The sequence below is a fragment of the Micropterus salmoides genome, unplaced genomic scaffold, assembly GCF_014851395.1.
Source record: "Micropterus salmoides isolate LMB-PRFRI ecotype aquatic unplaced genomic scaffold, ASM1485139v1 Ms_hic_scaffold_19, whole genome shotgun sequence".
NCBI classification, from domain to species: Eukaryota; Metazoa; Chordata; class Actinopteri; order Centrarchiformes; family Centrarchidae; genus Micropterus; species Micropterus salmoides.
This window is the reverse complement of record NW_024041039.1, coordinates 23,386,798-23,447,745: the sequence shown is the minus strand read 5'-3', so window position 1 is coordinate 23,447,745 and position 60,948 is coordinate 23,386,798. Positions and strand designations below refer to the sequence as shown.

The 60,948-nt window shown below is 41.9% G+C and overlaps 3 protein-coding genes and 1 non-coding gene across 6 annotated transcripts; 1 reads left to right on the top strand and 3 right to left on the bottom strand.

Annotated features, from left to right (window-relative positions):
* Positions 1-635: 635 nt before the first annotated feature.
* Positions 636-7,730, bottom strand: LOC119910897 (protein tyrosine phosphatase type IVA 2-like). 2 transcript variants are annotated; one of them, XM_038729730.1, is made up of 8 exons: positions 7,594-7,730; positions 6,471-6,606; positions 6,246-6,367; positions 4,707-5,392; positions 4,510-4,602; positions 3,534-3,664; positions 2,735-2,809; positions 636-2,572 (listed from the first exon to the last, which is right to left on the bottom strand). In XM_038729730.1, exons 4-8 carry the CDS (start codon positions 4,800-4,802, stop codon positions 2,461-2,463), a joined length of 507 nt encoding a protein of 168 aa, XP_038585658.1. In that variant the 5' UTR covers positions 4,803-5,392; positions 6,246-6,367; positions 6,471-6,606; positions 7,594-7,730; the 3' UTR covers positions 636-2,460. The 2 variants fall into 2 exon arrangements, with proteins under 2 accessions (XP_038585658.1, XP_038585659.1); XM_038729731.1 differs by lacking the exon at positions 7,594-7,730 and adding an exon at positions 7,317-7,530.
* A 1,631-nt stretch (positions 7,731-9,361) lies between these two features.
* On the top strand, positions 9,362-19,893 carry LOC119910896 (gap junction beta-4 protein-like). Of its 2 annotated transcripts, XM_038729729.1 has the most exons (5): positions 9,364-9,496; positions 11,574-11,724; positions 12,581-12,769; positions 16,480-16,781; positions 16,881-19,893. In XM_038729729.1, exons 3-5 carry the CDS (start codon positions 12,599-12,601, stop codon positions 17,215-17,217), a joined length of 810 nt encoding a protein of 269 aa, XP_038585657.1. In that variant the 5' UTR covers positions 9,364-9,496; positions 11,574-11,724; positions 12,581-12,598; the 3' UTR covers positions 17,218-19,893. The 2 variants fall into 2 exon arrangements, with proteins under 2 accessions (XP_038585656.1, XP_038585657.1); XM_038729728.1 differs by lacking the exon at positions 11,574-11,724 and having other exon boundaries at positions 9,362-9,496.
* Positions 19,894-23,246: 3,353 nt separating this feature from the next.
* Positions 23,247-23,328, bottom strand: trnas-gcu. The gene has a single exon. It is a non-coding gene; the product is annotated as a tRNA-Ser (tRNA).
* Positions 23,329-24,512: 1,184 nt separating this feature from the next.
* marcksl1a (MARCKS-like 1a) lies at positions 24,513-27,498 on the bottom strand. Its single transcript, XM_038729726.1, has 2 exons — positions 27,181-27,498; positions 24,513-25,884 (listed from the first exon to the last, which is right to left on the bottom strand). Exons 1-2 carry the CDS (start codon positions 27,262-27,264, stop codon positions 25,351-25,353), a joined length of 618 nt encoding a protein of 205 aa, XP_038585654.1. The 5' UTR covers positions 27,265-27,498; the 3' UTR covers positions 24,513-25,350.
* Positions 27,499-60,948: the final 33,450 nt, after the last annotated feature.

The following is a 60,948-nucleotide window of genomic DNA, read 5'->3' as shown; positions in this document are numbered from 1 at the left end:
AAAACCAGTCAGCCTTGAATCATCCATTGGCTCAGTGTGATTGCTCACCATCCATTCTGACAGCCACATTCACACATCACCACAGCCAGAGGCAATCTCTCACTCACTCACTCACTCACTCACTCACTCACTCACTCACTCACTCACTCACTCACTCACTCACTCACTCACTCACTCACTCACTCACTCACTCACTCACTCACACACTCACTCACACACACACACACACACACACACACACACACACACAGGTCAGGCTCACGTTGGGCAGCTGCCACGTTTCAGCTACAGCCCCACATGTAGTCCAATCACTGTGACCTGGGACTGTTGTAGAAGCAGCCTGGCAGTTTGTAAAGCTTCATTTTCAAATATTAATAAAAATATGCTTTTGGGAATAGGTAACCAGTGATATGATGTTCCTGACTTTTCATTATGCAGAGTTATGGCATTGTCGTCAACCTCTGATCAGATATATTTATGTAATTTGACTGATTATTCAAGGTGGAACTTATCAGTACTACACTAGTTGTCTAGTTGGCTTTTACCTCAATCTTAAAAGAATTTGGAGAATTCGATCAATTTAAGTATCACTTGTTTTCTCAGCTCACAACAAAATACAGACAGACACATTAAACTACAATTAGGATGCCTTTCAAAATAGTTTCTGCGACAAGCAGAAGTTATGGTACTAAACACTTTAATTTTTCCAAGAAGACTAACAGATTTGTTCAAGCAGACAGACATTTCACAAAGAAACACTGTGGAATGAATAAATAAACATAACCAGTACAAACAGATAAAGGTACAGGGAAAGAAAATAAAAACCTATAGAAAAAATTATAAGATCACAAAGACCAACAGCATTTTACAAACACAGCAGCTGACCAGACAGCTAAGTTACGTACAGAGCCGGAGATAGACAAGAACTATGGCCACTCAGTTTTCAGTGGCAGCCATGTTGGCTCCACAGTCCTGTTCTATGGTGGTTGTAATAGGAATATACGAAGTATTCGGGAGATTGTCCCATTAGTACGTTTAACTGTTCAGTAATGACACCTGGGGCACCAAAATGAACTACGTTTGTATGACTAAAGCTCACTTTGTTAAATGCTGGCTCATTTCTCTACCATCTTAAATAGTTCATGCTCATGTGTTTGCATGGAGCCTACTATCATTCAACAGTACATTCCAGACTGTATTCACCCAATTACCACCTAATATAATCTATGCTAAACTGTTGGAAGACTAATATCACATACTGTATGCTGCCAACCCATCATGCACTATGTTGCTCAACATTGTGTGGCCAATGAAGTACCAATATTTTAATTACTATTTATTGAGGGTTTTATTTGTGTTCTTTACACTTATTAGCTAATGTAAACAGTACAATCTATCAAAACCATAAAGTAGTGATTTATGAATACATTCACCCACTGATGTTTAAACATGTTGTCCTTCGTAATGCCACGGTGACATTACAAAGGACAGTGTCAAATTTATTTACAGCCAGCTCAAGTTTGTTTGTTCTAGAGAAGCAGGCTGTGCGTCTACAGCTTACAGTGGGTAAGTTGATTGTAGTGTTGTTTAATACAGCATATGTTATATTGGCATCAAACTGAGGGCACATTTTGTTAAAAAAATCTTTTAAAATTCTAATTTTTAAGCAAATCAACATAAACACTGTATATTTTTCCCTCATGTCACCTTCTGCGCCACATTCTGGCTGCAGGACATTGATTTGGCCAGTGAGGAAAGACTGGATTTAACAAATCAGTCTAAACCGCTGTGTGGATTGATGTGCAATAAACCAGCAAGCCTCTTGAAAGCACATACTGCCGACTATTTATTCAGCATTTGTAGTGTTGTAGCGTAGAAAACAAATATCAAGCTGCAGGCCACTTTAACATCGCAAAAATTAATCAACTGTCAAACATACTTTGCTACTGACACTTAATTTTCAATGTCTGATCCCAATGTCAAAGTTTGAAATCTGTCTATTGTCATCAACAGCATTTATTGTAGCTGCTGCACTTGTAACAAGGATTTCCAAGCGTAGCCTTTGGAATAAATGTTTTCAACTTTTGATTTCACAGTGATGCTGACAGTTAAAATGAATTCTGTTTAACTGTTGGGTTTACTTTTAATGGGCTAAGTATTTGTGTATTTTTGCTAAATATCCAAGTTACAGACCAGGAAGCAGAAATTAAACCTTTTAACACCTCCACTTTCTAGGTAAATTTTTGATGTAAAAGCAGAAGTTGTCTGTCTATGTTTTTAGAAGATTTCCAGAACTTTGACGTAAGGACCTTGACATTTCGGAAATACATGAAGCGCTTTGAATAAATTTCATGTTTTAATAATACCAAAAAAAATATATATTTTACCCAAACATGTCAACTTTCCAATTAACATCAAAAGATGAAAGTCTCCTATGAAGATGTGTGGGGTTGTAGATTCCTACTGTATGGAGCAGCTCTGTCCGTTTGCATCTTTGGAGCGCAGACACAGTTTAGGTTTGTAGTTTTCCAGGTAAAGCAGCTGCTTGGAGTTGAACGCTCCACGGCGCTTCCTGACAACATAAATGAGACACAAGAAACTTTTAAAGAAATGTCTGAGAAGAATGTCAGGTGTGTAAGCAATTACAGGGATGCTACTGAATATGATACATGCAAAGCCAGAGCACTTGTTAGTACAATTAAGTAACACAGTAGAATCAATGTTTGGTACTCACAGTCTTATGAAGTGAACAGCATCTTCATATTCCATCCCACACTCAATTAGAGCCAGCGCCACCAACACCGGAGCTCTGAGACAAACAACAAATACATTGTACAACCATCAGTTAGGGCAACAATCCTACGGCCATTGAGCCTTGTATGAAGCCAAGGCTTTAACTCAGTGTTTCAACTCAGTTTGGGCTCTGTCTTTTTAAAAAAAAAAGTAACACAGAGGTTGCACCGATAGGCATGCACCGATCCGACTTTTTTCAGTCCCAATACAAATACCAATACCTGGGCTTTGGATATCCCCCGATGCCGAGTACCAATCCCATACCAGTATAAAACGAATAAGCAGTATTCCTTACTGTGTGAAAGAGACTGGGAATCATTCTTTTATGTGTAAGGAAATATCAGGCTTGACTTAAACACTGCTTCCTAACTTTGAAGCTATTGCAAGTAGCCGTAGAACTTGTTGGCATAGCATGCATGAAATATCTCCAAACTGTTGACCCCTTGTATTTAGCTCCCTCCATGCTACGTTAGCTCTCCTAGCAAAATGTTACCAGGGCACTGCTGACACATCGCGTAGTACAAGCGTAATTTAATTGAACAGCTCAGCCCTATAGATCGGCTACCTTGTCACGATACCCGATCTAGCTATCTGAGTCAGTATCAGGTTGGTGCATCCATATGCAACATTAGTGACAACTGACAACATGCCAGTTCGATCAGTTAAGCATCTGGAAAAAAACAAAAGCTGACTTGACATTGATTTATCTTGGCAAGCAAAAATAAATTAAAAATACTAACCGTCCTAGTCCAGCAACACAGTGCACAGCCACACAGCTGCCAGGCTCCTCTCTAAACTTTGTCTGCAGGAGACTCAGCCAATCATCAACCACCTGGTCTGGGGGGGCAGAACCATCGTCAAATGGCCAATCCTGTAAGGGAGATCAAGTCGTTTTTGATTTCATCAATTTGTTGCAAAGTCCTCAAATGTAAATATTTTTGTTCTCATGATTATGCTTAGACAGACTTAATGGCCAGAGTCCACCTTTAACAAGTTTCTGTGCCGCAGAGATAGCAAAATGACATCCTAGATCCAGAATAGGATAGGACTAGCCTCTATTGTCTCCCTTGGGAGAAATCTGTCTTGGGCATTCAAGAGACCACAGCGTCTGGCAGTACACAACCATCTGTGCCATCACATACAATTGCATTAGAATAACATTTGACAGCTTTCAACATATACAGTCGCACAACACATTTTCGCAGCCATCTACACATATGGTCACAGTATAGAAACATAGATTACTACATAATTCCCAACAGTTGTGCATTTACCCACAGCAACCGTAGTGGTAGATATTGCACAGTACAGTATTCCCCACAGTAAGCAAGCTATTAGATATTGCGAATGCCTACACCACCTATTGCAAGTTACAAATCACACCATCAGAAACATTCCAAACGTTTCTTTAGTATTTTCATTTGGTCGCTGTTCAGTTGCTTAAGCCTAAAATTCCCTGCACCAGTAACCTTTTAAGATCAGGCCTGCTGTGCTTACTGCTACTAGTTTTCAGTGCAGATGCAATGGAAGAATGCACTTTCTATTATCCACACTTTATTATTCAAACTGCTTATGGAGGCATTTGGTTGTCCTGCTGAACATTTGTGTCTGACTGACCAGTAGATGAAGTTTATGTTCCTTAGTTTGATGATTACGTACATTTGGACTTCTTTGTTAGCGGGTAAATGAGTAGGCTTAATCTGGTGTGTCACTTACCAGCACGTGTATGCCTTCTTGTTCCACTGGTGTTTTGTCATATGTAGCAGTACACACTCTCACCAAGGTGTTTACTCCAAATGCCTTCAGATCCTACACATCAGAACACACTTTTTAAACACACCATGTCGCTGCTTTCTCTAGAAATAAAATAAAATGAGTGAAGGATATATATGAATTATTCAAACGTATGCTACCTCTATAAACCTTCCCAGTTGTGCATTGGTGGGGTTATGCGTAATGAGGAATCTCAGACAGTCATAAGAGATCTCCACTGGAGCCGGTCGGTTCATTTTTAGACCCACAAAGGTTTGTTAATAGAAGAAAAAAAGATCAGAAGAGCACTGTGTTTCAAAAAAAGGAGTAACAGACAGGAACCAAAGTGAAAGTTTCCCAATTGTTTAAAAATAAAACTGATGATTTATGGGAATAAAACATAAATATCCTATTCCTTTGGTGACAAAACGTAGTCTGAATAAAAAACTAAAAAGACAAGACAAATTTCTTGGTGAAAAAAATAGGGGGCCGGAGGGAATCAAAACCTTTCTTGGCAACGAAGGAAAAACTAAACTTGGCTTGGTTAAAAACTAAAATTTCGATCTAGCAGAGTGGGGTCAAAAAGACTGGCAGGGAAGACACTCGGGGTCCAGAGGAAAAAAAATGAAGACGATACAAAGATCTGTCCTTCCTTTCTTTCAAATCTGTTAGCCCATTCAGAGAAGACTTGTTTGAATCAGAGTAGAAGAAGAAAGACACAGCAGGAAAGGAGAAAAGCTGTGAGGAAGCTTGGATAAAGCCAATGGCTCCCTCTACTCCCCAGGACAGGTGACAGGCTGAAGGTTGGTTTGTCTTCATATGGTTTCAACAGGATGGCAGTGGGGACCTATGAGGACACAGAGACGGTCATTCGTTTTTACACAGCTTTAAGCAAGCCTAACTAAAAGTAGCCTTCCACACTGGTTTTTGCTTGTTACTTTATCATGAATATTATATTTTTGTCTACTGACCTAATTCTCAATAACATGTGTTACCTGTGATTCTTGTGTGAATTAGATGGTTTATCTCAGGGGTTTTCAAAGTCTGAGACTGCGGGCCTCCCCTCAGACAAAGCTTGGGAAACGGTGCCCACCCCACCACATCTTTAGTTTACTTGGTAAGTTCCGATCAATTCCTGGATGCCTATGGGATCATGGTTATATTACTGAATCCCATAGACAATCAACATTTGAGTCATAATAGCCTATATTTTTGTTTGACATAACTTCTGACTACACCAAATAAGTTTTTAAAAAGGTCTCTCCTAAGGCATTTATTAGTTTCTGACTCTGATGGGGGGAAAACAGTTCCCAAAAACTACTGTATCTCTGAACTCTCACACATGCAAGCTATTCTATGTGATCTCCTTTTGATAACTAATGCAATAAGTAATGTAATATTGTTTCACTTCCATTCACTGAGCCTCCCCTGAAACTGTTTGGAGCCCCCCTAGGGAGGCCCGCCTCACACTTTGAAAACCCCTGGTTTATCTGATAAGGGCTGCTCTGTTTTAACTTCATGCCCTTGTTCCTGTCTTTCATAGGCCAACACTGGGTGATGTAAATGACGAGCTAAACAAGTACTCAGTATTTGTATCACTGCCAATTCAGTGTATCGTTACTCTCTGCTGTCCACGGACTGTAAAATGGTAAAAAGTGAGAATTTGTTTCATAATGACCAGTATTTATTACAGCACACACCTGTGAGCGTGAATGGCAGTGTTTGCGCCTGGTGTCTCTTGTTCACTTGTCCACAATAAGCAGCAGGTGCTGGGCTTGGCAAAACTCCCCTCCAAGCTTCACAAACGCCATACATGTGCAGCCTGAAAGTGACAGAGTGATGGAATGCAAGTGTGATGTGTAACTACTAACACATTGCACATTAAGAGACTGTGTTGCAGGGACTCCTGGTAGTAATATACTCACTTTGATGAGAGCTGAGGAGATGGTTCATTGAGCGGACACAGGAAAATGTGACGGCTCCGGGATGTAGACACACCATTGATGATGATGCTGCTTTTCTGGGTCCTGGCTGACAACGGCCCGCTAGCTTGCTGCTAACCTAAAGGAAAACCATGTCAATATTGCTCAGCTGAGGTTACCTGACTTTAACAGATCCCTGCATTATGCTACGTGCCACATTAACCTCCCTTTCCAAACGTGATCCTTAGCTAATGTGTATAGCTATCCAGTGGACGGGACGGTTAACTCATAAAGCCTGACTAAAATGATCCACAAAGCAGCTTCTATCTCTGCATAACGGAACAACATGAGGTTATTCTAAATTACCTGATTTTACATAAGAGTTTGACATTGTGGCCACTCGAAATAATGTAACGTTAACGTTTCACAGCTAACGTTACGGCGTTCAGTGTCACCGGCAAGAGATTTGATTTTGCACAGTTCCCGACAGCATTGAATTAATAGTTAACGCTAACTAACCTTACCGTTACAGTCAGGCGTAACTTAAACATTGTTACATGCTCAATAACGTTATTTAGCAAGGTTAGCTAACGTTAACCATGTTATGTATTTACAGCAGTAACTATAACGTTCGCACCGTCTGGCTTTGAACGTTAACTTAGCTGTGGCGATGTTCTAACGTTAAATGAACGTTAACACTAACGTTACCCAACAGCCAGCTAGCTTAACGATAACTGGTAACGGTAGCTGTTTTTCAAATGCAGATACATCACTGTAACGTTATATACAACAAAGGTTGTACCCAATTTAAGACAAAATGTTAACACATAATTTAGAAACTAACCATACCTCACTGGACTAATCAACAACGCCATATGTCATTAGAGGCTCCGCCGCCAGCCTGGTCATGTAAACAGGTCAACAACCATGTTCCCAGAATAAACAGCAAGCTAACACATTTCAGGCTAAAGCATTCGCCGGTGTCCCTTGCACGACACCGGTTTTCAATAACAGCCAAAGGACAGTCAGTCGGTGGTCTTGTTAACGTAGTGAGTTACACAGTCGTAACAGTTGCTATATCGACGTCAAACACACACACACGACTGACATAACGTAAGCTACTTACTAAACGCAGTAGTTTCAGGAGAAATCCAGACGCCTCTAATGAAAAAGAGTCTGCAAAGAAGACATGTTGAACAGAAATGTCGAGTTAGCCTCAATAAACGTCGCAACTTCCGGCCGCAAGCTTTCAACAATAAAACTGATTTAAAAAAATACGCCTTTAAAAACACCACGACCGTCTAAATTTGTAGACAAACTCCCTACACATCCGGTAGTAGCCAGGCTGTCTCCTGCTGCTTTGACGAATTTTGTAAAAATGAATATACTGGACTTTAAATAGCCCAAGCACCCGTAACGTTGGTTCATTTTACAAACTGCTATTTTATGTATTTGCGTGGGTGAAGCCAGGTTTATACAGGAATGTAGCTGACATTAATTAATTGGTGTCAATCTTTTCTAAATGTTACATTTTATCATTTCAGGCATAGGCCTAACTGAAAATTCAAACTTTTTTAGAAATATGTATAATTATTTTATTTTACGTTTTTATTCTAATTTATTTTACTTTCATACAACTATGTTCACAAATATTCACATCTTATAAAGACGTTTCAGCTTTTACATTTTAATTTTGTCTTGTGGCTTTGCATGGTCTTGCATACACTGGGCCAAATACATATTACCTGTCACATTTTATCAATTCAGGCATTACTGAAAATTTAACTTTCTTAGTAATATGTATTTAATATACTGTATGGTACAGTACACTGCAAGCAAGCATGTTGTATGATGTTGAAGTCATTGCTGCCATCTAGTGTTTACACACAGCAAAGTAAACTTACCAAGAGGGAACTGGGTGATGCAATGTATGAATGTTTTTAAATGTTATTTAATCCACTGAGGGTTTCTACCTGAATTTCATGTTGACAAAACACACAAAACTAGAAAACAGACATTTTTAAATGTGTTTTCTTTCAGCTTAGAAGGCCTGCAGCCTTACCTTTCCATATGTGCCTCATAGATGGTGTGTGGTTCAGCACTGAAAGCAGCACTGGTATTATGTCTTCCAGTTCTGCCTCTTGTATGGTTTGCATCTTGACCTCCAACCTTTAGCCTGCTGGTATGACAACATTTACTACAATGTTTTAAACCATAAATATGCACATGTACTGTTTTAAATGTTTTAGATTTAATCAAATGTTCACGCTTGTTACTCTCATTTAGCCTATGTTTTTATCTTCATCTATTCTACCTTCGTGCAATTGTATATTCACAGCCTCTGAACCCTTTTTCAGATTTTACATTGTGTCTTGTCACTTTGCATGGACTTACATTTGCATTTACTTTTGCATACATTGTGACCTAGTAAACATATCACAGCATTTATTTTATTCAGTCATTTTAATTCAAACAAACAGTTGCAAGTTCGAAAGGCTGTTTGATACACTGGATTGAATTAAATCTGATTTAATTCTGTTGTCTGTCTGCCGAGTGAACACATTGTAAAAACACATTTGCATTGCTCTGTAAAAATGTAGAGGGTGTGGCATCTCTCTCCTTACTCGCTTTCTCCTACACACACACACACACACATATATATACACCACAAGTATTCTGGTTGACAGGGATGGATGTTCTGTCTCCCCGCTCTATAAAGCATATGTGTCTCTTTCTTTACCTATTTGAAGGGTGTAACAACATGGTTACATGGCTTGTAGGGAGTTGTGTCTCCCTGTATCCTGCAAACTGACAAACCAGGGCATGTAACGTCTGTGGGTGTGTTTGATGAGGAAGCAATTGCTGAAACTGGTTTGGGAGGATTTCTGAGGGAAGGGCGAGAGACACTGAGAGAAAAAGGAACTGAATAGCTCAAAGAAGTTTTTACTTCACTTTCACTTTGCTGTTATTCTTCTCCAGTTGGTGTCGATATATTGGGTTTGAGTATTTGAGCCGTGCTTCAGCACTAGGTAAGGTTCTTTTTGTTGGATTTCCATTAATTGTCACTGTATCTATTCTATATTTATTTAAGCAAACAAAGGGAAAAATCACCAGTTTCATTTCCTTCTGCTATGATTAAGATACAAACTTGAGGCTAAAACTTGGAGGTTAAAAACTATACAAATATTAATGGAGACTCTGAAACAGTCCTATAATCAAAGCAGTGTAGTATGGGGGACCAAGTAGTTATTTACCACTTACAGGAACATTGATGTTTAATGAAAAGGTCACTGTCAGAGTAATATCACCACGAGCGTCATTGGTGCTTTTGATTTAGCCTATGTGACTTAGAGTTAATGCAGATTTTAGTGTTAACACCGAAAAGTCCTCAGCGCTGAGCCACTCCTATTTTCTGAAATCTAAATATTTCCCTCTTTTCTAAACAGTGCGTGAGCCTGCACTGCTCCAGAAACCATACAGACGTAAGGATGGTGTTTCCATATTTGAATCCCTTTTTACGACCAGTAATATGGTGACTCAAGTATGATCACTGGGAGAAAAATAACCAGCGAAATAATCGAAAAAGCTGTTTTCACTTTTTTCAACATTCACTAGTTTATACTAAATTCGATGGAGCCTCACCTATACATTTGTTGAAAATTATGTAAACATTAAATGTGACTAAAGCTTTGGTGGTGAACAGGTTCTGCACTCAAGTATAGGTTTGATATTTGACGACAGCAAAAAAGAACATTCATGTGGTAAAATACTGAATTAACGGTAGATACATATATAAATGTTACGGCATTTTGTAGAATAAAAAAAAAAGAATACATCATATTTCTGTCTGAACAATGCTAGTCCCATGTACCATAGAAACCATGAGAGTTCAATAGAAAACTGTGCACTGAATGTATAGGCTTACATTAGATTTTGTTTGTAAGGACAAAGACATTAGTTAAACACAAATGCACACACACACAACACAGTATCTGGGAAACATAAACTCTGACACCACACACATACAATTGAAGTTATATTTATACTAGACGAATGACATCGGACTGTTTCATTCATGAACCTCATTACCTTCGCACACACACAACTGTTTATGTTGCTATGTGCTTGTCCGCTGCTGCTGGATGAACACCAGCAGCAGCACATAGAAACAACAACATGACACTATTAACACACACAGTGTCTAGAATGGATAAAGATAAATAAAGACAGTTTGGGTTAAAAAATAAAGCACATGTAGCCATATTTAGCTTCAGATGGATGAATAAAAGTGGGTTGACTTTTATTAAAAAATGCAGCACTTCAATACCACACGTACAACCCCTGTGTCCAAATGCACAGTGATAAAGAGTAAACATCATACATCAACTTAAAAAAGCTGTTACGGTTATGTATACACACTTCAGGGCCAGCTACATTAAAAGCTATTGCATTTGTCATGTGATACCATTATAAGGCTATTTTCAGTAGCAATTGCTTTGTAAAAGGAATTCAACAAATCATTAGTCATTAGTTTACACAAATGACACGTTAGACGGCATTTTATATTATGTAACACTGGAACAGAGTCGTAGCAGTTTGCTTTGTATTAAAAAATTCTCTTTGGCAATAATAGCGGGAAAAGCACAAGTGTAACTAATAACACTAACATTGGCTAGCTTCACACTGCCTGCTGGTTATAAAGAACATTGGTTGTTAGTGGGAAAACCTTTAGTCCCTAAGAATTAGGCTCATAATGAGCTATTTTGCATTAGCAACATACTTTTTTTTTCAAGTTGTCTGGATTAAGGCAGAGGTGGTGCAGTGGAATCATTATTTTTGTCACAGGAAAGGTGTACGTGGTAATTGTAAATGTAGTTGGTCTTAATTCTTTATGGTATATGGTTTGAAGAAATTGTAAATGTTGCACATGCAAATGCGTCTTTAATTTAAAGGAATAGTTCAACAATATAGCTGTCTTGCTGAGAAGAAGATTTAGATGAGAAGATTGATACCACTGTCATGTTAGTACAGCCTGTTAGCTTATCTTAGCAGAAAGAAGACAGCAAAAAAAGGTGCACACAGCTAGCTCACTGTTTCATTTTGCAGTTGCCAGGCAGCCAGTGGAGACTCCTCAAAGTTAGTGGTTCCGGCCAATAAATAGTCTGGTACATGACCCACGTCCCATGAAACTGCAAACTGTTGTTTCAACACTTGCACTACAGATCCAACGAACCAGATCTGAACTACAGCTTTAAAGGTACTGGTAAGCACATTTTGTTAACTTTGGACAGACTAAATGTTTCCCGTCTTTGTCCAGTCTTTGTGCCAAGCTAAACTAACCGGCTGCTGGCTCCAGCTCCATATTTTACGCAAATAGAAAGCAGATTTCCAAAAATGTTGAACTATTCCTTTAAATTAAAGGGTTACCTGTTCATATGGGCTTGTTTAAAAAGTGTGGGACTTAAATTCTAAAGATAGCAGCTATCTCCACAATTTTATATGTCAGTTATAAAAAGCTAGTACATATTGATTTATCCATTAACCACTGCCGCCAGCTGACAAAGGCATTCATTTTACACCCTGAGCTTAACATGACTCTATCTTCTCTGGCCTATGTACATGTTGTAATGACTACTGAAGCATGGAATTGCATTAGTGAGGGGCCGGATAACATTAATAATCTTGACTAACAATTTATGAAACATAAAAAAGTCTGCAGGCTTTCAAGTCAATTTGCTGTTTGTAACTGTACAATCAAGAAACACCTGCAGACACGAGATGAAACTATGTTTCTACCTACCTCTCTTGTGTCATATAATGATTTCATACAAGCACATGCAAGCTCTGCCAGACACCCCAGGTCTGGGTGTAGTTACTTGCATCTGTTGGATTGGGCAGGATGTGGCTAATCCGTAACCATAGCAACACAAACATCACCCGAATGCTATACAAGTTATACTAAAGGCTAAATTTAACCTTATCATTGTAAGAGAGCAAAGATATTTAGAAGACATGACGCTGTGATCTGTTTTGTGTCTTGTCACAAGGATGTGGAAAAATAACTTTTTCTTTATTCCTCTCTTTTACACGGTGCACTTGTTTCTATCACCCAGGCCAGTGCAGCAGCAGGGATGAACTGGTCGGGACTGCAGAATCTGTTGAGCGGAGTCAATAAATACTCTACTGCGTTTGGGAGGATCTGGCTGTCCATTGTGTTTGTGTTCCGTATCCTGGTGTTTGTGGTGGCAGCGCAGCCCGTCTGGGGTGATGAGAGCAAAGACTTTGTGTGTAATACTAAACAGGTAAGACAGAGGAGCAACTTTGTTATGTCTGCTAACACTTCTGTACCTTTAAATCTTAGGCTTTAAAAGTTTATTGGAGAAATTAGCTCCTCACTAGGAGGCACCACATTAACACCATGTTAGTTTTAATGATGAAGTTCTTTTAAGGACTGACTGTTTATCAGTTTGACCATTTGTGACCAATGTGACACAATCTTTGTACCCTAACTCCTCTATAGGACATTGTTGGTTGGCTCTGTCTGGTTCAAATGTTAAAGGAGCCCTATTATACTGCATTTCCAGTCCTATATTGTTGTTCTGTCTAAAAAAATAATTTTGTATCTTATACTGGCACTTCATGCAAGCCCTCATTTCAGCCTCTGTCTGAGACAAGCTGTAGATGCTCCTGTCTCTTTAAGGCCCCCGCTCCAAAATCCACTGTCTTCTGATTAACCATTCTCTAATGTGTGTATCAGGACATGATACCGAGCCATCAGTAGAAAAAACAGTTAAAAACAGGGCGTTCAGAACAGGGGGATATCTGAGGATTTGGCTCACAGGGATTTATTTAAAAACAAGCTAAATAGAAAGCTGTCTGTCTGAAGCATAGACTGGTCTGTAGTCTTAAAATGTGGCACATTGTTGTAAACTCAGCTGCTGGCTGAGACAAACCAGCCGGTCCTCCATCGACCATGTAACGTTACCTGCAGGCAGTGAATAACTGCAGAGAGGAGGAGGAAGATGTTGACTGAGTTTTTATTCTTTCTAAACTTCAATCACTATTGTGATGTCATATTTTGAGTTTATATATAGTGACTTTGCTGTTGCAAACATTAATGTTGCTGCTCTAGAAACAACATTTATTTTTAATTTGTCTCTTATGATTCACCCGACTTTATCAAATTGAAACATTAAATTGCAGGAGTAGCCCTTCAAGAGCTTGGCATTCAGTGCAGACAGCTTTATTAAAGAGATGTGCTGACCTCCTAAGCGGCATTCTGACCAAATGCGAATTTAATCCACGCAACGCTCTCCTCGCGGGGGTTTTATCGCTGAACAACTGCTGAGTGTTCACACACAACGCGATAACGCGAATAAACACAACTTGCCATTACTACAGCTGTATGAACCCAAAGTAAACATTTTGCTGTGATTAAATAGCAATAAAGCCAAACTGATGCCGAAAGAACTACAACATGATGCAGATTTGTTAAATATATGAATTCATGCTTTGTCAGGTCTGTCAGCAAGTCAGCAGGACAACAACTTCTAAAATGTTTGTTTTCTGAATGGAGTTCGGATCGATCAGGGCTATGCTATGCTAACTTGGTCACAGTAAAGTACAACGATAGCTGGAATAAAGTTACATACACGTGTTTTCTGAACTCACCAGGTAGTTCAACCTCCTCGCTTTCCCCCAGCAATGTCCAGTTTTGTCTGTTTTTTAAATAAATATGAAGTAGTGCCAAACGACGCTAACAACACTGGAACCTGAGAAGCTCGAGTGAAGATAAATCAACGTTGTAATCCTAAAAACTAAAGTAAAAATCTAATTTAATATAAGTAGTTTACTGCAAGCTCCTCCCGCGAGCAAACGGCGTAGTTCTCAGAGCATAATCCAGTCTGACTGTGTTTTTGTCCAAAAGGTTGAGTGCTGTTCCCTGCTCCTCTCTCCCAAGTTTAGCAGCTCTTTGCCAGCCAGCAGATTTTCCATTGCCCGCTCTGCCTGGCCCTCTCCACACAACGCTCTGAAGCTGTCGGTGACGTACGGACAATCTCAACGTTGATGGGCTATCGCGACTCAGCGTCATGCAAATTTCTTGCTTGAGTTGAAAATATTTGTGTTGCCTTCACTTCGCGTCACCTGCACCGCCCCCTTAGCGTCACTTCGCACCGCTTGTGTGCCGCCCGACAGGAAATTGTGACTCTTTGCATTGACTTTGTATTTAAACTCACTGCCCCGAACGCTCGCTTCGCTTTTGGTCTGAAAGCACCATTAGGACTTCAACACATTTGTACGCTTACCCATGTGACTAGAAGATTAGTAATTAAATTATGTCAGTTTGTTAGGTTCACTTTCGTTTTGTCATACAGAACATAAGGTAACTGGTAGGCAATCAGCACTATCTATTAAAGTATTCATTTTAGTAGTACAGCTTTCTTTTTGTCCGTGGCTTGTAGATTCTGAACATCAGAAAACTAAATCTCTGTTGTAATCCTAATAGAAATCAAGTGTAAAATGCTTACTTGATTTTTGTCTATAATCTTGCAGGAAAGAAAATGTTTTTTTGGTTAAGATATTTGTCTTTGTCACAGATCCCTTAAAAGAAGTTTCAGATGCATTATATGTTTTAACCAGTACAGGGGCATCACATCCTCTAGCTAATATTAAATTCTGGCAGCACAGGTGGTATTGTTTTGTATTTATCATTTCATGACAGTTGCATTACCTCTGATATAAAATAAGTAATTATTGTCTCATTGAATCTACTCGGTTCCTTGTTTGTTTGTTTTTTTACCTCTGGTACAAATACAACTCATTTTATTCATCTGAGACTTTCTAGGCATTATAGAAAATAGGGCTGAAATGATTCATCGATTATATCGAAAAAATCGATGAATAAAATGCTTCGACACAAATGTTTTTTCATCGATGCTTCGTTTAATCCATGTAACTACACAGCACAGTGTTTTGCAGGGACATTTATTACTGTCGCACATCACACTTACGCTGTAAACACCATGATTATGATGGCCCTGTTTGCAAAGTGGAGGAAGACAGAGAAAATAGCAAGGGACAAAAAAGAAACTGTCTAAAGTATGGGATTATTTCAAGCTAAAGAAAACAACAACTCTGTAATGTTACCGTCCGTCCACCGTAAAACGAAACTTATGTCGCCTCGGGAACAGCACGATGGCACCTTATCAGAAAGCAGCCGGTGTTCTGCCAGCCGACCACAGACAAGGTAACAGTAACAGAAACTTTAGCATTTAACTGAAATCATGATTATTTGTTGAGTTGAAGGCTAGCCAAAGTAATCCGCAGTCCTCAGCTTAAAATGTGCACACGTGCGTTTGTTGTTCTCCATTTGGGCCGTGAGTTGTAACCTCACAGTCAAGAGTTAACTGGGTGTCGGGGAGCTGCACCTTTTAACTCCCCTGCAGCTCTCTGTAGCTCAGACAATCCCTGCTACCTGCATGTACTAATCCATCCTTTCAACCATATTCTTTGTCTTTATAATTGCTATCTGTATAATAACAAACAACAGCTGTGTGCAGGATCGCTCATTTCCCGTTTCACATTTCACTTGTGTCTTCTTGACAAAACGTGGTTTGGAGACCAGCGTGTGTGAACGCCACAACGACTTCAAGACTGCCATCATATGACGGCAAGTTGTGTGAACGGCACACAGTGTAGTCTGCACGAGCCTTTAGTATAGCTTGTATAGCACTCGGGTGATGTTTGTGTTGGTAAAGCAGCTGTCTGGTTGTTGGTCTGATGTTTGCTGTATGACACAGTATGAATTTCCGAAAGGACTAATAAACATCTATCACCTATAAACGTGCACAGCTGATGTCGTTACGGAGGGCGAGCAAAAGTACTTCTTAAACAACGCATCGATGAATCGTTGAAATAATCTATCGAAGCTTCGAATACTAAAATCATCGTTAGCTGCAGCCCTAATAGAAAAAGCAACTGTTTATTAAAAATTCCTTTACTTTGTTTCCAGCCTGGCTGTACCACCATCTGCTATGACCACATCTTCCCCATCTCCCACATACGTCTGTGGGCGCTGCAGCTGATTTTTGTCACCTGCCCATCTCTGATGGTGATAGCTCATGTTAAATACCGTGAAGGAAAGGACAGCAAATATGTGGAGCTGCACCAAGGCTCTCGCCTGTACGCCAACCCTGGCAAGAAGAGAGGGGGGCTATGGTGGACTTATCTGTTGAGTTTGGTCTTTAAAGCTGGATTCGACACATCATTTCTTTACATTCTGTATCGGATATACCATGGATATGACCTGCCCAGGTAATGCTTGTATCATTACTTTTCAATTGTAATCATCTTTAGCATTACAGAAAAACGTTAAAATTGAAGAGAACTATCGGCTCTACTCTTTTCTTTTAGGTTATCCAAGTGTTCACTGGATCCATGCCCGAACACCGTTGATTGCTTCATTAGTCGTCCAACAGAGAAAAAGATCTTCATGTTGTTCATGGTCATATCCAGTGCGCTGTGCATCTTCATGTGTATCTGCGAGATGATTTATCTCATGTGCAAGCGCATGACCAAATTGTTATGGGTCCACTATGAAAATGAGAGGTTCCTATATGCTGAGCAGCATGAGCTCACCAAAATAACCCCACCCAGGTATCGGAAGACTGATCCAACATTGACAGAGAGCCAGATGGGTTTAAACAGGAGGGAGAAGGCCAAAGACTCTAATTTAAGTACAACCCTGTAGGACTCGGGTCAATTGACTGCTAGTTGTGTATGATGGAGTAGAGTCTTACTTCTGTAACTTTTACTTCTAAACTCTAAAATCTAAACTTCCAAAACTCCATAATTTCACTTTAACTCGCCACCAAGTGGGCAATATTGTAAGTCTGAGCCACATATCACTGACATGACCACAAGCAGACCAGCTAGCAACAAATTCAACATGGCGACTGTAGCTAGCCTCCTGGAAGAACACCAAAAAGCTCTCTCCACTAACTTCTAGATATCTTGACACTCTAAGCAAAGCTAGACTGCATTCTACAGTGTCAAACCATGTTCAGAAGATTGCTCCACTCATGTTCAACACCAACCAACAGGACAAGTGTATACTAGCTCTGGGAACATCATATACTATGCTAATATAAAGCAATGTTAAACTGCCAAACCAAAATAACGGCCCTACATGAGTCCATTGAGGGTCCTCTTCCTTCTACTGTTTTTGAGCCACTGGAAGAGGTTCTTGGCGATGGCGTCTTCGATTTGCCACCGTAGTGAGATAGGGCTCATCAGACACTTTCTGATAAACCAAGGATGCCTATTACTGACTGACTGACTGCTGGAATAGCTAAGCTAATGTCCTCTAACCTAACTGTTCCACATAAGCCTGCTGAGGTTGCATTACAGACTGTGGTGGTCCTCATTCTCGTGCTGGCAACCAGGTTTACTCACGGCCAGCCAAACCAAGTAACTTGACTATTAACTGTTTGATTTTCTGCCTTAATGGAGGACTTTGGGGACCCTAGCCCTCAGACCTTAGACCCCTTTCCAGCACTGCACCACACGGTGGACTTACTCACCAGAGCTGGTGCTCTGGAGACTTGACAGCCACAGTTACATTTAGGTATGTAGATGTATATTTGTGTGTGGGTGTAATATATACATATATTTTTGTATTATTTCTATCATATGTGTGAGTATGTATCTATGCTGGTGTTTATCTGTGCGTATGTGTATGTATACTGTATATGTATATATGCATGTGTATATGCATATATTATTTGTGTTTTATTTATTCATTATTTTATTTTAATCAAAATATCCATATGGTTATATCTGCAATCGATGGGGTGACCACTGTTTGGTTAGAGAAGGAGGACCCAGTAGTGTAGCAGTGAAGCTTTGAGCTATGGTGCACAGTCGTGGTTCATATTCTGGGTGTAGCTCTAGGTATGGCCACAATTGTGGTTGTTAGGTTGTTTTTTGTTGCGTTTGTTTGTTTGTTCTTGTATTTTCTTTTTCTTTTTTCTCTCTTTTCACATGGTTTCTTTTTTGTCCTCTCATCTCTACCTCCCCTACTCTCTTTCTCCTCGGCGCACAAGGCACTACACTGTTCCAGGTCAACTCACCATCATGAGACTTTTTATATGGTTAATCCCCTGACAACGACAGGTAGAGGAGTGCGTCTGATCTCCTGGAACACTAAAGGAATGAACAAAACCACTAAAGTTGGTATCATCCCAAATCATCGCCAGGGGATTAGGTGACCCCATTTCCACCCTCGACATACAGGAAGCATATAAATGTCCCCCAGGCACCAACGGCTTCACAGTCGAAAACATTATTAGTCCCAAATCTAGCGGGGATGTACAATGATTCCTTTCAGGAAGGCCAGTTACCAGCAACTTTGTCTATGGGGTACATATCTTTGCTTCCGAAGACAGACCCTACTGTTGCAGTAGCTATGACCAGTTTCACTTAAATGTTGATTGTAAGATACTGGCCAAAAACCTGTCCCTCCGCCTCACATCATGCCAGACATGATCCCTTAAATTAAGGAGACACTTTTTTTCAACACTTGGAAATTGATCAGTTTCTCACCCTTGACTTTGATTAAAAGTGACAAAACTGACTCTCTGAATCCATGCTCCACTGCACCTCTCTCTGCATTGGGCACCAATTGGGCAATTTTTCTCTTTTTTCACTCTGGGCCAGTAAAATATGCAAGGGGCCAGTAAAACTGTGATCTATGGGCCTGGAGGGCCAGTGGGGGAAAAGAATTATACTGGACACTGAGGCCCTCAACAAAAATATAGACCCCAACCCCCTGACTGCTTTGTTCAGCCTCCCTCCTACTCAGAATATGCCCACTCCAAAACAGCGTGTCATTGCCTTCACCACTGTTAGCCAGACGCTGCATCCTTCTTAAATGGAAACATGCCTCCCCTCAACACATGACAGGTGGACACAGGAAATGTTAAAATTCTCACTGAAAGGTCCCCTACTAGTTTTTATCAATGACCTCACTATCACTCCTGAGCCCTACTGCTCCCTCCACTTTATTATCCTCTTTACCAATAACTTATTGTACTAAATGCCTTTTTCCAGCTCACCAACTATTACTATTATCATTAATATTTTATTTTTACTAAACAATTACTTGTTGTAGCATTTAATTTTAATAAAAGTTAACTCGTTGCACTTTTCATATAAAGCATGTCTAGACCGGGCTCTTTGTAAGTATGCACTTGACTTTGTTTGATTTTATTTATTTATTTATTTGTTGATTTAATTTTTTTGTGACCATGACCATGGTGGGAGGGTGGGTGGCATTTTTTCTTAATTTCTTCTGTCACAGAAGTATTTAATGTACCAACTTTGTCTGCAAATAACTCAATAAAAAGATTTTGGGGGAAAAAGGGCAGATCCTGTGTATCGTAGTTATGTGATCCAGCTGACCATGAAACATTCATGACCCTCCTTTGCAAGGCTCTCCGACACTTGCTGGTTTTATTTTGTAGGATACTGTTAAAGAAGAGGACAAGTAGTATTACTTTGGATATCGCATTTCTGACGTTGCATCATAGATTTGATCACCTTATGGCCGACTATACAAGGAGAAAAATCCTGGAGCTGGCTTTTCTAGCATTAAATGCAATCTGTTGTTGTGTGTGATTGTAGGATCGTGAATCAATCAATGTGTCATTTTAATGAAATGTAACACCTTGGTGTAAGCATTATAAATGACAGTACTCTGTTACTTCAACACTGTTAATAGCTTTATTAATTGTATGACTGAGAAAATGATGCCCTGTGCGTTCATATTTCTTCTACTAATGGGACCAAAGTGAATCTGCTTTGATGTCTATGAAGATTCTCAGTCATCCAGGTCATAGTTATCCAATGAAGGTTAAAATCAAGGGCAACTGGACTTGGTTGAAGATACTGGAAGACATTTCGTCCCTCATCCAAAGGACTTCGTCAGTTCTGACTGACTGGCAGGGAAACTCAGCTATTTAACCTCAGTGGGGTCGTTATCCCGGGTCATCCATACCGCTTGTGTAGAATGTCATTTCTGCTATATGTGACATCCAGCTCATTCCTTAGCATGTCCCATTAAGCTGCCTCAGTGATCAGAATTACAATTTTAAGTTGACATTTGAAGTCATTGCATTTTCCTCATCCATTGTGAGTAAAGAAGCTGTAGCCTTGCTGTACAGTGATGCTACAGGACGAGGGCATCTGTATTTTCATCTCAGGCTTAATCTGCAGACACGGAGCAGACTACTTTTGTTTTGACTACGTGTCAAGTGAAATGTCATAATGTGGTCCAATTTCAAGACTTGTTTATATTGACCCATATATTGCTACATTTAATTGCTTGTAAAAATTATTGGCAGAAAGGTCCATTCTACAAGGTTTCCCCCACAGATATACAGATTTTGTATTTACAGTATGATGCTGCGCCTGTGCAGTGACAGGCTCACTAGAAAAAGTGAAGGCTTAAATTTAGCAGCAGATGCCAGAGAGCAAATGTAGGTTGTCTTTTATGTAGAGTATGTTGTCTATCATTTTTAATACTGTAGAAATTACTTCACAAATGCTTCACAGCAGACATTTAGATTTTTCATACGAAAGGCACAGGTGTTACTAATAACAGTGACAGTGAGCCAGCATGCACAACAGGACCTTGGGTGTATGTGGCAAGGCATACAGACCATCACAGACTTCAAAACACCCAGCTCTCTGCCTCCCTCCCAGACGAGCTTAACCATTTCTACGCTCGTTTTGACAGAGGAAACAAGGAGTTCACCCTCAAAGTGGATCTCCTACCTGGTGAACTGCGCCTCACACTCTCCACTTCAGATGTTTGCTCTGCTCTGTGCAAGGTGAATGCACGCAAGGCAGCTGGGCCCGAGGTCTTTACGGACATTACAAATCTGTCTCTGACCCAGGCAGCTATCCCCACTAGTTTCATGACCGCCACCATCGTGCCAGTACCGAAGCACTCCACTGCTTCGGCCCTTAATGACTTCCGTCCTGTCGCACTCAACCCCATCATTGCCAAGTGCTTAGAGAGACTGGTTCTTTCAAATCGCAGATCCCGTCTCCCTGCTACATTGAACCCACACCAGTTTGGCTATCGCTGCACCAGGTCAACAGAGGACGCCTTCTTTAAGTCAGGATGTTGTTCATTGACTTCAGTTCATCAGTTCATCAACACCGTAACCCCCTCCAAAGCTGATCTCCAAGCTCAGTTGACTTGGTATCAGAACATCCCTCTGAAACTGGACTTTCTCACTAACAGACCCCAGTTTGTTAAGTTAGACAACTTCTCCTCCTCCACCATCACCCTGAACTCCTGCGTGCCACAAGGCTGCATGCTGAGCCTTCTTCTGTACTCCCTGTTATCTCATCTGTGTGCCAGGATCCAGGTAGACATTTTACCACTGTACCATTGAGAGCATACTCACAAACTGCATCTCAATGTGGTATGGCACCTGTTATGCATCAGGTCATAAAGCACTCCAGCGGCTGGTGAAAACTGCCCAATGGATCACCAGCACCCAGTTATCCATCATTAAGATAAATTTTGACAAGCGATGCCAGGGCAAGACAAGAAACATCATCAAGGCTGCCTCCTACCCTTACTGTGGATGTTTCAACACTCAAACATTACAAGAGCCTACGCTCTCGCAGCAGCAGGCTCAGACCTTCAACCTAACAGCACATTTGCACTCAAACACTGTACTGCTCACACTACATTAATGTACATGTTATTTGCACTATTCATATTTTTGCACAAACTGAATCCCCACACTGTTTCATACTGCACATATAACCAACTGTGTATACTCTGCTTACTTAACTCTTAACTTAATATATTCACATATACTGTATGAATTGTAACTCAACTGAAGACCTATATTGTGATCACAACTGCACTTATAGTTAGATGCATTTAATGAGCTCTGTATCTGTACTCTAATGTATTTAATTCAATTGCTGCATCTTGGCCAGGTCTCTCTTGCAAAAAAGATTTTAATCTCAACAAGACTCACCTGGTTAAATAAAGGTTAAATAAATAAAAAATCTAATACTGAAGCAAATGGAATCCAGCCAGCATTCATTTTATTATTTAAACCTTGACTTTCCTACTGCGTCTGTTGGTTAAATGCAGCATTTCTTTTCAGATGTCCACATTCAGTATAGGCATATTAAAATGCTGCTAGGGTTGGAATATTCTAAATATTGGACTAAAATAGATTCATTGTGTTCCGTTACCACTAGAGAGCAGCATTCTCCAAGTTTAACCAAAACTTTCTCTCTATCTGACTATCTGTGGACATTTGAGGGATTTTTTTTTCAAAGACACCTTTTAAACGTTGCACCTTCAACAAGTAAGTTCAGCCCTGACGTGGAAAATCACGTGAGTCAGTCAATGGTTGTGAACAAAGCTCCTCAACATATGCATTGATATTGCATGACATTAGCAGGCACAAAAACTTACACTGCTGACTTCAAGTGTTTCTTGCAAACGCCAAAATATGGCTTTTCACCCATTTCTGAGGATTTGAATACTGTATCATACCAAAACAACGCAAAATGTTTTTTTTAATAAATAGAAATAAAGAGTGCCTACTGGTTTATTGTAACGTTAAGATTTCATTGATCTGATTGAACTCATGAACACCCTAATGTTTAATGCAGCGCAGATTACTTCGGGGCCGTAGTTTACGTTACATCGGTTTATTGTTTACGTGAAAATATCCGCTACGACGAGGATGGGATTCGAACCCACGCGTGCAGAGCACAATGGATTAGCAGTCCATCGCCTTAACCACTCGGCCACCTCGTCCGATCACCATACAATATCACCCCACATTATGTGTACAGTCTATGGAACAGTATGAGTATAGTAGTGTTATTTAAACGTCGACCTTGTCAGTGTACGATTAATGTTTCAGTTGACGTTGCTCTTCTTACCTTAATGTGTTGCACAACAACGTGTATCAATTTCCACACCTCATTAAAAGGCAGTAAAGCCCTTGCTAAAATAGCTAAAACTCTGGCCGGCTCATCACGTGCAAATTAGGTGTTTGCATGTTTACTGAAGGCAACAGGGTGTCAAGCACGTGTATCCGCCACAGGGAGCCAGAGAGACCCACAATTTTTTTTTAAACATTCGATAATGAATTAATAATTTAAGTGGGACTTACTCCATCATCTGATGACCATATGTCAAATACGTTGCCATGATTCATTTATAATTATGTAAGAAATCCTATGTCGTACCCTTTGAACTCTGCTAGATACACGCCCCCAGCTCCATGTGCACAAAATGCATCGTTTGGATTCTAGTAATCAAACTGTTTATTTGTCACTTACACAACAAATATGTGCAGTGAAATGGAATGTGGTGTACTACTAATGTGCTGAAAGACTAATTTAAAAAATACATCTGAAGGATAGAGAGTAAAAATGTAAATATATTCAAATATTTTTAACTATGTCAAATTAAAATGATTTGTTTTAGGGACACAATACTGGTGCAGGTGTATATACCTTATATGCAGAATACAGATGACTGAACTATGACTCAGGCCAATGCAACCACTAGTTAATGCTCACCGTTATTTATCATACTACACACCTCTTTTGTCCCTGTCCAGAGTTCACAAGCAACTTCAAATTTTTTATTTATCAGTGGTTAAGCTTGGTTTATCTCTCACATTTAATATAAGTCACAGTTGCTTTTAACTTTTTATCTGAAGTCAGTGTGAGTCGTTTAATCGCCATTTATCTAAGACAAGTTCGTACGCAGTCAAGCCTCAGCCAGCAACAGTGTGCACTTGTAAATTTGTACTCCTTCCTACTTTGTACTGCAACTGATGCACAACTTCTCTTGGGATAAATAAAGCTCCATCTTATGTAACTGATTGTTTTGGTGTATGCATGACGTGTGGAAACTAGTTTAAAACTACTCTAACCTACTTTATCAGTGTGTGAATGAGGTGTGAATCACAAGGCGAAACACAGACAGAGGGGATCGAACATTTATTTACCCTTATTAAAAGTTACAATAAAACCATTAACATCTTCAAACGATAGCAAAATAAAAGAGAACCAAAAATATTGGCCAAAACATATTTACAGAGACAGTTTGCAGATAAAAAGCTCACATTTTGTACACAATCCCCAACCCCTGCATCATAAACTCTGAAATGTGAACACTGCAATACTCAAGAAGCTTGAATGTGGTTTTAGCCAGAAAAAGAATCAAAATGCACGAACAAAGACATAGCTCTTTTTCCACCTCCCCTCCTCGATTTTCACTTTTCTATACATGACAAAATACTTGAAATTTGGGGGTAAAACAAAGGAATGTAGAATTCTAAAAATGAATAAGATCGTTTGAAAGGTTTATGTGTCCATATAACAGTCATTTCGAGTGAAGGAGATGGTCTGCCCCGTTCCGGTGACAATTCTCAGATCCCAAAAAAGATGAGAAAGAAAAATAAATTGTTATAGGGCTGCCACACTGTTAAAAAGGATGCTTCTCCATGAATTGGGAAAATAAGTCAGTATTCCTGATTCGCTCCACATCCAATCCATTACCTTCACCACGTGCCAGTCTCTGTGTGTACCATGAGGGGGCGACATAAGCCGACACTTATCATGAGAGGGCCCGGTGAGATTCCGTCTGTCGAAGAACTAATAAAAGGCAGTGAACTGGTGGTTGAATCAGCAAACGTGATATATCCTTTGTCTTCTTTTGTAGTTTTGTTTATAACTTTAAGAACGTGGCACGAGTCTCTCATATATATATTTATATATTTTAATCTTGGAAAATCAGTTCATGTGCCTTGGCGGGGTGCAGTCACTCTGCCTTGGCCTCGCCCTCAGAGGCTGCAGGTGTTGTGTCCTCGGCGGGGGTGGCCTCCTCGGCCGGGGCGGCCTCTGTTGGTGGGGCCTCCTCCGCCGCCACGGCCTCTCCCTCGGGTGCAGGTGCAGCATCAGCGGCGGCCTCGCCCTCTTTGGCCTCAGCAGCGGCCGGCGTCTCGTCTTTGGTTTCTTTGGCCGCGTGGCCGTTCTCCTCGGGCTTGTCCTCTGTTGTGGGAGAGGTGGCCTCCTCTTTGGCCTCCTCGCTGCCCTTCTTGCTTTTTTTCAGCGAGATGCCCTTAAACTTGAAGGAGTTCTTCAGGGAGAACTTCTTCTTCTTCTTACCATCCTTAGCGGCCTCGCCCTCTGCTTTGACAGCCTCACCCTCTGCCGCAGGAGCGGGCTCGATAGCATCCCCGGCGCTGGTTTCGCCGTCCTTAGCTGGTTCGGCTGTTCCATTCCCATCTGCAGCCGCCACTTCCCCGTCGGGCTTGGCTGACACGTCACCATTGGTTTTAACATGACCGTTTTCCTGCGAAGAAGAGAACTCATTACTGACGGATTAAAATAATCAAACTGGATCAAAATGAACACATTGCCTCTGGAAACAGAAATTGGCTCAAATATACAGAGGGATAAACTGTAGATGAAATGTGTACTAATATTCCAAATAAATCTAAAGAGGTCTGGCATATAACAGATTAGCATTAGCCTATTTACTCCAATAGTTAATCCATGTTATACTTGAGGAAAGCTGCTTGCCCTGACAGTGGTTCAGAGGGGGATTCAACAGCTGTTTGCATGACTTTAAGCAGACACATGGGGGCAGTAGTGCTGCGTCTAACGTCAACACAGCCAGCAAATTGGGGAACAAAGGAATCCCCGTGAAGCCTGGTTTCTGCTCATGCAAGAGTTGCAGCTCACATCTACCACTGTCCTCTGCACGGGCTCAGTGTGGCCAGAATACAGCCAGCACACAGCCATGGCACACAAGGACACGGTTAGATTAGGAGCCATATCAGTGAAGCCACTGCACTCACAGGGACATGGTCTGTTAGTCGGTCAGACCCAGGTTCATCAACATGCATGAAGGTGCATCACATAATATCTTCTGATCTGGGGTCAGACTCAGGCAAGCCACTCTTAATTCTCCCAGCTATTGGCAATTAACATCACAGCGGTGTGAGGAGGCATCGATCGACAAAGCGCACCGTTCATTCCCACAAACGCTTTCTTTAACAAAGTCCTGCTAAATGTGGGGGGTGGGGGAAAAGTGGGGTTTCAACTGGCGCCTTGTTTGCAGCTCCGCAACATGCGCCTCCAGCAGATCGCATTTGCATCCTTTGCACCGTTTGCCTGGCATCTTTTGTTCGACGTGAGATCGATCGACCCCCCCCCCCCCACACACACACACACACACGACTACAACAAACTCATGAGAGAAAACATCGTCAAAATGCACATTTCGACCGGACCCCGTCGTTATTACATACGATTTGCGCTTAATTTGCCCCTGTGGGACCCCACAGACGAAATTAACAAAAGGCAGCTCTAGAGCGCGCTGCGCGGGGACGAGCATGTGCCACTCGACGGCTGCTCTGCTGGAGGTCCCCTGCATTCAGACGACCTGTTTGTTTTAAATTGTATTCAAACTAAATTTTGCCTACTGTTGTTAACAGAGGACTAGATCTGCTCTCGGTGCAGAGTATGAAAGAGCAACAGCCAGGCTCCCATCTCAGCCCTCAGCCCCGCCGTGATGGTGCCAGTGGGCGTTGGGTGCCATGTGGCTCCCCTGCGATGCTCGGCATGTCAGGCCTACTTTACTCACCTGGCCGTTGGCTTTGGCAGCAGCTGGGTCGGCGGCGGCTTGCCCCTCAACAGCTACTCCACCCTTGGACAACTGGGCTCCCATTTTTTCTTTCCTTTAGGTGTTGTGAACAAAAAAAAGAAAATCGAAAAAGAAAAACCTCGAGGAGTGTTTGAGATTTTAAAAATCCAGCTCTAGGATGGGTGGGATCTTGCCAAAGAGGTGAAAAATCCGACCCGGATGTTCTTCTCCTTAGGTAGGCTTGGATACGAGAAGATCCCCCTTTTGTGTCTGTGCGGACCCCACGGCAGCTGAGCTCAAATTAAGGGATGTCGGTGGTGAGACTGTGAGTATTTCAACCGCGCCTCAAAACCGACCAAAGTCTCCTCCCATAGGCGTGACAGCCGAGCTTTGGCCAATCTGCAGGCGGGGGATGGGTCTCCCCCCCCCACCCCCTACCCCGGCAACAGTCGGCCACTCAACTGAATGAAGGGCAGGACTTTTTTCCACTGTTTCACATGTCTGGAAGATTTTGGCCATTTAAAACTTTTAAACTTTGCGAGCTCAGCACTTGTTGCTACACACTGGGATCCCACAGGTGGCAGAGTTTTTTCTTCTGATAATTATTAATCATTGCTATATGCAGATGCCATTTAAATAACATCTATAAATTGTGTGAGGACAACAGCCACACCACAGAGATTTTTAATGATCAGATTATTGGTTCCTTAACCATTTAACTTCAGAAAGGCTCAGGACCCCTCAAGGGAAATAAAAAATATTTCCACAACAAACCTTTTTTTCTTGTGAACTACCAAATAGTTTGTCTCTACAGGTCACAAAGAACGATTCAAATCCGCTAATGTGGGAACATCACTTTATGGCTGAAATGCTCACAGCTCCAAGATGCACCTATAAGAAGGGGTTAGCTATAACGGGTCAAAACGTTTAGGGGGGCCACTGCAGTAATTATTCTAAGCTCATTATTTCCAGACTTCTGTGGCTGTTTCACCTTCGCTCGCACTTTGTATGACAATAATGTCAACTTTTGTTCCAGTTTAACATCACTATCACTGTTTGAGTGACTTCCTAGCTCAAATAAAATCCTCAAACGACCTTGATGATCAGATCTTTCTGTGCGGAAAACACTATTTGAATGAGCAATGAGATATTCATTTTTGTGACAGGCCCGGCTTTCTAAGAGCAAACTGGTTACATAAGACACAGCCAGCTTTGCACTTGCGATGGCACTGGGGCTTCTTTGTTCACCGACACAGACAGGGAGACAGTGAATCAGCCTGTCAGCCGGTAATGAGGTCTCTTGGCCAAGATGGTCTGCAAATCCCACGATCGCAGCACTGACACCGCATTTTCTGGGTGCCCAAAGCGGATGGGTTCCTCTTGTGATCCAGCGAGGTCAGGGGTCATGTTTTAAGCCGAGTTATGAGAACCAGTGGACTGCTTCCACAGACTGGCCAGTCATGAGACAGGGTCACACATGCATTTATACATGCCAGCTGCCGCATTTTCAAGCTGTTACTCTTAATTCTGGCAACCTTAAACAAATTATCCCTTCTTTCCCATCAACAAGGCCCTCATTTATCCAGAAGATGAACCCATGCTAACAAAACAGCACTCTTTCCGCTTGTCATCTTTGTAGGACTTCATTAAGTGGAATTTATGATTTCCTCTTATTAAAGTCCGGTATTCCTCTGAGGCGCCCCTTTATGGGTCCATGTGTCTGTCTCTCTCTCTTCTGTTGTCATTGTTTTTCACCAATCCACAACAACACACAACGACCCCCACCACACATCCACAAACTCACACAAACATGTCACAGCCGTGGTATGTAAGGCATGCATACGCCACCCAGAGAATGATCTCCATCTATTCAGTGGGCTGAGCTTCCCTCAAGGGTTCAAAATCTGCACACCCACCCCCCATCCCCCCAACCCATCGTAACCAACCACCACCGCTCCATACATTCTCCCAAACTGAGTCAAGAAGGAGAACAACGTGTTTGAAACATGTTTTTAACCCCCGTCTCACCATCCAGGGCACGCACAGCTCAATCATGGCTCTGGAATTCCTCATTGCTCTCTGATGTGGGACGTCTGAGTTCGGGTCCTCATTGCGACGAGGTCTATACATTAAGGTCGTCAGATTTCAAAGGGATATTCCCCGTTTGATCAGCAGAAGAAAGAGATGTTTTCACAGCAGGGCATCCAGGCCTTATTCATACAGTGATGGAAAGTAACTTGTACTTGAGTACAATTTTGAGGTACTTTACTCGAGTATTACCATTTTATGCTACATTATACCTCTATTCATTTACATTTCAGATGGCAATGTATTTTTTACTTCACTACATTTAATTGTACTCGTTACTTTGCAAATGAAAGGCTCTGCACACCCACATAGGTGTTACCTGGTTGATTAGACCTCTAGTCACGTATAGGTTGTGTGTTATGGAGCATCGCTTTTAAAAACAAATGGGATTTTCTTTATTTTGAGCTTTACTTAGTATTTCTGACCACCAAAACATATTTAAAAATCTTCCTTCAAAGTGAATAAAAATGATTGGAAATAAAATACAAACTTTTCTTGAAAAGAAAAAGTTGCCAAGTGGTGAAAATGTTTTCTTTTCTTCCAATCATTTTCAATTATACTTAAATGAATAGTTTGACATTTTTGTCGCTTTCTTGCTGAGATTTAGAATGAACCACTTTCATGTCTGCCAGCCGCCTGTTAGCTTAGTTTAGCATAGGCTATCTGGAAATGTGGAAACAGCTAGCCTTATTGTTAACAAGCTTTTGTATGGATCAAACAAACAAGATATAACATGTTAAATAGTAAGATTTAGAGCTGCTCTTAAGTGGATTTTGTTACCTGTAGACAGAGCCAGTCAACCTGTTTCCCTCTGTTTCCAGTCTTTGTGCTAAGTTAAACTAACTGGCTGATGGCTATAGCTACATATTTAGCATACAGACACGAAAGCTGTATCACTTTTCTTAGTTAACTTTCATGAAGAAGGTGAATAAAAGTATTTTACATAAAGTATATATTTTACATTAGTGTGGACACTAATGATGATGACTCAAGTTTCAGACTCGGACTTGAGTCGCAATTAAGTTGCACACACAATGACTTCAGACTTGACTTGAGAGGTGTGGGACTTGTGAACAATGTTTATTTTTAGGAAACATCTGTGGCTGTGCGCTGCAGATACGCACAGCAGGTGATACAACACTCATTGTAACCTCGAGAGACTTGAGACTTGACTTAGACTCAAGCTAAACTACTTGAGAGCTGACTTAGACTTGAGCTCAGCGACTTGAGATTTTACTTGGAAGTAGTAAGTCTAGTGTTTAGAGCAGCTGAATCTGCAGTGAACACTGACAATGAAGGCCTTATCATTTATTTCGCACACACACTTGTAGTACTCACATTGTAAGGATGATTTCCTTCAGAAAAAATGTGTTAGTGGCTGAGTACTTCCTCTGGCCTCCGCCTTCCTACTTATTTCTGTCACGTTTAACATGGTGCTTCTTCTCCTCTTCACACACTTTTTTCCTCTGAGCTAGTCAATGCCCCTGTTTGTGTGGTTGCCCATTTTTCATGCCCTGACACAGGATGAGCTCTCAAATCCCGCTAAAAGCCTCAATTGTCTCTCTCACGGCGAGCCAACTGATGAGCATCACAAGTAGAAAGCGAGGGAGAAAAGAGAGGAGGACTGAAGCAAGAGAGAAAGATCAGAAACATGTCTCTGGGGTTCTTTTTGCTTCAGGGGGGAGAAAAGTTATCTTTATGATCACCTTGAACAGATTACTTGAGCATATCAGTGTGATGAATATGTAATTTCCCTGGGCTCCTCAGTTTCACAGCAATTCATGCATATCACAAAAACAAGAGTGCAGGCTGTTTCCTGTGTGATTCCTATGGTTTTGTGAGACATTAGTGATAACACATTTGTTGTAGTTTTGCACTGCTAATGGCCCAAATAACTCAATACCTAATTCAATGTCATCCTATGAAGCACAGTCATAAAATAGGTTTTATAATAAGTTAGCCAAAATGTGGATTATTTATAGCCACTATGCAGTTTCAAAACAAAAACAGTGTAATGTGTCGCAAATGTAAGCAAAGATGTAAAGTTGATTTTATACGTCGGCTTTAGTCTGACTTAAACAGAACATTTGCATTGCCAAGCACCTCATTACAAGGAGAATCAGGTGTACAGCCCTCTTCACCGCCATGAATAGGGGTGTGTAGACTTAAAAGAAAGCCCTTTGTAATGCTAATGAATTCGATCAACTGGCTTATTGACTGCAAAAAGGCCCTCACCAGCAGGCAACCACAAAGCTGCGCATTGCAGCCATCTTGGCCGGGGGCTTGTGCAGATGTATTTATCTGTCGGGCTCTGGCAGCGGCTCTCAGAAGAAGAGGACTAGGAAGAGATAGTAGTTGGACCTCCAATACTCAGCCATGCATGTTTGACTCGCCTCATTGATCCAGTAGATCCAGTATCCACATCACAGGGGAGCTTGGAAACACAACAACATAACCTCTAGAAATGGAGGGAAACCAACAGTAATGATGTTGATGTGTGTAGATTCCCCCCCCCTTTTCGGTCTCTGTCTCTCTGTGCCTAAGGTGGCAGACATGACGCGACACACCCCACCCTACATTTCTGCGTGCGTGCAGACATGCCACAGAGCTGGTTACCATGGCAACTACTGCTTCTATCGACGTCTAGGGCTGATGTTACGGGGCAAAGAGGTTTGGTGGGAACCCAGTCAAGAGGAGAATGGAAGAGGATATGGCTTTGGCATTGTTTTTGTTTGCGCTATCATCTCTAGCTTGTTTATTTGAGACGACTTTGCCTCCCACAATTTATGCTGCAGAGAGTCTCAACCTCACTGTGACCACAGTGAAATGAAGCGTGGTTTCCTTTTAACCTTTGTCCTCATCACGTCCTTGTTAGACTCAATTTTTTTCTTTCTCATCATAAATTGTTTCTCTCAGTTTCATCCTCTCTTCTCCCTGTCTCTCCCTGTGTTTGTCTGGTATCAAGACTTGGGCGATCATAGGGAAATTCACCCTGTGGAGCCTTGTATCCATCTTTTGTCATAACATGCAGACCAGGTAACAAGACAGCAAGAGATGAAACAGATGGCGAGACAAGCAAAAGGAGAGGGCTAGAGGTTAAGAAGTACTGAAAACGTTGATGATTGTAGCAGAGGGAGAGGATAGGGGCTTTGCAGAGTGTCTGTGCATGTGTATGTGCGTATATGTGTCAGACAGAGGCATACAGTAGTAAGGCAGCTCATCCCCACTGGCAACGGCACTGCGGCGTCACTAGGTCAGTGTGCCATCATCTCATTCATCATTATCACAGCCTGCTGCTCTCCCTCTTCATCCCTCCCACGCTTTCTTGCAGTTGTTCTCTTCTTCCCTAACGCACTCACCACAATGGGAGAGGCACCGAGCTTCAGAGACAGAATGGAAAGGAAAACCCAAACAGACTCAGACGGAGCAGATCTGTATGGTGTGAGAACAAGTCAAGATGAACCACAGTAGCTGGGTTCATCCTTGACCAGTTGCTTAAAAGCCCAAAAGGCACCTCTTCCTGACAAGCTGTCCTTTAAAAAGGGTAAAGTTTGTAAGTTGTTACTGATGCCTTAATTAATAGTTACTCAATTATTTACACATGCTCTAATAATAACAACTTTTTATTTACCAGGTGTGAAAATAACTTGATGTTTATCCTCGTTCAACATAGCACTTGCTTTGTTGTTGTTTTTTAGCTAGCTCTGTAAAGCCTCGAATATACTTCAAAGCAGACGCGTACATGGACAGCTGTGCACGCCACGGGTGCGGACTACTGTTTATACAACTTTCTATACTACTTTCTGGAGTCACCTTGGCGGACTTGTTCCACACATGCGCAGTTGACCCGTTGGTGTCCTGGTAGCGTAGTGGTCCCTGGTCACAAACAGTGGGAGGCATGTGGATGTCCGTACAGAGCTTGCGTGTACACCCTCTGATGACGATTTTTTTTGTCATGCGTACCCTAGCACGCATACTCATGGACGTGGAAAGTATATGACTTGCTTAAGCGTGGGTTTTCTTGACTCGTCGGTTGACAGAGTCGTTGATAGCTCGTATAATGTGTGACCCCCTGTTGCCAATCATTCACATAGTTTGAACACCACAATGAATTACACAAAGACTACAAGACAGCAAATTGTGAAGTTTGAACAGCACAGCAATCTGCCGACGTTGAAAGTCATGTAGTCTGCACTAGGCATTAGTACTGCTTTACAGAGCTGCTAAAATGAGATGAAAACAACATATATACCTATCCAATAGTGTTTTGCAGTGTTGGTAACAGATGTGCTCAGGCAGTCAGATCTGCTCGGGGGCCTGCGCCTGCTGGTAACGTCACATAATGTGATTTGCTGTACGTTTGTATGATGACGTGGCGGATGGTGATTGGCTGTATGTTGTAGTGTTTATGGATACTAGTTTTAGGTGAATTAATGTTACGACGCTAATGTTAGCTGCTGATCCACTTAAGCTAACGTATGTGTGGTCGTTATTTCCATATTGCCAAAGTAAATGTGAAATAAAAGAAAAAATATTAAATAAAGACCCCGAGCAGATCTGATACCTACATTTATAACCCGGGGCACTATGTAGTTTGTCCGAGTAGCTTAAGTTAGCTACCGTTAGCTTAACGTGATCGGCAGCTAATATTAGCATTGTAACTTTAATACACAGCTATTGCCAGGCTGTGTTAAGTCCTGTTTAATAAGTAAAGCTGTATTTATTGTAGAAGTTCTCCCAGAGCCGTTAAATAAGGTTATTTAACTTAAATAAGTTAACTTAAATAAATAGTTCATCGGAGGACCTGTTAAAACTATATCCATAAGCCCTCCGACGTACAGTCATCACAATCGCAATCTGCCATGTCATCACGTTATTTGACGTTATCGACAGGCACGAGGAGCAGATCTGACCACCCGAGCACATCTGGTACCTGCAACGGTAGTTTTCATAAAGATCCCTGTCCACACTGACATACCTGAACAATAAGAAATCGACTAAATCCATTCCACTAATCAGGAGGCTATCAGCAAAAATGTGCAACACTGTGTATGCCAAGATTTAGATAACATCAATACTACAATATCTGTATACTAAATATGAAGCTTTGAGTCAGGAGGTTGTTAACTTAGCAGCTAGCCTAGCTCTATCAAAAGGTAACAAAATCACCAGCACCTTTAAGACTCACTATAATCACTGTATATGTTTGTTTTATCGGTACAAAAAAGTGTGTAAAAACAACAATGTGTGCTTTTACAGGTAATTTATGTGCTGCAAAATTTTTGCCTCAGGTCCAGTGACGACCTGAAGACTGTCAATAGGTTTTGTTGATGCCTTGGAAAGTGCTGGAAAGATGGAAAGTGGGAAGCATATGACTTGACCCTTTATTAAAGACTTAGAAAATGGTACACTGCAGTTTAAGCACCTCTGAATGACCTGTCAATGTCAAAAATGAAGACAGCAATTATCACCACCATTTATCAAATCCAAGTCTCTGTCAAAAATCACAAAACAACTGTTGCCCTGTGACAGACAGAATTCAATTATCCCTCGTGAATTCAGTTTAATGATCTCAAAGCAGGAGCCCGGATAGCTTGACACACTCCACGCTCTTAAAGGGAGACCAATAAAACATAATAGGCTATATTCCACGACAGCTTTGCATTCCTGCATATTGTTAAATGGCCTGAGTGACCACACAGACGTCTCTCCTGCTGCTTAGAAAAAGCTGGCAGCAAATGTGTCATTTGTTTGGTTTTACACAAAAACATATATATGTCAACAACCTTGCGTGCAACCACATGCAAATGCATTTACCCCCCACCACAGCTACACACACACACACACACAGACAGACTCATTAGCTCAGTTCTGGGTTATCTGCTAGCCGGGGGATTTTTTTTTTTGGCCCAGTCTGTGAGATCATCACTCTCTCTGAGCCCCTGTCAGTTTTTTCCCCCTGCTCCTGAAACCCCCGCCCCCCTCCTCCATCTCAACCATCTTCATTGTAATGTAGATTTAAGGACCAGGTGGGGGATGGGAGCAAGGGTGTGGGGGATGGGGTGAGTTGAGGTTTGTGGAGAGGCTGTGGTTAGTGTTAAGCATGACCCGGCAGCCCTGCTGTGCCTCAGCGGGCGGTCCGGCGTGAGCTGGGGGGAGGAGAGCCCGCAAGAGAGAGAGAGAGAGAGAGAGAAAGAAAGAGAGAGCTTCAAGCCTGTATACATGACTCAGACATGAGATATCAACATACTGGCTCCGTCTCATCTTGAAATAAAAGGTGGCAGATATGTCCCTTGTATTTATATTCAATAGTAATCTCATCCAGAAGTGGAACAGGGAAGAAAAGGATGTTCGAAGGCGTTTTGTTCTGTCTAGACATAATGAGCTTTATGTCATAGAGGTCATGTTGTTGTTCCCTCTGTCATAGACTAATACCATGTCAAACTAACAGGAAAATGAATAGAGATCCTAATTTGCAAATGGCAATGTATTAATCTGTGTATTTATCTGCGTGGAAGAAGTAAAGCCATTACTGAAATCTCACTAATTTGGCCTCACAGATTGTTCAGCTGTTGCGCTGTCTGAGGAAAGTTTGGGTGTTTTCTGCAAGTGTGTTTTAGCATACATATTCACCGTGTGTGTGTGTGTGTGTGCATTTGGGGTCCGTCTGCTTATGTCTGCAGCTTAATCTATGGTGACGCTCGCTCCAGCTGTCGGAGAAGTCAAACCCCGACTATTCACAGTGTGCCTGCCCTCCACTGCACCCCACCCCTCGTACCAAACACACACAAGCACACACACACCATAATGGAGGGCAGAGTTGGTGGAGAGCAGAAAAAGGCCCCAAGCGAAAATAAATAAATGTCTGGAGTCGATACTCTGCCATTGTGTTTAAATGAGCCATGCATGGGATAGATTCATTGACTGTGCACCTCTTACTGCACTGAAAAAAGACAGCCAGTTCACTTATGTTGTTGACTCCCCATTCCCCGTTTGATTACACTGAATTGCACTCTAAATGCATAAGAACAAAATAGCGCACAGTTACATGCCTGGTTCAATTAGGATTAGAACTCTGTCAAGTTGTTTACACAGACGTTGATTATAATAATAACTATGTGATAATTTGCTGTCCTAATTTCCCGGCCCTCCTCCACAGGGATCTGAGTGCAGGTTCAGTTTCAGAGGCACAGAGTCAATGACACATAAGGAAAGTGGATGTTTGCCCATAAGATGCAGGTCCTCCAGCTGAGGGATGGCCTACCCACTCATAAGGATAAGGGGGGGGATTTTTGTGTAGTTCACTCAGCTTTGGGTTGGTTCAGTATTTGTTTGTCATTTTGCTCCAGTTTTCCATTTCATCCATCTGCCATTGCAGCTGGGTAGTCATGGAGCATCATTGCAGTGTGTTGTGCTTGTTTGTGAGTGACCTATTTATAACCCACCCCCTCTATCTCTTTCCCCCAATGCTCTTTCTTGTCCTCCTCCAGTTTATCAAAACATGGTTACATAAAAAAGCAGCTCCCTTTGAACCAGCGCTGGCTCGTCACTATGGCAAGAAAATCTTTGTGAGTTATTTAATAATTCAGAAGATGGGTGAGGTGTTGAGTCAGGGTTATTTAAATTTCATTCTTGAGAGATATTCTTAGCTCAAAAGTGTCATAACGGAAACATGTAACTTGAGCGTCACATGGTGATTTGAAATATTGAGTCACCATGAAACACAACTTAGAGCATTTTCATCTTCATATTGTGATGTATTTCTGAGTGAAATGCACACACTTAAATCGTTCAGATCAATCGTTCGATCAGGAGGAGGATGTTTTAGACACCTGAGATTAGAATACACACCTGCTATGATATTTAGCTCTGCTAGCTACTATGACCAACAAAAGTGCAGTTTTATGATGGATCGGTAAGCTAGTCGTCCCAAATCACAATTGAGTTTAAAATGACTCAGTCTAAAGATTTTTCAGCATTTTACAGGAAGATATACAGAGGCATTTTTGTATAGTTTTTTTCCAACCTATAGTGTATTCAGCACATACCAAAACATAATTGAACAATTGGGAGCCAGGATTAGAACATGTTTTTTTATTTCACTGTCTCCTCACATGTCTGCACTATCTGTGGGTTTGGTTGATTGCCTGAAGACCTCAGATGTCAGTCATGCAAATGAGGTTAGGAGTCTCCAGCCTGGAGAGTGTACAGCTACCTCTAGTCATTAGATTAATGACTATAAGGCTACAAAGACAATGGCTGTCGCTTGTCAAAACCTCACCAAACCTGCTAACATTGATCTCTAGCCAGCCTTCACAACTTTATCATCATACTGCCAGTAGCATACCAAGACTGTCCAGTTTGCCTTGCCTTCCCTCCCTCTTATCAGTGCTTTAATTGATCTAGCTGCCCGACTAACTGCCTGACTGTGTTTGCAGGGCAGCGCTGACCTCATCTGCTCTGGCCTGCTGAGACAGCTAGCATTGATCTATGCTAGCCTGACCAACCTGCCCAGTTGAGTCTGCATTAACCTTCCACTAGCCTCGGTCTGGTTAGCTCATAATACTCTGGCTACTGCCTGACTGTGATTGCAAGTGATTGATTAGGGATTGATTGGTTGAAACAGGAGATAGGGAGGGAGGTGGAGGGAAGTAAGGATTTGGGTACTGTGGTAAGTTATTTACATTTGTGTCTCATCAGGAAATGAATGCAGCCAGGTTGGACCAAGATTTACGGTTGCTGTCCATATTATTCTCTCCTACATTTACTGCCTGTCAGAGCCTGAGATACCGCCCTGACGGAAAGATACATTAAAAACTAAATGGGAGGGATTTTTATATCTTCCTCACAGGTACAATATGAAAGATAACTGCTACAACAATGGCAATAGGGAAGAAAAAGCCATTTGTCAGTTCCAAAGGGAGACGCTTCCTTTGTGTGTCATCCCCTTGGGGCTTACTAACATGGTTATCATGGGTCAGTGATGAGCTGGGATGTGGGACTGGAGATCAATTGGAAAGCAGTTACAAGACCCTCAGTATCTGTCCACAATGGCACTCTCCCCATCGGGAGGGACAGGGATGACAGCAGGCATGGTATTTGGGCCAAGGGCATTGGTTGGTGCAGGTCTCAGGAGGTTGTGCGCCATATGATCATGTGCTCTTGGTGGACCTCCATAATATCCTCAAATACCCATCATGTAAGCCGATCAGGCACCATTCAGGGCCGTGTAGGAGATAATCTGCTTGAACCCAGTGACAATGGTTTAGATATAGGGAAGTGCATAATTTGATGAGATTGTCAGTTCTTTATTGATGTCATTTGGAGGATTCAAGCCTAAAGATGTGTAACATAAGCACATAACCTGTGTCACAGGGAGATGATCAGACTGATGTGGAGCACGCAAAACAGGAGCAATTTGATCAGTGTCCATTGTGGCCTGATTTCTGTCGCCTGCTGGTGTGGAGTGCCCTTAGGGATGGTGGCGGGTTTATTATGGTAAGCAAAGACTGTTGAACTATCAAGGCTATTTGGTGTCATGATTTGTCCCTGCAGCGTATGATGGATGTTGATGTGGCTAGTTATCGGGCAGCACAAAAGGGTCTGATTCTTGAAACATTCCAAGGTGTCCAATTTTCTCCCCGAATTGGAAGGTATGGAGATAACCAAAACCATCATATTCTTACATTCCAGCTGTCGTAGAGGGGACAGAAAAAGAAAACACTGAGGATTTCCTGAATCTTTTATCCCAGGTTGACAGGATTTTGTAGATTGGCAGGTAATAAACTGCTTAAAAGGGCATTAAAAGTGGCGTCTGGTTTTATGCTCTCTGCAGAACATTCAGAGGATTCTTTTAAGGAGATTAATAGGGGTGTCATGGGAAAGGTGCCTGTTTAGAGGCAAATCGTCCCTCCTAATGGGCCGAATGACCCTAGTCTCCTCAAGGTCAGGGTGATCCGGAGTAATTAATGACCAGCAACAAGGTGCTTTAACCGTCTTTATCTCATCTTTATCTCGGCTCCCGTACTATCATCAAACACCTCAAACCTTCTGTTAACTCAACAATTCACTACACACCTGTGTGTATCTCACACATCCCTGCACTCACACTGACACACTCAAGGTTTGTCCAAGGACACAGTCTTTAGTTTGATGGATGAGCATGTCACATGTGTGTGTTTTTCCAAAGTGCTGTGTCACAGTATAACAAGCGGTTGTTTCAGGGCAATAATGGCTTGGCTTTAGGCAGAAATAAAGCTTAATGGGCCGAACGTCTCGGTATTCACAGCTGAACATAAACACAATGCAGGGTAGCAGCAGCTCTCACTGCTGGGTGTGCTTCTAATGTCCCAACGTATAGACCCATCTCTGTCTTCCCCTTGTCCAACCACAGACTGAATCACCTTATAAGGGCTGAAAGAGTTCGGAGCCTCAAGCAGTTTGGCAGCAAGCAAGTGACTGTTGGGCCTGATGTATGTCCTTGTTATTCCAAATAGAGAAGAGGGAAACAGCTGATTATTGATATCTGCTAAGTGTCCAGGATGAGTAATGTAGCTGTCTGACCAAGCAGCTGTTCACCAATCTTTTGGCAGGTGGAGGAAATCAATAGCAAGACACACCTTTCAGATGAGGATAACGGATGAGAAGGGGGGGCCCTGTAATGGAAAGACACCCATCTTGGCTTTGGCCTGGGCCTCTCCAGCAATTGCACAGACAGTGAAGACAGTAATGACACTACACTGATGAAAGCCAGTCCCCGGGAGCTGTCGAATTTCAAACGGGCTACATGTTTGACCGCCAGTGTCTGCAATAGTGTTGAGGTTTGCAAAACGACACAAAAAACAATTCACTGTCAGAGGTAGTAGTGCCATTATCTCAAAATGGAATCAGTCCCTATAACTCTTTCTCCAATCGTTTTCCCACCTCCCATAGGCTCCGATACAACCTCATATAGATTAAGACAGCTCACATCAGCCTTGACATGCCCCCTGCAGGCATGAAGCACATTCCCTTCACTTTTTCATCAGCTTGCATCATTACGTGTCACTTATCATCCACTGATACATCAAAGATTGGATGCAGTTCAAGATGCGCACGAACGAGTGAAAATGTCTTGCTTGCACTTTGTGCTAATATTATTTAGCAGGTGGAGTGTGTTAGTAACTGAATTGTTAAGAAGCACGTTTGTGGTGAGTAAGATGTACAGGGTGCCTGACCCCTTTGTCTTTGACAGCACTGCCTGATTGTAACTGTCTAAATGTAAAAGATACAGTAAAGTCTGGGTCAAATGAAAGCCACCTGCGCATGAATCTTTCCCAACCCACTTTCCCTTCTTTTTCTCTCTGTGTTGGTCCCTTTTGTCGCTTCTCTCTCCCCTGTGCGGCTGTAGCAAATGGATTAATCTTGTAGCTCCCCGTCTGAAGGGAGCATAGAGTGGTGTGCTTGTGGCAGGGCACAGTGAAATATGCATGTGTGTGTGTGTGTGTGTGTGTGTGTTTGTGTGTGTAAAAGAAACAAAAATGAGACAGAAAGAGTAAAAGAGATGGAGGAAGAAGAATTCAATGTATGTAGTATTCAGAGGCTGTATGAGTAAGATGTGGAAAGTGGGGGAGCGAAAGCAGGGAGGTGAAACTCATCATGTGGTTGAGTGATGATGAAATTTGCATCTGTTCTGCATATATTTATGTATCTGTGTCACACTGGCCTATATGCCCTCAGCTATGTAAAGATCAAGTGTAATCTGTAATTTTTTTTCCTCTGAGGCAGACATTCCTCACACAAAGTTCCGAAATAGCGTCATAACCATTAATAAACCATGTCCCGGCTATGCTTCCCAGTTCTTTTCCCGTATCCCTGCAGGAGGGAGATGATGGGACAGTGGGTCTGCCTGTTAACAGGACTGGATCTGTATAAAATCCTTAGTCACCATTTCAGTCAGTGCTCACAGCTTTATTCATTATTCAGCATTATTGAAAATTGTCAAATCATATGAAATATTTACTCTCATCTTGTCATTCACTGTCTCTGTGACTCCACATTTTCCCCTTTCGACCTCCTCCTGCCATCGTATTGCTTTTCACTCACTCTCACTGTCCCTGTTGACTGAGCAGTGGCATCAGTGACAGAGGTCTTCGTGGTTTCCATGACAATGCCATGACGACGGTGATGGAATTCATTTAGCATAGCCGGAATGAATGAAGAAGTTCACGTCTGGTAGTTTTCTGTAGAGGGCGAGACCTCGTTACCCCCCTGCATGCACAGATATAATACATGCACAGATGCAATACATATTACGTCGTCACCTTGAAAGCCCCAACTGCCCCAAAGATTGATTGTCAGAACCCATCAGACATGTTGACAATGAGAGACGGAGTCAGCATGTTCCCTTTTTAACTTGCTTTGCTTTGCACTGTTGCATATTAATAGCAAAACTATCTTTGAGTGTTTTCTAATTCCAGATAGGAGCATCGGTATTGAACAATTCCACAAAACACCAGATCAAGTTCCATTCTGTTTCTCAAATTCTTGCAATAACTGCAATATCTGTGCATGGCAACAATGGTATGGTTAACATTGGGGAAAGATTGTGGCTATGGCAAATAAGTTATAATTAAGGTATGTTAGGGTTTAGCAACTAAAACACTGATTTAGCATTGCACTTCCATTGCATTTTTGGACTCTTTAATGGAAGGTTTTTAAAAAAGTATCAAAAGATATTGACTTTGTTGTTCAATGCATTCTTCTTCCTTGTCAATACTTTGCGCCTGTTACCCACAACGTAACTTCACCGTTGTGTGTGTTATGCTAGTAGGCGCTAATGTAGTCTCGAGCCTCTATAGCCTCAAACACAGATGAGGAGTGAGCTACAGAGTCGGGTGAGCTTGCTTCTTTCTAACTCCACACCCCCAGATGTTTTTCATTTCCGAACTTGTAGTCTTCAGACCCAGCTGACGCATTCTCAAGTGACATCATTTGAGGCAACTTTTTTTTTGTTTGTTTAATAAAGCTCCTTCAGGAGCCACGAAAGGCTTTGAACAACTTTTTCACATATGCAGTAGAAAGTATGTAGAAACCTGTAAACAGAATGTGATGTGTATAATAATCACACTTTCCATTAAAGGTTAAGGTTAGGCAACTAAAACCTTGAGTTAAGGTTTGGAAAAGACCTTAACCACACCCACCCACCAAGCAACCCTCCACACCCTTATTTTTTTGTCTTGCTACATTGAGGGGATACAACATCCCCTACTGAACATAAATCCTGAGGTGCATGATAATGAGCTGGATTGAACTGAGAGGGTGGAGGAGATGGAGGAAAGGCAAAGGCTTAAGTATATATGAGACATATGATTAACTGAAGCAAAGGGATATGAGTCTTTTTATAACAGCTACAGTGTATTTTCTTTGGAGAAAAGAAGCAGGTTTTGCATTGATAAGTTGTGGACAATCTGCATACCTTGAGCACTCACCACTCATTCGGCCACACTCACCACTCTCCTGGAGCCTGCAACAGATGAGGAATCATGGGAGGTCAGGGTGGGCGGGAGTTATGATATGACATCACATCCATCATGGCTGCTACAGGCCCCAGCTGCCACCAGCTGTTGTACATTAAGCAAAGTGCAGCAGGCGGATTTAGCTGAGCCAGTTACGGGATAACTCAATAACATTACTCTGTTAGGGGCTGCCTTGAGCTCTTTATTTCATAATGCGTCGTGGTTTTACCACCCGGCCCGCCATCTAAGTCTCAGGAGCTGTCGTGAACTTCTAAGCTGATTACTGCGCCCTGCACTAACTTTATGGGTCATTATGATTGGCTTCTACTCATCAGTCAAGTCTTACCACACCTTGCTGTGTCTGTGTAGGAAAACAGTGTTGACATTAGGTTATTGTACAGATGAAAGTGCTGAATTTCATCAAGCAAGGCCATCAAATCAAACGGTCTATGTTTTCCTGGCCCCTGGCTTAACAAGACTGGGTCTTAATGCTTTCATGGAACTAGGTTAAGTGCCTTGTGCCAACACGGAGTGCCACACAGCATGCCTGCAATAATCTGACCCACCACAAGTGCCACACAAGCGTTCCTTGGTGAATTCTGGGTAGCTCACATAAACTCTTCCAGAGTAAAGCAAAAAAAGAGTTATGAAAGTCTGGAGTTGAAAAGGGACGGATGTCTGGTGGTTTCTAAGAAATGCCAACATTTTTCGACCCCCCACTGGTTTGCTGTTGGTGTTTGTTGTGTGTGTGACTGAGAGAAAGCGAGCGAGATAGAGTGCAACATGCAGTGGGGCCTTTTGACAGTAATTGTTTGGGATGGAGGTGGCAGCTGTGGTTGAACTCAGGGACCGAAAGCTGATAGTTTGACCCTCCACACCCCCTGGGCTGTAAAGCTGTGTCCACACTAATGGAGATGAATTTGAAACAGCATATTTTTATTTCCATTTTGGCCTTCATCCAAACTAAATCTGCCTTTGCCACCATCAAAAACAAAGCTTCTCCAAAACGCTCCCTGGAGAGCATGCATTTAATAATTTCTGTAGACAAGGAAACAGTTACATTTGTTGGGAAACGTTCACAGACCTGCTTGAGTGTGTTTGTTTAGCAACAAAGTTAAGAAGGCCAAATTTTTGTCCTCTCAGTGATCACTCATCATATAAGTCAATGAGGCCAAAAATGCTACGCTGTCAGACTCCTGTATAAGCATGAAATGGTTATTTGATTGAGGGTCTTTATGCAGACCTCCATCACCATGCTCCAGTGGCAGGACAGGTATATTGGTTATGGAGTGAAATCCCCTCTTGTTTGCCGTTGTAAAGTTTTATCTGTGATTTTTATCTGATTTTTTTACTCTGTGGCGTGATTCAAATCATGCGCTCCCTACATACTCCATAATGTATGGAGTGCTGAGGTTACATGTCACCTCGTTGCTGTGAGTTTTGGCAGTATGGTAATTTGCCATCACTACAACCAAACCCATGACAAAGAGATGACTAAAGCTAGCTTGACTTCTTCTGTAGAATGTTAGACATCCACGGCACGGAGCATGCAGGAGCTTGACTATGACTGTTTAAATAACATGAATGAAAAATAATGTTCTGTAAGTGTTTCCACAAATGTGTCCAACAGTTTGAGCATCTGTAGTTCATATTTCTTCACACAAAAAGTCAGATTTAGATTTCATTTCAACTTAAACTAATTACTATACATTTTATTGTTGATGATATGAGCACTGTCCACATAGACAGTGGATGGTTCATGGGTTACATTTTGTTCGACTCAGGTTATTTATGAAGGAAAACATTTTCCACTTGTAGTTGTATATTTGCTATATCCTACTGCCAACCCATGGTCCGTAATCATAGGTTTTAGCCAGTATTTGGTCTATAAAGCACTAATTACATCAGGAATAGTTCAGGCTTTTCCTTAGCAAAGTAAAGTCTTTTAAGAGCCACAGTCGGTACCAATAAAATGTGCCAACGTACCATAATACCAGTGAAATGAAGGATAAACATTTGAAAGTAGGGAGTCATTTTATATGGCACTTGGTGTGTGTGGACCGTGGGTTGTTGCCCCCTCTGGTCCCGAGACACATTATTGCCATCTATTCAAAATAACAGCTCCCTCTGTTAACTATCACTCCCTCCAGACTGTATCAGATAGCACGTACCTGCCCTTTGCTTCTAACATCTGTTACAAGATGTCTAGCTTTGCTTCAGATCACAAAGGCTTCTTCAGCTATCAAAAAATTTCATCCTTGGATTTCCCATCTTCACTTTTGATTGCATACAGCCTGGTTCAGCCACCTGGCTTTATTCCTTTGCCTCTATATTGGCTGTACGCTTGTTAGTCTGCCTCCTTGTCTGTCCTTTAGCCGGCTCAATAGGAGGGTATAAATACCTTTTACAAGCTTCCCTCCAGTATCTTTCTTTACCTCATCCTGTCCTTCACATCCTTCCCTCGGCTTGATTCTTCTTTCGTCTGCCTTCCTTCCTTGTTTTTTTTCCTGCATTGAGTCTGACAAAAGAAAATAAACATGCTATATATTGTGTTTTTGTGTCTATATAAATGTTTTTTTCTGCATTGAGTCTGACAAAAGAAAATAAACATGCTATATATATATATATATAGCATGTTTATTTTCTTTTGTATGTAATATGTATGTATATATATATATACATACATATTACATACTATATTATTATTGTTATATGCTATATATATTTTCTAAATCACACAGCACAAGGCACAAACAGACTCAGACACTGGCTGACATTTTTACATTACGTCGCGCCTACAAGCACAGCATACTGTAGCAGCATGTGTGAATGTCATCAGTGGTTATGGCTACTCGTGGACAGTGGACAGGGTGTTCGGTGACAGTTTCACAATGATAGACCCAGTGGGCAAGAGTCGGGACAGAGGAGTGTATGGCTCACATGCAAGCTTGGGGGCCAGGCTTTGTCCATGGGGGTGGGGAGGTATGGACCAGAATCTGCTTTGGCTGTTACAGCAATCTGGGTCAGTCAGAGGCTGCAAGAGAGAGAGTCCTCCTTCTGCCTGACCTCATTGCTCCTGCATTATCATCATTTTCCCAGTCAGTCACTATGCTGGGACTCTGAACCCGGAAATACGTCCGATTCCCCCTGTGACAGAACATGTGTGCACACACGCGCACACACACGCGCACACACGCACACACACGCACACACACACACACACACACACACACACACACACACACACACACACACACACACACACACACAGTTACCCAGGGGAGAGGAAACGTAGTTACAACAGCCCTGAACTGAGAGGTCAAAGGTTAACGTTACAAATGGCTCACTCTCACGTTCAGCCATTCAAAAGGCACACCAGTCACACACACACACACACACACACACACACACACATGCTCTCTCTCTCATACACACACATGCACACACACAGAGTGACCCTGAACCCCTTTCTCATGCAGTGCTACATGATCATATGAAGCTATGAAGAGGGCCCCATTTTCTCACCATCTAAGTGTTTCCTTTCTAATTTCTCAGGCCCCGCATAAGCATAACAGTTTGACGAACCACCTGAGCCATCATCGAAAGAAAAAAATAATGTGCCACCTCTTTAACAGCACATCTGTTTAGTTCTCTTAGACACAAACCAGCAACCTTTTCCTTTTTCATTGCCTCGCTGGCACTCCCTCCCTTTCTTTTAGCTCCATTGCTCCCGAGCCCATCTCTCCCTCCCGAGCCCTGAACTCCTGCCAGTGACTGTTAGAGGAATCTGATTTGCGTTGATTACATTAACATTCTCCAGATGTTCATAGTCTGAGAGATGTGACACCTCTGTCCCACAACTGTCTCATCCTGGAGAGCGAAGAGATGCAGGGCTACGTCTTGTCAGAGCTGTGAGGGAATGCTGTATCTCAACAGAACACAAACAGACGCATGAGATGGAGTTGGAGTGGGTTCAAAGGAAATGAGGTGTGAGCTTAAGAGAAAAATATAGCTGATGTGTACAGGAGGAGAAGACAGAGGGAGGAAAACAAATGAGCCTCATGAAACAGAGTGAAAGAAGCTAAACAGAATGTGTGCAAGAATAAAGAAGTGAAACCAGAGAAAGTAACCAGAAGAGGAGCAGATGAGCTTCAGTTTGAGAGGAATACTCAATTACTTGGACTCTACCCACTCTATCTGTCTTGTCTTTACAGGGTTTTGTGTTTGCTGCATGGCCACAGGAAGTAGTCAGCCCCCTGGGTCCTCAGAAGGGAATGTGATCCTTTTAATAAGCTCTGACACGGTCCTCCACCGCTGCCCTCCTCTTCAAATGTCCCTCCAGGCTCCGCTATAAGCCTCACTTTGGCCTTCTAGGAGGCTCAACACCACACAGGAGATCAACACGGAGGCCAAACCTCCTTGTAAACAAAGGCAACATTTTCTGAAAACAGAATTACAAGCTGCACAACATGTTTGAGGATTGGTTGCTACGGGGTCACAAGTTTTGTAGATTGGAGAGGAACCTGCTTTAAGCCAACTGCTGATGTCGGCAGGCTCACAATGGCAATGTTGACATGCTGACATTAAGCAGGTGTAATTTTTATACCATTTTTACCATCTTAGTTATGCTAGAGGGCCAGAACCCCGATTTTGGATCATGAGAGCGGTGTTCGTGTACCATGTGAATAAAAAAGTCAACATTAAATATTTTTGTTCAAGCTACGCGTTACGTAAGTTAACTTATGTATTAACTGTCCTAGTTATTTTAACCAAAATCATGATCTTTTCCTAACCCTAACCAAGTATTTTGTTGCCTAAACCTAAACAAGTACTTTTTGTGCCTAAACCTAAACAAATTGCAACGTTTCATGACGTTTTATTCTGAAAGTCTAACCGGACGTTGCATATTTGTTGTTGCTAAGCATTGCTAACTTGACAACGGAGCCTTAAATGTCTAAAAATGACGCTAAAGGGGTACCCACGGCGTTACAGAGCGACGCCAAAGGGCCTTGACCAAGGGTGAATGTGTGACGAGTCGGGAGTGAGAATGTGTTGAAAATTCAGAGGATCACCGAAACTATTAGCCTACAAATTATTCTGAGGGGGCCATGAATGTGTATGCAAATGTCATAATCCAGTTATTCAGTTAAGATATTTCAGTCAAAGTCAAGAATGTCAACTTGTAAGTGGTGCTAGAGGAAAAGTCCAAAGTTAGTTGGACTAACCCTATGAGCACTATGAATGGCGTAGTATTGCATCCAGTAATTGTTTCTTTCAGTCTGGACCCCCTAGATAAGATCAAATGAGTGTATGCTTGTTTATGATCATGTTTCCTGCATATTGTCCTCTCAGCACATTCCCAGATCATCTTCCATGTGTTGTGCATGTATGCATGCCATGTCAAGCCACACTGCAGTGTATTCTGTAATGGAGATGTATGGAAAGTAAAGTAGGGAAGATGAAATAGAAAATTAGCTTTGATTAACTTAACCAAAAAATTCTATGTTCAAGAGAAAGTGCAGCATAAAAACATCAAGGATTTGCATTCACTATTTTCTTATTATTTTTGTTCACTCTAGTCCCTGACTGGGATCTCAACCAGCATTTGAGATGCTGAGAGGGAATAGTTTTTCATTTGGTGTCCCTGTATATCTTGGATTGTGCACACCCATGTGCATGACTTTCTGTGAAATTGTTTTTTTGTTGTAAATCCCATGAGCTCCAGTTCAAATATTACTGTCCTCCCTTGTGGATAGAGAAAGTGTGAGAAATCAGAAAGACGTTGAAAAGAGGAGGAAGACGCTGAGATGGGGATCAGAGAATTTCATGAGAGGGAGGTGAAGAGCAAAAAAACAACTCGTGTATGGATTCTAACCACAGCTGAACAAAATGCAAAATGTTTTGTTGTTTGGCACCCATGAATACAAAAAACTCATTGGCGTCAATTTCTGGTTCAATCTCATCTCAGTCTAAATTCTAACATTCTTTTAGCTTCATCCCAAGATGGAGGAGAATCTCTCTCTGCTGTTTGTAAACATGGACAACCAGAGGAATCTGAGCTATGGGTTTAGGTACTGTTTACATGTGGGTACACACAAACACACCACACCACATACACACACTGATAACAATGTAGTGCAAACAATCTGCCTCCTCTGGGTTGCCAATTTTCACAGCGGGCATGTGCATGCCTGACCGCATTCTTTTCTATGTTTGTGGCACTTGCTGAGAATGGAAATCTGTAAACTTGTCTCACTTGATGTAGATTTTCTTCCACAATGAAGACAAGATGATACTTGTTGACACTATGTAGTAATTGTACTGCACTGTCAGAAGTGCATTCTTTCTTTGTTTTGCATTTCCAAGTCAACAGCAGAAACAGCTCTTGATGTTGACCCTGTTCAATGTCAGATTGAAGGTCAACTACTGTGTAGAGAAAAAATCTCAATAGCTAGACAATGTGATATCAGGTTAACCGCAAATCATCATCATTATGAGTTATTGTATTGGTATGTAATGCATTATTACATTTTCAAATAATTTAACATGCTGCTATATCATTTTATTACACTGCAATGGAATTCACTAGTTAGTTGGTCAGTTTATTTACTTACCACAATACAAACATGTGAAATCATTTTACATGATCTAATAAAAACATTAGGTCCAAAAATAATTCAGGGTTTAGCTCACAATATGTATATGCTTCCCTCCTTCGCTTGTACCCTAGTTTGTTCATGACCCAATGGATCATCATGTAAATGAAGCCGATGCTTCATCTTATGTAAGAACTTGGCCTTTTTTTTGTCTGAGGCTGAGTCCAAATGTGCACCCTCTGGACTTGTGGACTAAGCCTTGTTCCATTTTTTCCCGGTCATCACATCAAGGCCACAAGGAGATGGAATGTGCTATCAGATGAGACTTGATATTTCAAGTGTTTCCATAGAGATTAATTGAAATATGTTGCTCTGTAACTCATTTTAACCCTTAAGGGTATTGACATTGACAACTTGAGCATGATATGTGCAAGGTCTGCTGCATGACATTGTAGCTATGATAGACAGATTCTAGCTGTACCCTTGGTACATTAAGTGGGTAATAGCAGAAAGTCAACGTAAAGCCCCTCTGGTCTTGATGAATTGTTGATTTGGACAGCCCTTGTCACTTGCAGACTTCTTGGAAAGTGTGGTGAAGTCTGGACATACTAAAGCCTGTACCGATGGAAGCCCTGTCTCAGTCAGATCAAGTTGGGTGTGGAGCCATGTAGAGGGCTCTCAATGGTCTTTCGAGACACTTTAAGCCGAGCCTCACAACCAAACAAAATAGCAGAAGAGAAGGCAGCTTCGGGCACTTCTTTTTTACACCAATTGGGGTATCATAATAAGTAGCTATAAACCTTATGTAGTTCCAATGAGATCAAGGCCCTTCCATCTATAAAACACCAAGGGTCACTGGGTCCCCCTGTGAGCCAAGGTCAGTTTGCTGCCAGAGTCCATAATTAGCGTGAACTTGCAACTGTTTTACGACCATGCCATATTTGCTACATTAGGCTTCAAGTATTCAACTAATGTCTCTCTTGATGTTGCCACAACAGTATGATGCATTAGCATCAAAACACAAAGCCATTTAGGGATTCATCTTCTCCACAACCTTATTTAAACCTATTATGCTTTTTCATATTTTCTATTTAAAAGAAATCCCTGTGAACCAAAACCTCAGAAATGCCCTCAAAGAAACCCTATCCCTGCGGCAAGCTGGTAAACACATTTGACAATGGCCAATCAGAAGACAGTGGGCTTTGGAGGGGGGTCTCAAAGAGACAGGAGTATCTACAGATTGTTTCAGACAGATGCTGAAAACTATGGTTTAAAACTACGGTTTTAAAATTATATGTTTAATCCCTTCAGAGAGACATTATATTTCATTTTCACTTCTATTACATTATTGGACAGTTAGTAGATTATTAGTTGCTACAAGCTATTTATTTTCTTCAGTAGGAACCATTTTGATCATATAGCTCCTCGGCAGCTACAAAGTGGGATAAAAGCTTCTGAATGAAGCTTAGTAATGACTTGTATGTATGTGAATGATGAGCCACTGCGCACTCATTAATTTCAGCCACGATCTCTGGGGATTTTTAAATGATCCCTCCATCATGTCATCATGATGATGATCTTTATTCATGCGAACACAACACCTGGAATGCTGCTGTTTTACCTCTTTCGGTTCCTCCTCCACCCCCCCAAACGCACCCCCCTCTGCCCACAGGTCATAGAGGAAGTGACAGTACCCTACTGGGCAGCAGAGCATATGCAGGATGTCAAGGCCGATCACCCCACAGGAAGAGGAAGAGCCCTTATATGTTATCCCCAGAGATATGAAGAGATGACACATGTGTGAAGGATTGTCAGAGGGAGACAGAGAGAGATTGGAAGAGTCAGAGTGTCGGGCTGATAAACGTTCAAAGAATTTACAACATCTGTGGGAGCCAGGGGCAGAGGATGTTGGGTAAAAGTGGATGTGCTGAAGTTGAATCACAGACTACTGAGACTACAATAGACCAAAATACTTAGAGCAGGTCATTAATTCTCCGTGACAAAAGAAATGAACCACCCCGATAAGTGGAGTCAATGAAGTAGCAGATATGAAAGATGAGGATATGCAGTTAAGGTTGGACATAGCGCTTCCGGCCTTGGCTCCTGGGAGGAAAGAGGAAATCCTTTCATCACCAATGAGCCTCCACTTGAGGCTAACAAGACAGCGTAATACCTGGACGGCAGATTAATCAGCTCTCTTCATCATCACTCACTGTACTGATTCGCTAAAATATGTAATCTTTAAGGAGCATAATGTCTGAGTTTAGCTGCTTGTGTTGTCCTTTTCACGGTTTTGTCGTCCCACCAGGTTTGACAGCTCATTTAAACTAGCTATTTTTGCTGAAGCGTTAATGGACCTGTGACACACACCCTAGGGGCCAACTGGCTGACCAGTTGGTCTGTTTGCCTGATCCTGCCCCATTAACCTACCCCCAGGAGAGATCAGAAGAGTGAGTTTTGCGACTGTGACCACATCCCGCATGCCTCCTAAAAGCAGCCCTCCACCAATTCGGACCTCATAAATCAGGAGAAGGGGTGAATGATAGGAGAGAGGTGAGTGGGATTGTAAAGTGTCTGTTTCTGATTCAGGCAATGCATTAGGCTAGATTCAAATAACAGAGAGAACAGTGACTTTAAAAAGCCTTTAAAATCTCATGGCTATTGAACTCATTACCCTCTTGAGTGCCTCAGATTTCTTTAACAATTGTAAAGTAGGATCCCCAAACTGAAGAGCATCACAGGGGGATCTTTTTCACACTCCATCCGAACTGTTGAGTGACTAATCTACGCTTTGTGTCAAACTGAATGATGTCCACCACCAGTAAACAATAGCTAAAATATGTCTTTCGGTTGGCAGATATTTATCTTTCCTGGCTCAGCTATCTACGATCTTAGAATAACCAGGCTAAATTCTTTCCCAGTGAAAATTACATGACTATCACTTCAGTCATCTTACCACACAGAAACACACCCCTCTCAGTTCAGATGAATGTTTAGATATTTTGTTATTAGATTTTTCTCAAAGTTCACCCGCACGCCGCTGCACTGTTTCCAAAGGACCAAACTCTGTAGCATGACATGAAGGGTTAGCAGACTGTTTGGATTAATGCACGACTAATTTACACGACGTAACAAAACAACATGCCTTCCAGTCAGTTACAAGTAACAAAAAATTAAGAGAGACAAGACAAAGCTCTTGTGGTTTTAATAAACTCTGATGGTGGTGGTGCAGAATGACTGTTCAAAACCATTTCCATCCCCTCATCTTGTGTCTCTCCCCTTCAGTCTTTCTTTACATTCCTGGCTTAAGTAGATGGATGACACGTGCCCATAAAAATGCTGGCTGAGTTTAAAGGACTCCTGTGTGTCTCACTCCTCGTGGGCCTTTAATCAGAAGGAGGAAAAACAATGAGGGGTCTCAACATTTGGGAAATTGCAACTTTAAATCCTAGTTAAATGAAGTGGGGTCCATTTTTTTCCATTGCACATGACTCTCTTAAAACATGTTCAACTCAATTCTATTGTACTGTATGTATGAGATATTTAGCTTACAGTGGTTCTCCAATCATTCCCCATAGCATAGGGTGTTTTCCGAGAGCGCTTAAAAGTCCAGCTGTGTGAGCACGGGAAATCACACATCTTTTGACAGGAAGTTCCATCGACACACACACAGCAACGAGTCAGGAAGCTCTGCCAGCTTGGCCTGCCGGGCTCATTCATAAATCTTGACACACAAACACACACAAGCACAGAGCATAACCAGTGAGCCAAGCAGATGAAGCTCTGTGTGTCCATCAGAGATGCAGCAACTTCTGACAGGATATGAAAAGGTCAGAGGCCAGCTGAGAGCTGGGTTTAAGCTGGAATCTGTGTGGGTAGTTTTAGGGGTTTACAAAAATAGGAACAGGATCACCCTTTTGACTTTGGATGTTTCCTCTTCATCTTCAGATGGAGCTGAGATAGGCAGTAAAGAGGAAAGGACGTTCCTGGAAAGATGCAGATCGCAAGTCTTGATCGGTTAACTTTTTAGGTTCCTTACTGTTCATCTGTCTGACGCACAGAGAAAGTAAATGATTAAGGTGACCTCTATGATGAAACACATTTCAACTGCACAGAGGGCAGTTGATCATAATAATAAAAAGATTCCTGTCGCAAGGGCCCTTTCAAAATTATAGCACATTCGGGAGCTCAGCAATTTTATTTTGACTAGAGTCTGACCAGCTATTAAAGGAGACCATAAAGGACAGATATTAGAAAATAGCCTCCATCTGCGGTGAAGTGATATCTTCCTGAAACTTGTGAAGTGACACCCTTGAACATCAAGACTCACCTACACACCCTCAAGGTGACATCACAAAATGTTTTCCACAAGAGCACAATTTTCCCGAGAAGGGGAGAATAGCAAGACAGACAGGGAGAAGTGTAGTGGAAATGTCAGAAGTGAGACTTATCTGCCTGGGCTTGCCCTTCACATGGCTTGTGGTCTTGGGTAATAATTGGGCCTGTGTGTGTCAGGGTACACTGCATGTGTGACTACCTGGTGACTACATGCACATGAGTATATGTGAATAACATCTGTATTGTCTGTTTCTGTGTGTGACAGTGATTTTTGAGGTAGGAAGGGAAGTTTCTTGTCAGACAGAGGAAATATGAGTTAAAGACGGGAAACAAACACGAGGGTTTACTACATCACGATCATGACTTTTGACCTTCAGTCATCCTGGCAAGGTTAAACACTATCTGTGGGATGTGACGTCAAAGCATGCTTCTCATGTATGCCCATTACAAGACTCCACCAAATTAGCATTTCACTGTTGGAATGCTTTTTAAAATCACCATATCATCACCATGGCACCTACATTAACCACAATGCAGCTCAACCATAAATGTTTGGTCAGAATTCAGCTGAGTTATGCTAGTAGGGGCTAATTTAGCCTCAAGCCGCTAGCCTCAAGCGGAGATGAGGAGCTGGCTGAAGAGCAGACTTCTGGAAGTCAATGCTCCCAGCGAAGAAGCATTCCAGCACACAACTCCCCCACAAAACCTCAATGTTTACACATTTTAAGATTAAGCAAGTGAGATACAAGCTGTTAATTAGGGAGCTTTAAAAGTGTTGCTAGGTGGATTTTGTTACCATTAGACAGAGCCTACTTTTTATGAGCTGAATTAACCACCTGCTGGCTGTAGGCTTAATGGATATATGGTATCAATATTTTCGTCTAACTCTTGATAAGAAAGAAAATAAGCATATTTCCCATAATGCTGACCTGTGCTGTCAACTTGTTTTGTGACCTTCACACTAAACTCTGAACTTTAGGTATTTCCCTTATACTCCCACCTGAAAATACGAGAATATAGTGACTGTCACACACAGTTTGCCTCTCTGTCCCTCCCTCTGGCCTCATTCCCACTTCCTCAAGCACATTCGTTGTCATTCTCTCTGGGATTTTCCCTCCTTTCCCTATTACTTGACTGCTACACCCACTTACAACCTCACTCCCTCATCTGGGGCGAGTTCAATCTCAAATCGTTTTGCACCGGTTTGCAACGTTTTCAAATTACCGAACATGAAAAAACCGACATGTTTCCTTGCAACGTTGTGCAAGGAAACATGTCGGTTTGGTGGGTGTGTCACAGGTGTTACCCAATCAGCTGCGACAAGTTTATAAACGCAATGGTGTTGAAAAGGCAGGAAAATGCAGTACGCTTGCACACACAACAGGGTGTTCAGGCAACCACCATTTCCATTAAAAAATGTTTTGTCGGCACTGAACTCGCCCCTGTTCTGCAGTAACCTGGCTTACCCCGCCCACTCGCTCACCTGTTTCCACTTTCCCTCATCAGCTCTGCAGATAATTAACTGGACCATTCTCGCTCACTTCTTGCCCGATTGTTAATTATGTTGTCTTTCCATAACCATCGCTTGGTTCTCTGTTTCTTACCTGCGTTTCGCTGTTTTGCCTGTTTGTTGACTTCAGATTACTGCCTGTTCCTAACTGGATTTGTTTGCTGTGTTGGACTGCTCTCTGGTTTTGACACTTGCCTCCCTCAACTTCCCATAAGCCTTTGCACCTCATTTTGTATATTAAATTACTGAAGTGCATCAGCTCTGCCTCAGGTGTCTGTATTTGGGTCCTATCCCTATTACTCTTCTTGCACCAACAGTGACTGCCTAATGTTGGAAGACATCACTATCTATTCACAACCAGGTAAACACATTTTTGCATGGTGTATTCGTGTATCTGTGGTCCTCTCCCCTATTTTCAGGGTCATCACCCCTCCTTCCACTTCTCCCAGCCCTCTCTGACCTCTCCAGCCCGGGATGCTCATCCTGTTTCCTCTTCCCTGCGGACAGGAAATGGCTGGAGCCCCCGGAGACACACATACACACACGCACACACAAGGGGGGGCAGGAAGTGATCTCACTGTAGCACCTGCAATCAGGACAGAGAACAGCCCCAGCAGGGAGGTTGAAGAACAGACCGTGTACGCTCACACGTATATACAAATAAGTGCCTAACCCACATACACTCTCCGACTTCCCCTACAGCTGTTGGCACTGGAACCACAACACAGGAAACAGAGTGTGAGCAAAGTGCTCAGACCCACAAGTTCAGCTACTCTTTGCTCATATTGTCACTGTTTAACTTCCACGCACATATACACAAACTATTTTAGATATCATCTGGTGCATATAGTTTATCCATAAAGAAACAGGCTGTGGTGAGTCTTTATTTCTACTAGACCAGGGACGTCTTTGCTCTTTTGCTTAGAGTTATACAGGCTGAGGTAAATAACTTCTCCATTAAAACTCTAATTCAATTTGGTGCATGGGGGGTTTCTGGGGAGGATATTGTGTGCATATAATTGTGTCTGTGCCAGGGGGATATTCCTGCAAGTGCTGCTGATAATCTAAAAAGTTTTAAAATTCCATAACCTGTTCAGGAAATACATTCCAAGGTCTTATTGATCGTGCAGACGGTCAAATAATTTGAGCTAACGAGGAGTGGCGTCCCACCTCGCCAGGCTCTTCACGCCTCTGAATTCATGCTACTGTTGGGTAATGAAGGGGGATGAATGTCCCCTCTGACTCCAATGTCAATGTACAACAGATTGGGAAATGTGCAGTTTTTTTTGCTGAAAGTTAGACGCAAAGATATATACCACTCTCTGAACGGTAAATATGAAACTACTGCAGACAGTTAGCTTACTATAATGACCGCTAGCCAGACAAAATGACCCTACTTCTTACTTAATTTATTACCTCAGTAAACACTTTCCTAATGAGTTTAGGGTTTCAATTGCTGGTAACAAATCTTCTCCAGTACAGCGTGATGTTCATTCTGTTATGGTCAAATTTAGAGTAAATTAGACAATAAAGCACGATATGCCTTGTGCTTAGGATAGAGGATCAGGATAGAGGCGAATCATATCCACTGCACTATGTACATTTTCTGAGCCGTGAATTTAGTGCTGTCTGTGTTTTCATCCAAGAACTCTGATGCTTTTGGTGTCTTTTCTGTTCATGAAAGTTAATTGTAACATTTCTTTGCCTAAAAATGTCTTGTTCAACATTCGGTTGTACTAAAAGACAATGGAGTCAGCTGTTGATTTATTCCAGTAAGAACATTTATTATAAGCCTGTTTTCTGCTAGCCAAAATTAGCATCAAAATCACAGTTGAAGTGAATTACGGATGCACCTATCTGAGCTAGTTAGCTCAATGCTCTCGTCCAAATATGGTCACTTCTGGTTCCAAAAAAGCAACAACAAGGCAACGACTAAAATGGCAAACAAACTAGGCCAGGCCACAGCCAATGGTAGAGGTCACAGTGGCTACTTTATTTATACACTCTATATCCAATGGTAACCATCTGGCAACCAACACCGCTAAAGCTAACTAATTAACATGTAATTTCTTGTTTTATTCAATCCGCACACATTACTTCCTGGAATTCTTCAGCCACTTTCCTGGTTCCCCAGGCCCTTCATTGCTGTTTTCCATCCGTACCCTGACTTTACCTCCTTTTCACATCACCTGACTGCCCCACCCGTTTACACCCTTGCCTGCCCCACCATCCAGTAAGCCTGTCTTCAGTCCATTTGTAATATATTACTGAACTGCATCAGCTCTGCCTCAGGGATCTGCATTTGAGTCCTAACGCTGTATTCCTGTTACCCTGCTTGCACCATCCATGACAAAGGCGTGTATTTCCTTAAACGTCAAACTATTCCTTTAAATACTCAAGCATGTTGTCCTCATTCACTTAACAGCCTATCCTATGTTGTCATTTTGCAAGTTCCTCATAGTGTTTGAGTATGACATATATAAACAAAAGTGTGTCACATGGGGTGAAACACTATTATACTTTTGTGTACAATAGTGTTCCAGCATTGTAGCAACAGTTTGGGGAAAGCCCTTTCCTGTTTCAACATTACAATGCCCCCTTGTATAAAGCCAGGTAAATAAAAGATGAAGTGGAAAACCAACTATGAGCCGGGCCTTATCAACCAACATCAGTGCCCTATGAGCTTGTGGCTGAATGGCAGCAAATCCCTGCTACCAGGTTCCACAATCTTGGAACTGAAAGCATTTCCAGAAGTGAAGAGGTTGTTAAGCAGCCTGCTAATGTCCATGATATTGGAATAACATGTCCAGCTAAACCATATGATTGTAATGTGTCCCATACTTTTACATAGGCCTTCTAAATGTTCTTGTGAAGCGCGAAGTAATTCACTTGACATTATAGCATGTTACTCATTCCGCAACTTCTTTTTTTGTGTCTTGAGTATATGAAAAAAGGTGTTAACAGTAGATCGACTGTGACTTTAATGAACTGAATATGTGCTGCCTAGATAGACCTCTTCAGTTCAGCCATTAGCCAGTCAGTGGGAGTGTGCAGTGTGTGTGCTGTGTGCTGTGCAAAAGTGCAGAGTACGCAGTTTGAATATGAATTGGCTGCATTGGCAACAGACTACTGTACTTTACTGCGCTGAATCAGACCCACTCACAATGGCTGAGAAAGTGAGAGAGAGATGTGGGCCAGGCAGATAGTGCAGCCCACTGACATACATTCTCCAGATGGAAAAATGGAGATTTACTCCGCCTCGCTCTCCCTGCCCACCTCCCCCTCTGTTCAATCAGACTTACTACGACTAGCTCATTCCTAAGTGTGAGTGAACCATTTAGTATTCTGCACAGGAAAAGCTTCATTTCTCTTGAGTGTTATTGCTTGTTGTGTATACCTTGGAGGGACCACAGTGGAAACAAATCTGGACTTTTTTTCTCTCTCTTTTTCTTCTCCTCGCACCAACCTGCCGCTTATTTTCTCATTAAATCTCTTCCAGTCTCTCCAGCAGCACATTTCTTTTCATTGTCACACATTCTGTCAACATACAGTCTAAAAAGTGCAACAACAAGCCACCCTCCTCGCTTGAATGCTGCATTTTTGTTTCGTCCCTCCCCCTTAAATCCCCTCAGTCCTCTTCTCTGTTGTCAGAGTAAGGACCCTTGTGATTCCTGAGATTCCAGACTGCAAAATACAGAAATATTTTTTCTACTAGAGCTCTTATGTTTCGGTATATATGATAAACATGCCACTGTTGTATTTTTTACACTGAAGGCGCAGTGGTGAAAAAATTGTGTTGTGCTGCCAAATAATCACACTGCAGATATTTATAAGAAGGGTCACCCAGTGTGTTCCCTTGACGTTGCACGCAGGATTAAACACTAACACAAGAATGATGCTGCATCAGGAGAGAGGGTGATTTACTAATCTGTCGCCTTTGAAGGCTTGGCATGCTGGTTTATAACACTGCACGTTTGCATGAAGAGTCTCATACTTTCACAGGGTTGTTAAGATTTAATACCACCTTCCTCTTTGCGGTATTAGCCGATGTAAACATATTATAGCTCTGTATCATGAAAGCCTTAGTATTTTAAAACTGTGTCCAAGATGATCATTTGTTTTCAGACCACCCTACAGTGTTGTGAGCCCAGCCTGGCCTGCTGCAGTCTGTCTGTCAGCAGGATGTTGATTGAAGCGATGACTTCTAGTGGTCACATGTAACAACCAGAACTACGCTACAAACCCCACCTTTTTGTAGTGACCGTCTGCCCCAGAGAAAAACAACAACAGGCCTCAGGAGGAGGTCAGGATGGATGGATGCATCAAGAAAGCATTGGACTAACACGGGGAACCTTGATAAAGTCATCAATTTAACCAAAACCATGATGTTTTCCTATCCCTAACCAGCTGTTTGAGCCTAAACCATGATCTGCCATAACCCTAACGAAGTTGTTTTTAACCAAACCTTGATGCTAAACTATGTACATTTTGTTAAACAGCAGCCACTGTGGGCGCAAGTGGTAATTACATTCTGCAAATTAGCACAATTTGTCTTACTTTTGTGATTAAAAAAAACACTGACATGAATGTGACATGCTAAACATAGTATAACTGGAGCAACGATAAAGTAGAGTCACAAAGTAAGTGAACTGATTAAGTAATGCCAGATACACAGCAATATCTCTCTGAAGCTTACCAACAGTAGCCATTTTGCTACTGGTCATACCAAACCAATTAAGGCTGTAGCAGCAAAACCCCTGAGTGTCTTAAACTGAGAATGGACGATTGTGCATAGTCTCAACCATAGTGGCGTCAAATCAGAGAACAGTAACAGTTTTCCACAGTTGATATGTAATGATTTTGGAGGGTCCTGACAAATGATGCCCATAGGGGTGCCAGAGCAGAAAACACTTGTGATTCTGGAGAGCAACAATGTATTTACAAACCATGTGTTTTGTAGGACGTTTGCGATAATGAGCTACATTTCCACATTAAGGATCCGTCTGCAGTCTCTGAACACAATACAAAATCCATCCGCTGCTTATTTTCTCCTGTAAACAAACAAAGGTCAATAAAAAAGAGCAGCCCACTCAGAGCTTGCCTCCTGAGTGGACCCCTGTCATGAAACCTGGCTGCCTGCCAACAGAAAGAGAGAGAAAAACGGGGACAAAAGGCCCTACACAATCTTCAGACCATCTCCAATGTGGCCAGAAGCAAAAAGTAACTGATAATTTGAAAAGGCAAAAAGAAGAGAAGGGTAATCTCTCCAAAGTTGAAGGACAAAAAGGGCCCTGTCACCTGCTTCCTCATGCAGGTTTTTGTGGTTGTTGTGTCACTCCTTTTTATGTTTTATCTGTCACACTATCATTGATTTCCTTTGCTACTTCTGCAATGCTATGTGCAGTAAGAAAGGTGATATTGGAATTTTTGACTTGTGCTGATATTTATTGACCGCCCTCCCTCCCTCGTCCCCCTCACCCTCCCTTTTCTCATTGCCCTCTCTCCTCCGCCGTTTATTTTTCTCTCTCTTTCTCTCTGCCAGCTGTCAGACCTGGCAGAGTGCCACACAGGCGCTTGCCGCTCGGCTAGTGACAGATGCAGCAGCAGTCAGGCAAGGATGAGAAAAGGAGCAAGAGTTAAAGCAGATCGAAAGAAAAAGAGCGAGAGAGGGGAAGAGAAGGAATGAGGGAAAGAGACAGACAGAAGAAAAAGGGTAGAAGATGAAAAGGGATGAGTGAGA

Excerpts from the sequence above, each read along its gene's own strand:
- LOC119910897 (XM_038729730.1), bottom strand. The coding sequence starts at position 4,802 with ATGAACCGACCGGCTCCAGTGGAGATCTCTTATGACTGTCTGAGATTC. Across the intron at positions 3,665-4,509 it reads AAGAAGGCATACACGTGCTG|GATTGGCCATTTGACGATGG; the intron begins GTAAGTGACACA and ends TCTCCCTTACAG. Across the intron at positions 2,810-3,533 it reads TGTGTTGCTGGACTAGGACG|AGCTCCGGTGTTGGTGGCGC; the intron begins GTTAGTATTTTT and ends TGTTTGTCTCAG.
- LOC119910896 (XM_038729728.1), top strand. The coding sequence starts at position 12,599 with ATGAACTGGTCGGGACTGCAGAATCTGTTGAGCGGAGTCAATAAATAC. Across the intron at positions 12,770-16,479 it reads TTGTGTGTAATACTAAACAG|CCTGGCTGTACCACCATCTG; the intron begins GTAAGACAGAGG and ends CTTTGTTTCCAG. Across the intron at positions 16,782-16,880 it reads CATGGATATGACCTGCCCAG|GTTATCCAAGTGTTCACTGG; the intron begins GTAATGCTTGTA and ends CTTTTCTTTTAG.
- marcksl1a (XM_038729726.1), bottom strand. The coding sequence starts at position 27,264 with ATGGGAGCCCAGTTGTCCAAGGGTGGAGTAGCTGTTGAGGGGCAAGCC. Across the intron at positions 25,885-27,180 it reads CTGCCAAAGCCAACGGCCAG|GAAAACGGTCATGTTAAAAC; the intron begins GTGAGTAAAGTA and ends TCTTCTTCGCAG.